We start from the raw sequence: 70,366 nt of genomic DNA on the forward strand, positions 1-70,366 counted from the left end.
CACACACACACACACTGTGCAAAGTGAAGCAGGGGAACAAACGCGGTCAGAGATCAGCTGTGATGTAAATGTAGGAAAATACAAAAGTAAAATATATTAAAATATGAAATAAAGAGCAAATTAAATTATGAGGTCATTTTTCACGTGTTTCTATTCCGTCTGAAGTCATGGTTCAAACTCACAGAGTGCAGCAGACTCTCAGCACAGTAACATCCACCATCACAGCGCCACTGAGATCCTCTGGTTCTTTTACAAAGTTCCCCATGACGACTCGTGTTTTCTTCACCTCGCGGCGTTTTCCCATTATAGCGTGTATAGGAGGAGGAGTCTGCCAGCTGTAGCTTGTTTGCAGACTCGGTGCGTTTTGCACTAAGCCAGTGCTTCTATGGGTCAGGCTTAGTTCCAGTCTGAATTAAAATTAATTAATTATGATATTTTTCCTCTTGTTTTCAAAAAGTGTTTCTTTGACGGACAGCTTGTGAGGAGACACAGCAGCAGGGATATTTGGTCATGACCGTCTCCGTTTAACTCTGCGATGGAGTCAAGCATGAGACTTATTGTTCTTCTGATTGGTGAGTTTACAGCAGCTGCATTTCACTGTGACAGAGATGAGACGGGCTGTGATGCTCGCAGAGACTAACTGTAGTTGGTTATTTACTTCCAGTGTGCAGCACTTTGCGTTTAAAGTGTTTTATCATTTTCAATTCAGTGTTATTTATATAGAAATCCTCTTCTACATGAAGACGATGATCTACAGATTAACACGTACACGGGCTGCGTCCGTGAAACAGGTCAAAGTAGAAAAACAGTAGAAACGAGCGGCCTCGTCACTAAGAGGTTTCTATTAAAGCAGCTTCACAGAGCGACTCTCGATGAGCTGCAAGTGTTTAAACTGCAGGTTTATTTTTTATTAACCAACATAACACAGATTTAAAAGTGCAACGTGCTGTTTCTCACATACAGATTTATGTATTTAGTTCTTCCATTTTTATTCATTTCATGACACATTTAACATCTTTAAGAGGAAAAGTTCTCATTGTCCTCCTGTAGTCTTTACTCTCTCACAGTAAGCTGGTGCTCTGATACTTGGACTGATCATCGGTCTCACTTGTATCCAGGTCATATTCATACACTCGTGTGGGACTGTGTGCACTTGTTGGTATTTTAAATATCTGTCAGCTGCAGGATTATTGAAGGATATTTGGCTGTTAATGAACAGCAGAGGACCAAGAACAGAACCCTGAGGAACACCACTTTATAATCAGTGAAACTTTATTTTTACTCCAGCTTTCATGCAGTTTGGTGCAGCAAAGAACAAAAAACATAAACTAATATTCAAACATGCAATAGTTTTTTGGTCCTGTGCTTACGTGACTTATCTCTCGCTGCTCCGGCTTCCTGCCACAGTCCATAAACACACAGCAGTGAAATTAACTGGTGATCGTGCAGATTAAAGCGCAGCAGAGGTCTCAGTAAGAATAGGAAATATATGAATGTGAGAAGGTTACAAACACACATTCATCACATTTAGAAGGAAAAAAAAACTTGATTAATAAGTGAGACAACAGGCCTGAGTTTAACAATATTTCTTAAATGGAAAAAACAAGAGCGGATCACAGACTCGATGTGAGCATCAAAAGTCAGAGATTGATCAAAAATCAATCCAAGATCGTGACTTTAACTCTGAGAAAGATCACAGATGTTGCCTAATTTGGTGCTTGATGCTCTCTGGAGAGTTAAACACTCTGCGTTCAGCTGCAGAAACGTTTGTGCCATCCAGCTGTAATTCCCTTAAGACCGTCCATCCCAGTTTACCCAGTTCACGTCTGCACACAGATGATAGGAAATGATTTTCAAACTACTAATAATAAGGCTTAATGGCAGGATATATAATGAGAATAACAAGGAGCTTAAACCTGATGTTGGAGCTATTTGTTCTTTATTTTTATTATTTTTATTATTTTGAAATTTGTTTGAGTTTGTTGTTGGTTTACTTATATTTTTGGGTTATTTAAAAGTTTATTTGTGTTAAAATTTTCTTCATGTTTTTGGTTTGTTGTTTATCTTGTTCGGTCAGTCAGGAAGAACCGCAGGACCATTTTCTATAAATAAAGGGACTGGTTTAGGACCAGCATGCACTGGGGCGGGGATCTTTGTTTAATGCTCGCCAAACTGGATAAATGAACCATAAAATACAACTTTCAAGTTTTGGACGTTGGACTTCTTTGCCTGTGTACAAACTTACGGATGTTTGGTTGGATCACGTCGATGATCAACAGCATCAAACTGCCTGACAGTCCAGGTTTAAAATGTTTTAATAAAATCTTTGAGGACCTGTAACCGCGACACTCTGTCTTTAATTGAGCCGTTTGTAATATTTTATATTCGGAGTTTCAGTTCAGACGTTTCTTTTCAAAAGTTCATAGTTTAAGTGCTGAGGACGGCTGATGATCAGAAGCATTAATTATACACTTTTACTGGACACAGATAATTATATCGAAGATCTTTGGTGTTTAAAATTTGCTGTTCAGGTTCAAAACTGTGTTTTTTGGTTTTGTTCCGTCTTACATGTGAGTAGAATAAAAAAGCAGAGAGTAAATAATCAAATTACTTTTGTTGGTTTATTGGTGTGTTTACACCAATAAACCAAACGCCACATTAGCTGAACTATGGAGATGCAGAAGTAACCTGATGATCTGATGTTGTCACTCATAATATTTTACAGTAAACATGTTGGAACATTTATGTGGACAGAAAAGGTGAAGCAGTGAAGGTCATCAGTCACAGCAAAGATGCAGGAACCAGTTTTCATAAACTGAAGTTTGAAAGGGCCGATTCAAGCTTCAGCTTCAGATGATTCGACTGGAGTCCGAATCAAAGCTAAAATAAAAAGAACCTCTAGTTTAGTTCAGTTTGGACTTTGTTTATTCAAATTCTTAATAAAGCGTCCGGAATAAGAACGATTCAAACAGAAAAATAAAAGTTAAACAAACATTAAAATGTGACTAAAAATATACTGAACTTACTTCTAAAAAAAATGTTTTGCTAAGACACTGGCGGGAAAAGCGGCCCCTCCCTGTGAAGACTGGTTAAACTGGCATCTTACAGAAAAGTGACTTATGGTCTATTACAGCGGTCCCCAACCCCTGGGTCAGGGACCCATACCGGGCCGGGAGAGTTGAGGCTCGGGTGTGAAATTTCTGGTTTTCAGGGCTTTTATCGTTAACTCTGTTTCCCCGGGTCTTTCCCGTGTTGTAGTCGTGTCTTATTTTGAAAGAAATGATTACCTGTTACCATAGTGACCAGAGAGCATTAAGGGGCAGAGAGGAGGATGTTACTCTCAGTGTTGTTGGCGCATTTCAGGAGGACGCTGCTAATAAAGTTACACAATTACACAGTGAATTTGTGTTTATTATTATATTTACAGAACACCAGTTTCTGTCTCGGTCGGATCATTTTAATTTGTCGTATTTATCCGCGACATCTTAAAGGCCGGTCCGTGAAAATATTGTCGGACATTAAATCTTTCCTCTCACCAGCTGGCTTTCAGCAGCTTGGTGGTTGTGGCGTCTGGTGTGTGAAAGTAGAGTGTGAGTGTTATTTTTCTTTTTTTGTTTATATCTAAAGTTTAAAAATAAAAATGTTGAAACTCTATATATACACACACACACACACACACACACACACACACACACACACACAGAGAGAAATCTAAGTAAAATAATACTAACTAGACTGTAAAGGGAACCAAACTCTGGGCCTAACAGGAAACTACCAACATTTCTTTGGCCTGCTGGTCACTGACAGCTGATTGTGTTATCACCAAGCAACAGCCAGACTAATACTCAGTGTTATTACAGGACACAGCTTCCTCTGTTTGCCATTGAAATTGAGGAAGGTTATAAATGTTCTAACTCTGAGTCCTGAACAGGATGTAGCAGACATGAATATTACATTAGAAGCCATTAAGCATCGATCCAGAGCTGCATCCAGTTCAGAGTCTCCTCCTGGCTCTGACTCAGTAAACATGAAACACTGTAAGAAAGACGACGGTACAAATAACGCGTTTTCTTTTTGTTTTTTTTCTCCCCCCCTTTCTCACTGTCCCTCTCCCCTTCTGTTTTTCCTTTCCTTCCTCTTTCTTTCTCCCTTTCCTATCCCTCACTCATGTCTGTCCCGTCTGTAACATCTGAAAATAAAATATAATAAATAATAAAAACAAAGGTCGATCAAATGGACCAATACGGCAATGCCACGATGATCCATTTGGCAAAGTAAATCCATCGGGTCTCCTTGTTGGTCTTCAGACAACAATTCTGACGGCTAAAGAACCAAATGGGACAGGCAACAAAAAAAAACAAATGACGCGTCTTTCTTCAACAGAAGCACCTCGTAGTCTTTCCACCATGTTTGGTTGTGTTTGTATTTCCAGCAGATAAAACCTTTAATATCTTGAATCAGCAGGAACATGTAAATATGCACGATGTGCCTACAAGCTCCAGTATCTCATCCACACTGTGTAACTTTAATGCACAGCTCACAGTTATCACAGTTTTTTTTAGTGTGAAAACTTCCTCGAGCTGGTTGTGCTGACAGATTTGACCTGTATAGTTTTATTTGATATTGGCTGCTTTTGCATGTGCATGACATCTTTGTGGGTTTGAATGGGTGGGTGACTGAACGTGTAAAGAGCTTTGGGGTCCTTAGGGACTAAGTAAAGCGCTATACACGCCATTTACCATTTATTACCTAAACCATGAAAAAACCTAAACATGAGCCTGGAAAAACTGATAGTTGAAAACGTGAAATAAGCTCCAGGAAACAGGAAGCAGACAGATGACCTGACACCAAACGAAGGAAGACGGAGCACTTAAATAGACAGAGTGGCAGTAAGGGAGATGGAAACACAGCTGACTAAGGCTACGTCCACACGTACACGGGTATTTTTGAAAACGGAGATTTTCTGTTTTTGTGGGTTTTTTTAATCCCGTCTAGACGTAAAGCCTGGGTGGGAAATGGTAGAAGCAGAAAGCAGTCCTGTGTGGAGGGACAGTAACTGTGTGAGTATATGTAAGCTTTTAAACACTGCAGAGAGTAAAATTAACCCTCTGTGGTCCAGGGTGTAATTGGCTGTTTGACTACTTTTACCTCTACATTTCACCTTTAAAATATGTTTTTCTTGCCTTGTTTGGTATCATTATTTTCAGCACAATCTCAAATATCTGAAATTCCAGTTATTTTTTTCAGTTTGGTATACTATATTAGCACAGAAGATCTAAATTCAGACAAAAAAATTCAAAATCAGAGTAGAAAAAAGTTATTTTTTACTGTAAAACCCACAAACATGTTTAACGAATCATTTTCACAACTTGAAATGCAAATAGAAATTGTACATTTCTAAAAAATGATGCACAAGTTTTGCAAACAACTAAGTTATATGGTACTATTTACCTAAAAATGCAGCCAAGGCCTCAGGCGTTTTTATATAACCATTTAAAACTATTTACAGAACAACCAGGTGTGCTGCATCAAATAAGAAGGCACACAAATTATTTGTGCCAGCCCAAAAAATGTAGTTTGTGTTCAGTATTAGTGATGGGTCGTTCGCGAACGAAATGGCTCTTAGAGCCGGCTCTTTGACGTGAACGACGCGAGCCGGCTCCTTATCGCGAGCCGTCACGTGGGGGTTTTTTTTTTTTCTTTCTCTCACCCTCTCTCTCTCTCTCGCACTTTTTTTCCGCTTCACTTCGCACCTGAGCCTTGTGCTTTATGCTGGGCAGAGGGGGGAGGGGCGGTAGTTACACTCAGTAGCACAGGAACAGAGCGAGAGAGAGAGAAAGAGAAAGAGAGCCAGGGACAACAACGTCACATTAGAAAGGTATAGTAATCATCCACAACTATTTTCGGTTGCAGATGATAAAGGATTCAGAAAGTTTATTCATGCAGGTCCATATGACAGAGAATATGCATCTTCTTTTTGTTTTCATATTATAATTTATATTTAATTGTGTTGTGGTTTGCAGTGTTTTGTGTTGTTTTCACTTTAAATTTGTGAAAGGAAAAAGCTGAAAATTTAAATAGTTAAAATTTGAAATGTGAATAGTTGATTTTTGTATTATATGATTTATTTATTACATTTTATGTGGAGTGAATAAATAAAAGTATATTTACGGTGGCCCCTAGAGACAAAGCACATACAAACTTCAAATCACGTACAAACTCCAAAACACGTACAAAAAACTCAGAAGCACATAAAAACTCAAAAGACAACAGAAGTGCTCCAGGATGCTGGGCGCAGTGTTGAGCTTTTGTTACCTAGTGGCTACACAAGCCAGCAAGTACCAACGACCGGATTTGGTGTGTGGTAATAACAGGTAAATGAACTTTTTTAAAAATTATTTGAATATATATGAGTGCCTGTGTATAAATACACAAACAATACACACATGCTTTCAATTGTGTAATTTAAGTGATCTAGTAGCTCTGCTTTGGAAGTTCAGTTCATGCTAGAAATGTGTTTTGGAGTTTGTACGTGTTTTGTCTCTAGGGGCCACCGCATATATTTATATATAAACATGTACAAATAAAACCACTTTTTTTTACGTTAGTAATTCCTTTTGTGCATAATTTTATATTATTGTTAATAATAAATTAATTAAAGCAACAAAACAACCTGAAGAGCCGGTTCGGAGCCGAAAGAGCCGGCTCTTTTTAGTGAGTTGAACCGAAAGAGCCGGATCTCTAAAAAGAGCCGGAAATCCCATCACTATTCAGTATAAGACAGAGGAGAACAGCACAGGCCTAAACCCTGCAGGTCTGACAGCAGGAGGTGCATCAGTCCAGTTTTCCATGCGGGAACAGCGTTTACACTGGAATCTGCCTTTGACGGCTTTGTTTGGAGAAAATGTGAAATTGAGCAGTCTGACACACAATACAAAACAATAACTACACAACACACTAACTACAGCCTCCAAACACGCTAAACGTCACTAATGTCTCACATATGAAAACTCTCTCTCTCTCTTTCTTTCGCTCGCCCCTTCTCCCTAAACAACCAAGTGTCACATGGTCCTTATCATTTTTTGATTGGCTGACATGGTAAACTCTAACACCAATAGGGAAGGGGTGCTTTTTCTTTTTCTTGTTTCACTCACAAGCGGAGAGTGTTTGCTAGCGCTGTCTGTAGAAAACGCCGTTCTTCCCGTTCTTCCCGCTGTAAACGCCGCTGTTTTGTTCAGAAAAAAAACATTGCGTGTATTTTTTAATCATAACTCTGGTTTTACGTGGCCCATCGACACAATTCAAAAACTGGTATGTAGTGTGAAGTCCGCACTTTCGACCCAAGTTGAAATGGAGACTCTGACTCGCTGCAGCTGTGTCGTCTTAAATTGGTCATGTGATTTTGACGCGCCAGCGCATCCGGAGACCCCAGAGGGTTAACAGTAACAGTATTTTGTGTAAGTCCGCCATCGTAGAAATTAATTTCACCAAAACAATAACGTGACGCACAGTGTGACGTCAAAATAGGCGCACACCTTTGACGCTGCGTTTTCTCTGTTTTTTGAAAATCTCCACCCTTGCAAGCGTTTTTGAAAATCTCTGTTTTCAATGACTGAAAATGCCGTTTATGTGTGGACGAAAGGTGCAAACACATAGAAAAATTCTGCGTTTTCAAAAATACCCGTGTACGTGTGCACGTAGCCAAAGGCTGGATATCGTCTAGAATCAATTCGATTCCATTTGAATCGAGGAAATTCTGCCTCAGACAGTCAGAAATATTATAATTCTGATCATTTATGAGTACATGTCCATATTTTTATGTTTAATATACAGTGGTCCCTCGTTTATCGAGGGAGTTGCGTTCTAAAAATAACCCACAATGGGTGAAATCCGCAAAGTAGCAAACTTTATTTTTTATTTTTAAATTATTATAGATGGTTTAAGGCTCTAAAACCACTCACTGCACACTTTGTGCACTTTTCTCAGACAGACATGAACATTTTCACTTTCCTTCTCTTGTTTAAACACTCAAAGTTCAAACCTTGGTAGGAAAATAAGTTCAGTGTTGTAGAATGAAGCCAAAGGAACCTGCAGGTGCCGACGTTTCATCGACATTGTGTTTGTTGGGGAGAAAACTTACAAACATACAGTACAGGAGACGCAGCACGAGATAGATTGACGATGGTCTACAGCCAATCAACATGCAGAACACAATGACTGTAAAAACAAAAAAGCATGCAGAATTGCACCAAACAAAATCTGCGAAACAGCGAGGCCGCAAAATGTGAACCACGTAACAGCGAGGAAGCGCTGTATTTATCTATAAAAAGAAGAATGATACTTCATCAGAGGTGTGACATCACAGCAGAGGCCTTTGTGTCAAAGTAACTCAGGATAAAACAGAAAAACATGAAGGAGATTTTCCTGTTCTGGCCTTTTATAGCAGATAACCTTAAAAACTGAAGACCATGAACATCTGAAGTTTACCTGATGGTAAATGGACTGGTTCTTATACAGTGCTTTCTACTCTCCTCAAAGCACTCTAGGCAACATGCCTCATTCACCCATTCACACCCACTCATGCAACCACTTCTAAACACAAGTGCAAACTAAACTACATTCACACACAGTAACTCTGATGAAGGCATTGGAGGACAACTTGGGGTTCATATCTTGGTTCAGGCTTAGTTCCAATCTGAATTAAAATTAATCAATTATGATAATTAGCAGAAATTAAGCTTTCTTGTTGGAAGTCATTTAAATACAATGAAGTTTTTATAAAACAGTGGCCGACAGTGCTGTACACATGTCACGATCCTGGGTCTTATGACCCAGCGTTTTGGAGTTTTAGTTTATGATTAAGCCCTTTAGGTTTTCTAAGTTCATTTTTTATCATGCCTAGGTTGTTATAGTTCTTTGTTGTTAGATTCCCCTTGTGTCCTCCAACCCCTGTTAAGTCTCCCTTGCCCTTCATGTGTTTCATGTCTGCGTCTTATGTTTCCTGTTTTATTTTGAAGAGGTCTTGTGTTTCTATGTTCACTGTATTTAGTTTTTCTCTTTCCCTGCGAGTTCATTATGTTCATGTGGGTTGTGCTGTTTTGATCTTTATAGTTGTTATTTCCCTAGGTTTCAGTTATGTTATCATAGGCTTAGTTCTTGTAATGTGGCTTCCCTGTGTTACATGTTGTGTCTACTGTGCCTTTCTGTACCATGTTTCAGGTCCCTATGTTCTGTCTCCCCAGTTGCTGTGAAGTTTACATGTTTAGAGTTCGGTCAGCGTGTTTCCTGTTTTACTTTGAAGGTCCGTGTCTCATGTCAGTGTTTCTAGTTTTGCTTCCCTTGTCTCGTCCAGCCTGATTACTCCCAGCTGTGCTCTCCTTCTCATTCCCTTGTTATCCCTCAGTGTATTTAAGCCCTGTGTGTCGTAGTCTCCCTCATGGCTGTGTTTCCCTGTGTGTCAGTTTATCCATGTCCCAGTTTGGTTTAGTTCTTCCATGCCATTCTGCAATAAAGCAGCTTTTTGAGTTTAATTTTGTTGTCGTGAGTTTTGCGTTTGGGTCCTTCTCCTGCCTGCACACAGACGAAACATGACAACACAACAGTAGACTGGTGCATAATAAGCAGCAAATAATGCAGAAAAAAGATTCTTAGATGGAAAACTGTTCTTGAAATACACTGAGAGAGAGCTGGGCATGAAGTGTGATGGGGTTTGGTTTTTTTTCGTGGTGGAAGCAAAACCGCAAAAGTACGGAGCCCCGCAAGGGACATGGGAGAAAAAAAATTAAGACAAACTTTTGTGAGATTCCTCACATACCAATAATTTACATTCTAGAATCGATTCTCATATTAAAATATCGATATTTTATTAATTTTGGGTAATTTTTTAGTTTATTATTTACAGGAACAAAGTGGAAAGAAACGATACCATTTGGATTGTCTACATTCGAACGAACTACTTCCTCTTCTGCCTTTCATAGTCATGTGCGAAATACGGCTGTATAACTGTGTGGCAGCCCCGGCGTGCGCACTCTCAACAATGGCTGAGCGTAAATGGAGTTATGTGCAAACATACATGTGGCACGACAGTGAGGTGTTGTGGCAACACCACTGACCTCGTCAGACACCTCCGAGTAAATCATATCACAGAATATGACGAGCGTATGTTGAGGCGAACTGAAGAGGAGGAGAAGGACAGGTGCTGCTAGGGCGAGACAGACGTCTGTCACAGAGTCCTTTTGTGCTGCAGGCAACGTGTTCAAATAGGCACAACTTCTTATTTATTTATTTTTTATTTCTATATAATAATTGTGCATCATTGAGTGATAAGAATAAGTAACCTGATGTCCTGTAATCATTATGAAGCCATAATTTGAGATACAATAAAAGATACAGTAAAAAATGTTTTTGTACAAAGTATCGGATCGTTGATATCACCCCGAATTTTACTTGGTATCAGATCGGAAAGGAAATCAGTGATATCGCACATCACTAGCAAATATGCAACATCTTTATAAACCGAGCAGATATTTGAAGTTTACACAGCTACATTCTCACCTGAAAATATGTTAAGAGTTTATTTTGTCACCAAGAAAGATTAATAAGAGTCATTTTAAAACTTAGTAGCGGCCGCCATTTTTAAAAACTGGAATTGGCTGAGACGCGCTATGAATTCTGGGATATGGTGGGCCACGAAGGACACACCTGACCCATCCTTCAAATTCAGAGAAAAGGAGGACACATTTGTCGGCTGCATTCGGAGGAGTCTACGAATTGGGACAGCCTTTGTCGCGTCGCTGTGACGTAATCAGTCTACAAATGCGTCCTCAGGAAGATGGAGCCCATGAATTTGGACACGCTCTCAGGCTACGTCCACACGTACACGGGTGTTTTTGCGTTTCCACTTTTCGTCCACATGTAAACTGCGTTTTCGGTCACAGGAAACTGAGACTTTAAAAACCTGCCAGGGTGGAGATTTTTGAAAACTCAGTTTTTGCGTTTACATGTGGACGAGGAAAACGGAGAAAACACAGCGTCAAAGGTGTGCGCCTATTTTGACGTCACACTGTGCGCCACGTTATTGTTTCGGTGAAATTAATTTCTACAATAGCGGACTTACACAAAATACTGTTACTGTTAATTTTACTCTCTGCAGTGTTTACATGCTTACATACACACAGTTACGGTCCCTCCACACATACGACTCAGTTCTGCTTCTCTGCGCCATCTTTGTTTACTATTTCCCACCCAGGCTTCTAGAACTCTGATTGGCCAACATTTCTACACGGTTAGGAATATATCACCACCTGTTGCTTTGGTATGTTCCTAGCAGCGTTTTCCTTCATTTCTGTGTTTACATGTGGACAGGATTTTTTTTTTTTTTTTTTTTTAATCGGAAACAGAAAATCTCTGTTTTCAAATCTACCCGTGTACGTCTGGACGTAGCCTTCGAGACGCAGAGTGTCTCAGAAACAAACAAGTTGATCAGTCCGCACGTCTGCAGAGGAAGCATGACCCCGTCCAGCGTTTACAGACGTGTTGCTGCCATCAGATTAAAAATGAGCTCTCTCAGTTTAAACATGTGAAATGTTTTCTATCTTCTATTGTGAATAAAATGTGGCTTCATGACATTTGAACATTATTCGACACCAACGATCTTTTTGCAGCTGTAAATGTTTAGTTTGTCACAACCAGATCAAAAAGTAAGAAGTTGTTGTGATTGGTGTAAAATGTGTGAGGCTGAGTTCCTCCTGTCACTGATGCAGCTCACATGTATCAGCTTCACCCTCCTCGTGCTTCATGTTGCCTGGAGTTAATCTTCACTTACTTTCTGTGGCTCTTTGTAAGATCTCTGATCACTTTCATTAAAGTTCTCACTGACTGTTGGATCTCTTCATATTTTACAGTGATGAGATTTTCTGCTTCTGAGGAAGTGAAGAAGAACCTGACGGGCACTGTGGGAGGAAACATCACTCTACCTGACTCTGTGCAGGAGAGAGGATTTCTGTTATATCGAGGAACGAATATTGCTGATGTGAAAGGCGGGATATTTGAAATATTAGAGGACATTTACATGAACAGACTTCAGTGGGACAGAAACTCTGGACTCTTTACACTCACAGAGCTGCAGAGGGACGACTCAGGGAGTTATGTCATTGACTCTAAAACAGGAAAAGGAACCAGGAAATCATCATATGAGCTCACAGTGTACGGTAAGTCTCACATTTACTCTGGTATGTTTTTGTGTAACATCCCAGCTCCATATGTGACCTCAGTCTGTATGTTCCTCATTAGTTTGGTCATATCATCACTTCAGAATAAAAACAGCTTTTTGTTCTTATAATCCCACAAATGTCTGGTGTGAAAGGAATAATCAGCTTTGACTTCAGTGTTTTCACCAACATTACTGATGTGTACAAAGTGAATGAAAGAACAGGACAAAGCAGAAACTTTAAACACTGTTCTTAGAAAATCCTGCAGAACAACAGAAATTAACACGTTTTTATTTAACAGCTTTTTTTAACCAAAACACAAAACTTCCTGTTTACTTGAACATGTTTCCCATTTCATGGTCACGTTAATCCACAGAGAAGTAACACAAAGCCTCATTGGCCATGTTCCCACTAGTGCCTAACTATCGCCCAATCACAGCTCAGCACAGCACCCTGTGAGTTTCTAAGGTATTGAACTTCTTTATGAAGCATTAACAGTTACTTCTTACAGTCAAACATGTATATGTGAACAGCCCAGCTGCCACCTGTCAGTCTTGTGTGGCCTACAGTGTTACACTGCCTAACAAGCAGAACAGACACTTTTATTTTGACGGGTTTGTTATTGATGGCGACTTCCTGTGGCTGCTGCTGTGAGAGGAACACATTACAAAACACGAGCTGTGGTTTCCATCATGAAGCAACACATTGTGCTGTAATGTTTGTGTCTGACTACAAAGCTGCTGTCTGTGTCGTAGAAACCAACGACAGTCATGTAGTTACAGGAACCCACACACAGAATCATGTCTCTGTGTTGTTTTCTTCCTTTCATGAGGATTTGAATCAGAGCGTTTGTTTCTTCTGTGTCCTCTTCAGCACCTTCTGCTGATAGTGATGCTAGTTTGACAGGAAACGGTGGTTTGGCAGTCTGCTGTCTCTCGTGTGTAGGGATGGGTATCGTTTAGGTTTTTTCCGATACCGGTGCTAAACCGGTACTTTTGAAACGGTGCCGGTGCTTAAAGAATGGAGAACACAAAATTGGTCCAAAAACCTCCCATGTTCAGCTGTTTTTTGTAAAAAGATAACAATGTTAGCCTTTTCTGCAGCTATGGGGCATATATGGTATCACTCTTGGCTGGAAGCAGTGCTTAAACAATGGAAAAAACACAAACTTTGTCCTAAACCTCTCATGTTCAGCTGTTTTTTTGTAAAAAGATAACAATGTTAGCCTTTTCTGCAGCTATGGGGCATATATGGTATCACTCTTGGCTGGAAGCAGTGCTTAAACAATGGAAAAAACACAAACTTTGTCCTAAACCTCTCATGTTTAACTGTTTTCCACTTTTTCTTTGGTCATTTTACCCTTTTTGGCCAGGGTGAAGGGAGTATCTGCCATCAAACAAGAAGACAGCCGCATGTAGCTATGATGATGTTTGCTAGTTCACCTTACATGCATTAATGTAATAACGTGGTTAGCCTACTCAACGTAAATTACACACGAACAACATTAAGCTACTCACGCAGAGAAGAACGGCTGCTGCTGCATCATCATCCTCATCATTCCTGCTACACTGGCAGGACTAGGGGCCAGGACTCTCCTCTTCGGGTTTTTGGGGGATGTTGCTCCGGGTCCGATAACAGGCACCACACCCGCAGTAGATGTGCTCGGTGTGAGGTCTCGCAGCAAGCTATCAAATACGGCGCATTTCTCGGCTTTTAAAAAAACGCTATGCGTCGCCAGGTGTTTCATCGGATTCGAGGTGTTACCTCCTTTGCACAGTATCAGCTTAAAGCACTTCTTGCAGGCTGCTGAGTTTGCATCTTTTGCTGTGAAGTACAGCCAGACTTTTGACCGCTTCGCCTTGGGCATTTTCAATCTGTAGCTCTGCTCTAACAGAACTTACGTACCTGGCCCCGCCTACTATCCTTGTAAAGGTAAAATGGTTGGGTAGAATCCAAAGTGTGTGACATCTCAGGAAAATAAAGCACCGAAATGTGTGCTGGTTTTCGGTCTGGTTACTACTGTTTATGTCAGAACCAGTGCAATAATGGCACCAGATACTGGTACCCATCCCTACTCGTGTGGTTTGTTTTCAGACAGTTCTGCAGTAAATCTCCTCTCATCATCATCACGCTACCTGTGGTTGATTTAACCAGTAACACCAAGAAGAAAGGCTTCCACAGAAGTTGAGGTTTTGAGTCCACAGAGCTTCACAGGAAAGATGTGACCGAGACGTTTAGAAAAACGATTGAACAGAACAGTCAGAAGCTGCTGGTTGAAGGGAAACGAGCACAAAAAGAGTTTGTGTTGATTGTGACATCAGAGTAGCTCACCTGAAATTCAAAGCCCTGCTCCAGGATCGCTGCTTACCCAACAAACAGACCCTTAGAGTTCATATGGGGAGGTGTGGGCAGACCCACATGGTCTACAACAGACAGTGTTGGACTTTACTGCCAACAGCTGGTATGTAGCACGCACCAGAATAATCCTCAAGAGAGGCCGTTTTAGCTCCTCCCTTTTTTTGCAGGAGGTCATCACAGAGCTGATTTTGGCAGATTTTTACTCCAAACACCAAAGCGTCTGAGTTTTTATCACGTCTGCCACTGCAGGAACCCTCAAACATGCACACACTGTTGCTTTGTTCACTGTTTGTGCTGTTTGCTGCACAGCTCTCACCGCTGTCTCCTCCCACACTCTTGTGGTTGTTGCACAAACACGTTATCGCACTATGCCCCTGCCCTCAAAGACATCACATAAAATGCTATAGAACAAGCAGTGTGTGTTAGTAGATGTCCTGACATCTTTCACTGTTCAGTATATCAGTCATATACAGTTTAAGATTGGAATAAGTTGCTGTCTCTAATCTGCATTTTTATGACAGTGACATTAAAAAATGTTCTCTTATTTCATCTTCCCCACAATATTCACATTTCTCTTTATCGGGTTCCCTTTATTATAAAGAGTTTGCCAGCAAACATCCCTGTGAACGCCCACAGTGGGCAGGTGTGTGAACAGGACAAACCACATGTGTTTTCTAAGGCTTTACTATTTCTTGGGTGGTGTTGAGACTGTGACGTCTTCTTGCCGAACCTCCAAACTTTGTTAGTCTGTTACCAGGGCTTTGTTAGCTAGCCTTGTTTTTAGCCTGTCTGCTAGCTGTCTGCTGCCCTGAAGCTACAGCTGTCTGTGGGCTTTACCTACTGACGTACTTTTACAAGATGATACCCGACAACTGAAGCAGGACCTTAGGATGAAGGACGAGCTTATCCTGGAGTTTTCATCTATGGCCACCACACAAGCTAACCACCTGGCTTCTCTACGCGTCTCAGTAGAGAAACCTGCTCCCCGTTCACTCTGTGCTCAGCCCCAGCTGCTCACAAACCACTTTCCACTGGAACCAGTTCAGCCACATCTACAGGAGGGCCTGTCGTCTCAGTCAATCTATCTATGTCTGATGAGATGTGACCGCTCCTCATGGGCGAGGTCAAAGTCCAGAGTCTGCAACCTGCAATCCAGATGTGTGGGTGGTGGTAAAGGACAATAAGGGTGGTGCTCCATCTACATCCTCACTAAACCAGGTGCCACTCAGCACTGAGGAGGGGAATGGCTGACAGGGATGCCTCACTAACCTCACTCGTCAGCTGTGTCCTCTCCTGGGCTCCCTTGCCATTTCTCTTCCCAGTTACCTGGCTATAGTGCAAACACCTGCATGACATCAAGCTGAGCATCCAGGCTTTTCTGTCTTGAGCACTGCTGCAGCTCCTCCTGTTGCCTCGACGGCTGCATCTCCAACCTCAAATGCTGTACTGCCCCTGAGGTCCACATCATCTGCCATCTCCTCAAAGCCATGCCTGTCCACAGTGTGGTTGTGGGCACCTCTACGGTCCAACATGGTGGCCGTGCCTTTTGCTATTATGGCGCCTGTGTGGAGGATATTACTCCGACCGATCTGCAGCTGTTGAAAATTCACCACAAAGCCTCAGCACTAGTTGGCTCTAATGACTTAAAAACAGTCAGTTGGAGACCCTCGAACAAGGTTTTGTGCACCTTGTGAGGAGTCTGCTGGTCCTCTGCCTGTTTGGTTTTTTTCAGCCAGCTGCATCAGCTGCACATTTGGCTGAAGGGCTGCTGCAGGAATAAAGACAGTCCTCCAGCGCCCTGAACTTTGAAACAACCCCTTCACCCAAACCTCTGGGGTTCAATCTGCCCACAATCATTGAACTAACCTTTCACTCGTGTAGGACTGAGCCCAGATCAGCGTGTCGCCTAAAATCATGTTATTACTGATATTTTGTCACCATCACTACTAAACCGTGTCACGCCTGCTAACCTGCATAACCACTGATACCAAGACTTCACCTGTTTTCTCAGTCGGCCACCTCTTTATCAGTTCCTGCGATTATAAGGAGCAGAGAGAAAAACTCCAGTGTTTTCCATAGTTGTGCACCCAGACTCAGTACTAACCTGCACTGTGATGGAGTCTTTATGGTGGAGGAGCACCAGTGGTCTAAACCAGCGGTCCCCAACCTTTTTTGCACCACGGACCGGTTTATACCCGACAATATTTTCACGGACCGGCCTTTGAGCTGTCGCAGATAAATACAACAAACAAAACCAGTACCGGTACCGAAAAAAAGAAGATTTATTCATAACACACGTGAAAAGACCCAGGAAAACCGAGTAAACGATCAAAACGATAACAAAATAACGCTGAAAACCGATAAAAACCCTGAAAACCATACATTTCACATCTGAGCCTCAACTCTCGCGGCCCGGTACCAAACGACTTACGGACCGGTACGAGGCCCGGGGGTTGGGGACCGCTGAACTAAACTGTGTCCCATTTAATCCTGGTTCTTTTAACTCCTTCTATCTCCTTTTATCTCCTCTGACCTGTAAATATTTATTTTGATCAAATCATTTAATCTACATATGGATGATTTCTCTAACTGCCCTGATACAGAATTTATTAACATTAGAGAAATCATTTTATTTTATGCAACATGTTACCGGCCCCAAACACCAGATCTGGATTTTACTCTCGGTTTATCTCTAAATTCCCTCCACACGTCTGACCTGCGATCACACATTCATGCTCTTTGACACAGTTCTGGATCCACTGTTGTCTAAATCTCACATCTTTAATGAGCACTCGGGTTTTCTGCTCTTTTCTTTCCTTACTGCAAAGTCAGATTAGTCCCAATCATCAATCCTTCCCCCTGGATCAGTGATCACATCAAAGTGCAGAAAAGCTGAATGTAGATGGAAGAAGCCTGATCTCCGTGTTCATTCTCCATATAAAGGAGTTATTGATCACATCTAACCAGCTCATCAAAGACGTGAAAACATCTCATGTTTGATTAAAGAAAACAAGCTCGGGGTTCGTGTTTGACGCCATCAGCAGATTCCTTCATCCTCCTCATTCTGCTTTCACTCCCACATCTTCAGACGCTGTGAAACGTTGCAGAGCTCGTCATGCTCACCTCATCCTGTCATGACATCATCTGGCTGATAAATCATCATCTGACTGCATTCCAGATTATTAAAGCAGCCGCTGTCTTTGCTGGAAAAAACAATCTCACTGTTTCAGATGTTTGATGGCCGATTTCCAAACTTGTTTATTTCCAAAATCCTTTAAAAGTTGTTGTTTGTCAGCTTCTTCAGATTGCTGGAGGAAACATCTTCAGTAAATTCCAGTTACAGGCAGAAACACGGCGTTATTAAAGTTACTAATGATACTTCTGCACTCAGAGGTGAAGACATTTGTTTCCTGCTCGACGTGTCTGCAGCCTTGTTGATCAGGCTGCTCGTCGCTGCTGCTCTCAAATGCTTTTCTTCACTTTATCAAAGCGATACTTCAGAATTCATATTAATCAGTGTGAGTCCTCGTCTGCACCGCTGCTGTGTGGAGTCCCGCAGGGATCAATCCTTGGACCAGTTAATGGTATCAGTGAATTCTCTGTTGCTATGCAGATGACACCCAGTTATACTTTTCTGTCAGCCTCAACACCGACAGCCTCTCCTGCCTCAGTGAATCCTTATCTGACGTTGCCACAAATGTCAAAGCTCCTCCAGTCTTATTTCCTTCATCTCAGAAATGTTGACCAAAGTGCTGCTTTCATAAAGTTTAAATGCAAAGAACCCAGCAGTCTGTCAGTGATGTGAACATGTGCAGCTCTGTGAGGCTTTCCAGGACTGACTGTCTGGAAACGTGTTGACTTCCTTTGTAGATGATCACGTCTTCACTCTGTGACAGCGTCTCTTTACTGCGTGTTTCTATTCTGTGTTATGTTCTAGCTTAAACTGCCATCACAAAGAACTAAAAAAAGAACTAAAGGCAAGTTTAAAAAGATGAGTTTTTATTTGTTTCTTAGACCACTGAGTCCACGGAGCTCAAACTCAGAGGGAGAGAGCTGTAGATGTTCCAGCGAGTTTCTGCTTACAAATGTGAACAAGGAACTACTGTAATCCAAACATGATGAAAGCAGTACTTCACTTGGCAATATTTCTCTTGTGATAAAAACACGATCGAATCAGAGAAGCCAACGTCATTCAAAACAGGTTTTTGTGAGAGACGGCCAATCAGAAGGAGGCTGGTATGGGGCGGGGCTAAAAATCAGGCAAAGCTGCTTCGGTAAAAAAGTAAAATTTGAGATGAGCAGTTTCATATTAATGTTCACTGACTGCATTAAAGCAGCAATAACCAGAGCTCTGCTGTCCTGATGATGTTCACTAACAAAAAGCAGAAAGTTAAAAACATTTTTCTGATGTTTATTTTTGTTCTCCATCACTTTTCTCCTCCAGACTCTGTACCGACTCCTGCAGTGAAGAAAGTGAGTGTGAGCTCTGAGAGCTGCTCCTTACTGTGTTGGGTGGACAGAGAGACCACACTGCTGTGGTTCAAAGACGAGCAGATGCTGAACCAGAGCAGCTCTGCGCTCTCTCTGCCTCTCACTGTGCACAAACAGGACTTCAACTCCTCTTACAGATGTGTGGCTGCAAACCCTGCAGAGGAGAAAACTCTTCCTGTCCGTGTGAGAACCACCTGTGGAGACACAGACGACAACGACACCAACAGCTCGAATAAACCAAGAACCTGTGAGATTATTTCCAACTGTGATTTTAAACATGTTGTTCACTGTGTTTGCTGACATCTGATTTCCTGTTTGACAGATAACATCATCATTATAATCTTCTGTGTCCTGTTGGTTGTGATGATCATACTTGCTACTTTCATCATCAAGTCAAAGTATCTTTCCCGAAACAAAACGAAGACAAACGGACAGGCACAAGGCAGGTATTTATTTTCTCTTTTTATTTTATTTATTGTATTTACTTCTAACCTCTTTGGAGCTTGTAGGTCTAAACCTTCAGATCCAGATGATATTAGACAAAAACACATTTGAGTCCACTCAGCTGTAACACGTCTGTGTTTAACTCTGGTGTGACTGACTTCAGTAGAGTCTTTGTCCTGTTAGTGGAACTATGAGCTGCTTCCAGTGCATCACGATCAGCACTAAGATGCCGCCGAGGCTGCCGGCTCGATGCTGCCGGCTCGATGCTGCCGGCTCGATGCTGCCGGCTCGATGCTGCCGTGTTGTGTCACGTGTTGTGGTTGAGCTGCTTCAGTAGAAACATGCAGCCGTCACTGTGAGCTCTGTGTTTGATCACATCTGACTAAACCTGACGAGCCAAGCTTGGAGCAAAAGTTAAAGTGCATTTACTCTGTGGGAGGTTTTTATGCAAAATAATGAAGTCATTTAAATCTCCATTCCCATGTAAACTGTGCGTGTTATATATGACAACAGGAACTGACTGAAAAGAAAGCAAACACATACTGAAGGTAGACCTCTGTTCACTTCATAACTGCAAATGTCTCTGCTCATTAACTCCTTTGGGTCTGTCGTCGTTTGTCCTCCTGAGAACAAAAGTATTGAATCCACTACAGAGGACGTAATGAGCAGGCTGGTCTCAGGAGGACACGGCCCGCTCTGGACTCAAGTACTAAAAGCAGGATGTGGGACTCTGTGTGGTTGTGTGTCGTGGTCGTGTGGTTTTGTTCCAGAAGCTCCGGGAGTTTCATTGTTAAGCTAACGTTTGGTTTCCTGTATCTATTAATACTGAGAACTAATCCTCTTCCTGTCTGCGTGACTTGTTCTAACTGTGACTTTCATGTCTTGTGAGATTATTGGGTCACTTTCAGTGTCAGTTAAGTGTGATGATATTCTGGTTTCCTTCTTTGTTTCTTTCCCGTTTCCTTCCCTGCAGAGTTTTCAAACATTATTCCTGTTTTCCTTTTTGACACAGTCTTCTCATGTTTAGTGTTTTTATGTTCATGTCTTCCTGCTTCAGTGGTTTTTGTCCATGTTTTACTTTGTAGTTCTTTCTTTCTACAGTCTCATTGTGTCACGGGCTGCGACGGCAGACCGTGGAGTTGTAGAGAAAGTAGGGCCCAAACGCGAGACTCTAGTGAAGGACAGTGGATTTATTTATGGTGAGTGGACAGAAACGACAACTATATACAATTCAAGCACTGTGACTCCTGTGGCGATTCCTCTAAGAATCCCACACAGTGCACGTGTCCATAGCAGTGAAAAGGTGACAACTCCAAAAACCCGATTCCACTCCGTGATTTCCCCTCGTGACGACGTTCCTGACTCCCGACTCCTGGTGCCACAAAAACACACACACAGCTCAGCAGGCAGCCTTTAGTAGCGAAGCCGATCTCAACACACTAATCTACGGTACTTAACAGGTTCGACTTAGTATAATCCCGCGCCGACTGGGGCTCCGCCACCTTCTTAAATAAGACGCCCCTCATGAAGCTATCAGCTGCAGCTGGTGAGGGCTAATGGGCGGCAGGTGCGGCAGTCCCCAGTGCGGGAACACTTCCGGGTCGCAGTCCCCTCAGCGACCCCAAAACATCCGGGAGCACACAGGGAGAAAGGACAAAAAAGGGAGAGAAAACCACCAAAACATAACATACGGAAAAACATATACAAGAAATACATGAGCTCTGGGTCATCAGACCCAGACCATGACACATTGTCTTGATTACCTGGACCTGTGTCTCGTTCCCCAGCTGTGTCCACTTCCTGTTTGATCCTGTGTCCATGAACAGTCCTTCTGTTTCTTCATAGTTTTGATGATAACATCAGTGAATCTGTCTTTGTGTGTCTGGTTCTGATACTTGTGACTCTTCTTCCTCTCAGTGCTGCCTGCTCACATCAGCAATGATTAAAAATCAATAACCTTGATTGATACTCGCCGTCTGTGGGAGACGTGGGTCTGAGAGATCTACATCAGGCAAACTTTAGTGATTAATTTGATCCTACTGTACTGTTAAGAGGACATCCTGGACCTCCCAGTGATGCTACATTTGTGGGGGTTGATTCAAATACAAGGACGTCTGTTTTCAGCAATAAGTGATCGTTTTATGTAGCGATTATGTTTCTATTGTTAAAAATCCAATAGTTTCTTTAATATGATTTTCTTACCTGAAAACTTCAAAGGTTTTCAGAAATCTGCAGCAGTTTGAACATTTTCCAAACAGAACATTCAGTCAGTCGTCTGTGTGTGGACAGCAGGACTTTCATACTCCAGGAAGCAGAGGAAGGGCGAGGCAGGATGTAATGTGGAGGAAGGTCAGACGTTAATGCAGGAAAGTGAAAGAGGACACGAGCATTCAAGGAGCCAGAGCAGCGGCAAACTAACCGCACCCACCAACTGTTTTCAATGAGAAGCAGTGTGTGAGCTCTGAAGGCTTCTGGATGTTATCATGTGATGAAGGGGAACAAAGAACACACACATGTAAAGGAAGCACTTAAAACGTGCGGCTATCCTAAATGGGCGTTCTTAAAGTCAGCAAAGAGGCACAGAAAAGAAGACCAGACACCAGCGAGGGAGGATAAGAAGGACAGACGCAACAATGTTGTCATCCCCTATGTAGCCGGTGTATCAGAGAAACTCAGGAGAGTTTTCTCCAAGCATGACATCCCAGTGTATTTCAGACCCAGCAACACACTCAGACACAAACTTGTTCATCACAAAGACAAAACGCCAAAACACAAACTTAACAATGTGGTGTATGCTGTACAGTGCAGCGAGGAATGCTCAGACCTCTACATTGGAGAGACCAAACAGCCACTTCACAAGCGCATGGCACAACACAGAAGAGCCACCTCCACAGGACAAGACTCAGCAGTCCATCTGCATCTAAAGGTCAAACGTCACTCTTTGAGGATGCCAATGTTCACATTTTGGACAGAGAGGACAGATGGTTTGAAAGAGGAGTTGTTAATTTGGGTTGAACCCAGGACTCGCTTGGGTCCTTCTTAATGAGATCAGGAATACTTGGAGTTGGACCCCTCTATGTTTTCTCTTGTGCCATTACATGTGGTGGCTGGTAGGCTGGGGATGGATGAGGTTTATATTGCAATGATGTTGTGATAGGTCTTGGTACCTCGGCGACGGGCTGCTGGCTCCAGATGTTGGTGGGGGTTTGACTCTGGAAACTGGGATAAGCCCTAGCAGAAAACTGCTCCTGCCAAGGAGACTTCAAATGTTGCTGAATGATAGGTGGATGTTCAAACTGAAAGGAAGGTGCACTGTTGGGGAATGGCGGGGTTGGCCGACTAGCTGTCAGTGTCTGCTCCTTTAACAGCTGTAGTTCACCCATCATCCTATCCAATGTATCAATCATTGTAGTATCCTTGGGTGGAATACTCTGAGCTGATGGTGGGAGAAAGTATGGCCTTTGGTATTCTTGTTGAGCATGGATGTCCTGCCTATTGTCATGCTGCGGCCATGGACTCGTTCATGCATCTATTCTATGTGTATGGGAACTAATCGTGGGGACACTGATGGGCTGCATACGTTGGGAGGAAGACAGAGGGGGTACATGTGTTGGGGGTGGTCTCTGGTCCCGTTGCTCTGACAGGTAACCACCTCTGTCTGGTTCACGTGTTTGGGCGTAAGGCTGAGGTCTGCCATTCATACCATACTGCGAACCCGAAACCGCAGACATTTCCCATGGTCGATGGAAAGGAGAAGGAGGCTGATGGTTCAGGCCATCCCTACTGGACACATGCTGCCGCATATCCTGCAGATCATTCGGAGAAGCGGTCCATTCATCCACGGTGTGTTCCCATCCAGGCTGACTTGTTGGGCTAGACGAGCGGGAGGTCTGTACAGACACTGCCGATGGCACATACTGCTTTCGCTCTTCTAGCCCGGGTGCATACTGTGCTGTGTACGAGTGACGGTAGGATGTCATGTCTCGTTGGTGGCCCACCAAGCTCACCTCATAGTCTGCAAGGTAGGGGGGAGGTTGTACTTGGCGCCTTGGGCGAATTGATTCTGAGACATCTTCACTGGAGAAGAAACTAGGCTGCATCTTTAGGATCCAAGGAAAGCACCCTCCGGCTCGAAGGACCAATGTTAATTTGGGTTGAACCCAGGACTGTATAGGCGTTGGCTGAATAGCAGTGGTGTTCACCTTGGGGTGTCGGTCAGAACACACAGGACGCACAGATAAAGGTTATACCGTCTTTACTGTGATTCCTCAGCTTAACAGCACAGTACAGCAACACAGTAATGCAACCGCAGGCTTACAGAGTGGTGAGGGGTGTGGGTGTGTGGTCTGTGAACAGAACATATACAGAATACTCAATGTAATAAACATCTAAGTCATGAATTATGATGCATTAGCGTTCTTCGAATCTAACCAGAACTACAAATGGGAATTCCTATATGAACATCTACATGCACGAGTTTCATACACTACTCCCAAACCCTTACAGTACATGACATTGATTGCCAATACACCCAACAACAATATATCACAAACACCAAATCGTTTAGCTTACAGCTAGCAGGTATGTAGCATAACAGCTAGCATTAGTAGCATGAACTAGCCACATAGCGAACAGGTCGATACACATTGCACTTCTACATCCACTAAATGTCTAATTGGCATAAAAGACTAAAACTGCCCTTTCCAGGCATGGCTCCATGTCTACTCACAGTTCTTTAGCGACGCACACAACTCACACCGTGTGTAGACATCCCCTGCAGAGTCAGTCTGCCAGGTGGCTCTTGCTATGTGTTAGCTCCAACTCTGATCACTGGAACATGTGCTCAATAGTGCAACTGTGCTCTCTTGCCACAAGGGGGCTCCGCCACACAGCTGACAGCCTTTCCAACAGGAGTGAAAGAAGCCATTTATGTCCACTGTGAGCGACCATCTTTGAACAGAGGCGGTGGTTTACGACACCAACTCTCTGCCATCTATAATCCAGTTTTGAGATCCCTCCCCAGACGCCTTAACGCCCACTCACATCCTGGACCATCTGACCTCAGGAAATTACACGATAGGGTGGGGCCAGGTTTCACAATGAGCTCACCCAAAACCCTGGCTGATTGGGACCCACACCCAGTTTCACACCTTGGCTCAGGCGATTAGAGGATCATCAGGGGGTCCTTTTGTCCCTCTGTGGGGGGAAACTCCCACTAGGTTTATATCTGGGACTCTCCACCATTTGACCTTAGAACTGAAGAAGCTTCTCGGATGAGAGGTGAAACGTCTTCAAGGTTTTCTTTCCAAGCTCTTAGACTATGATAACCTGGAGGACTGAGAACCTTCAGACATAAAAGGACAATGCAGTTTAAAAATGAAAAGTTTTATATCACAAATTATGAATTATCTGTTTGCCCAGCTGGTAACATCTGGTGGACAAAGGTTGTTTCTCCGTCTCTTCTTTATTTTACTTTTTTACTTTTTAGTTCATTTGCTGTTATAATGCTGATACAGATACTGTCTGCAGCTTTATCAGCAAACCGTTAATACCAGCAAACATATCAGCCTCATATTTCAGGCTCTACTATTATTTTTATAAAGTTTCTTATATCTGAAACCAGGAAAGAAACCTTGATCATGAAAACACAGGAGAATCTGATGGATTCATGATGGTGCTGAGAATGAGTCAAGAATAAAAATAAAGAGCTCAAACATGAACGTTTGATATAAGATCCTGTTTCAGGAGAAAATAAAACAGAGATTTGACACTAGTGGGAAACTTTAGACCCTCCTACTGTCCACACAAAGCTCCAGGGACTCTTCTGTTTTCTGGAGACCTGACTGATCATCAGGCAGTGACCTCATCATCTCTTACTGAGGTGATTTACCTCAGATGCTTCGGTAATACTGAACACCAGGTTCACCCTGTCATGTTGGTTTGCAGTTCTTCCTCCATCCTGCTATTTAATGGTGGTTGCTAAGCAGCACCTTGGTGACAGTAGTATCACATTAACTCCACCAGGTGATTTGATCTGATTGTGTGATTAATCAGAGTAGATTGCAAATAATCTTTGAGAGCTTTGATGTAGCTCAACTCAGTGGTGGGCACATAAAGAGCAAAGCTGTGGCTCCTCAGAGGTTCAACACTTTCTCTTCTATAAGGTTTGCAGCGCTGCAGGGTCACACTCCACTGATGCCCGAGAGTCAAAGTTCATACCTGAAGCCTGCACAGAGCTGGTGAAGCAAACCCAGAAGAGGAGCAGGAGGGGAAGTAACACTCGATAGCAGACAGGAAGTCTGGAGATGAAGTTAGAAGGACTGTGAGATTTTAACCCTGTGCTCGTTATCAGGCGTCAGCTGGCTGCTGAGTCAGTAACCTCACATCATGCCGCTTTTAGAAACAGCCTGCACATGCACACTGGGTACAGAAGTATAGATACTTATTTTTACCTTTTTAACTCGTGAATTTAACACTTTGCTTAAAATGTACGCACGCTGTTGATTAGTGTTAGCATCGGTTCAGCGCTGCTGCTGTATTATAGGTAATTATAAGAGGAAGCTCGTTTTAATTAAAAGCAGAGGGGAACTTAGAACTTCTTCTTTTATGAACGTCATAACTACTCCTGTTCTTTGTGTTTGCGACGGCTGTGGGAGTTTTAGAGTTTGCTTCAGGCCTTGACGTGTCTGTGCTCGCTCAGCGTTTGCAAGAGTCAAACGCTCATCTAGAGTCAGCCGAGCACACAGCACAGGCATGTTTGTGAGTCTGAAGGTCATGTAAGGGTTGTGTATCTTTCCTTTGTGCAGCCAAGCACCTGAAGTGTTTCTATGACCACCAGCGTGACGGAGGATGTGATGCAAACAGTTACTATGGAGACATTTGTTTCCCATGAACATGAATCTCTGTGGATTCCTTCTGGTTTCACTGAGACTCGTTTTATATACACATGAACACCTTTCTCTGCTCGTTCAACTTCAGTTTTTATCAAGAAAGTTGTATTTAGCAGTTTGTGCTGACTGGTACAAACCTCACAGAGTCTTTGTGTGTTATTGGTTCCATGTACTTTCATTTTCTAGCATTCAGTTCAAATCTATAGCTCCAGGCAGCAGCAGCTGTCTTCTCATAGAGATTTCTAAACTAAAGACGCCACAGGATTGTAAAGAGAGCTCTGATGGTCAGAAAACCCAGCAGAGGTGTGTCTGGTGTGGTTTACTTTGTAACAGGATGGACTTCCCACAGTTTTCCCCATTTTCCAGCAAATCTTTGCTGCCCTGGTTTCCAGCTTTGCTACGGTTCGGTTTTTTAGGGGTTTTCTCGTGCGATTTTTGACAGTTTATTCCTGCTTCCTCTTTTTTCTCCTCTGGATCGTAAATCATCAGAAGCATTTTATTGCCTCCATGCGTCCATGACCTGATTATTTTCTGTTCTTTCACTTTTTTGTTTCACTTTTTCTTGTCAGTTTGTGCTTTTAAAGTGTTATCAGTTTAAATTTAACTTCAGCTTTGTATGTTTTGCAGGCCCCGCAGGCACACAGGAAGAGGTCCAATATAGTGAAATACAAATAAGCAACAACAGACAGGTTGGTGATGTTTCACTGAGAAACTCTATCATTAGCAGCTCTGTCTCCAGGGCAGACGTCATCATGTGTCTGTTAGCAAACATGCTGTGTTTGTTCTCACCAGTTCCTGGAAACTGAATGCAAATAGCACCTGCAGCACACAAAGGCTCAGGTGTGCACAGGTCATCTGCCAATCAGAAGGCTGGTGGTTCAATCCCTGTGTGTGTGTGTGTGTGCGTCTGCGTTGTTCGCCTGACATGAACATTTTGCAGAAATCCTTCTTTTTCCAAGGAAAATAAAACGATAATCTTGAAGCTCATTTCCTGCCATTTATCGAGTCATGCTCAGTAGCCCTGTTTACATCAGCAGGATGGACTCTGATAACAGGAACGCCCTGTTACAGGAACAGCAGTATCTATTTCATCTCTTCCACTTTACTCTGTTATCTGATGCCTCTACTTTCTCCTCTACAGGGGGAAAATATACCAGAGTCATCAACAACGATCCTCCACACCAACCTGACCACAGTATACGATAAGCTGGAGGCCCATCGCATGATCACGGACAACCATGCTGAAAATACCTGAGACCACGTGAGAAATTCCCAACCGAGAGTTTCCAGAAAGAAAAATTTCAGGTTATTGTTTTTTGACTGAATTAGTTGCTTTCGTTTTATTTACATTATTTCATTTATTTTACGAACTGCATGTGCCTCTGTGTCAGCCTGTTAGATTTCTGTTATTGAGTCTCACATTTCAGTTGAATTCACAGCAAAGCTTGTTTTCACTTCCTGCAGCTAATAAAAAGTCTGTGCATGAAGGAATTTGGGAAATGAGTCAATGATTTAAAAACAACTAACACACTCAGCTCAGGTACAGCTGAACTGGTTTCATAGTTAAAGCTGTCGACTGAATGCAGCGAAGCAGCCACGATGTCCAAACATCGGCTTTGTGTGAAAGAGATCAACCGAGTTCCACTTTTGAGTTACACAATTTTGTACCACAAGACGTGCAGCGAGTCAGTCTTGTTTTCTCCATCCAGTGTTAAAATCATCTTCCTTGTTCAGCCCAGACTGTGCAGGCTGGTGGTGGCATCTCACCCGGACTGTTGGCTGATACTTTTGGTGATTTATGTTCAGGCTGGTTCCCAAAAACATTTCATCCTTCATGTTTTCTGTCTTGTTCTCCCACTCTTGGTTTTCTGTGTCTGTGTGTTTCCTTGGAAATATCATAACCTCATTTTGTAAATAAACCTGTTCAAACCTTTCCATTGCTCAGCATGTGGGTCCTTCCTTCTGCCTGCAGACTAGTGTTACCTGTTGCTTGTCAGGTGATACTCCCTCTAACCCGGATGCTCCCATTGGTCCAGAGCCGTCCTCTGGTTCTCAGCAGCAGTGTGGACCAACATCACCTGGAACCTCTGTTACAAAAAGACTTTTTTGTGTAATGATCAGTGTTGGGAAGGTTACTTTTAACATGAATTCCACTACAGATTACAGATTACATGCCCCAAAATGTATTTTGTAATGTAATCCATTACATTACTCAATGAGAGTAACGTATTCTGAATACTTTGGATTACTTAATATATTATCATCCTTTTTACAACTACATGAATGTGATTTATTACTGAAGGTTACTCTCCACACCAACACCAGCTAGATGTTTAAATCATAATATAAATGAGTAACAGTAGGTGGACATTAGGTAAGGCTGCACTTTTTGCTGTGATCTCGTGTAGAAAACTATTCCTCGCGTATATAAAACAGGTCCGCGGCTCTGAACCGTAGTAAAGGGACCTCTGGCTGATACGTCGGGTTCGTGTCGGCTCGTAGCTGAAAACTAGCTTTACTTTGTTGTCTGGGTCAACTTTGCTAGCAGAGACAGAGAGAGGCGTTGAAAGGCTGCTGCAACAGAACTTATTGTTTCAGAGGAAACACGAACACAGCGTACAGTCGAGTCTTAATAGCTTACTTACAACTGGGCTCGTCAGGCTCTGTTTGGCTGCAGTGGTTATTATTATATTTACATGCTTCATACATGCGATGCCTGTAACACTCTGCCTATTGCCTTCATATTAAATCTTTTTTTGAATAATAATTTTTTTAAATATTCCTTCACGTCATTATGCGGCTGCAAGTAGAGGTGACATGGGCCGTGACGTTCAGACACGGCATTAGAGCCTCGCGTGTTTTGTTTGGGTTTCCACTGGCGTGGACTTACAGAAAATAGAGAGGGGACAGCCGAACGTATGAAACAGGAAAATACCGCCGTGTAATCCGTTTATTTTAACAAAGTTACTGTATTCTAAGTACCACCTTTTTAAACGGTAACTGTAACTGAATACAGTTACTCATATTTTGTATTTATATATGTAAGGACGGCACATGTACTCCATTACTTCCCAACACTGGTAATAACCATATTCAACATTACAAGGACACTCAGCAGCAACGGGTCCAACCAGGTCGGGTCCAAGCAGCTCTGCAGCCGTCTTCTCAACAGCCAACTCTCTGCACCTCATATGTCCTCGCCAGCTGACTGTAATACTGCTGAATACTGAAATGTCTGATCTTAATCAGAGATCCGTCCATCTGTCAATCAGACCCTCTCTGCTGACTCAGTTAAAGAAGCTTACACCTCACCTCTGGTATCTGTTGGTCTCTCAGCTATAGTAACTGCACTCGTGCACAATCCAGGGATTCAGCAGCTTTTGTCCTGCGTCCAGTTTGTTTGAAATCCTGGTGGAAACGGTGGCTTCTGATGTTCATGCTCACCTCTCTGCCAATAACCTTCATGAACAATAACATGTGGTTTCCACCTCCTCACAGCAACAGCCTCGGTAAATGTCCACACCCAGTTCATTCTCTGAACTCACACCCAAGGATCTGACCTGGGGTCTGTTCTGTTTATTATTTATCTACTTCTTATTGGTCAAATCTTCCCCTTAATATCAGTTCAGCATCATTATCATTATTATCATTATTAATTAATTAATATTTGCTGGTTTTATACGTTTTAAGCTTTGGTTTCTGTCCTGTGGAGCTAAACGTGATCACTGATGTTCAACAACATTTATTAGTTTATAAAGTCCTAATCCATAACACACCCGTCCCTGTGTGATGTCACTGTTACTTTAGTAGTGTGTGACAGCTAATGTTTTTTCTTCTGCCCACATATTCTGTGATATTCTGCAAACGTGTAATTAACATGTAACTAAAGGCACATTAATCTGTCATTTTTAACAATGAAGTTATTTATATTTGCATGCCAATAAAGACTGAACTGATCAGACTGTTATGGTGAAGTTGGTATTACTGATAACGCTGCTACAGACACTGAGTGCTGCTGGAAACTAAAAGAACATTTTTGTGGTGGACTCTTAACCTCAGAGGTCAGTAAAACGGGAAGTGAGCTTGTTTACCAGACACCAAATGACTTGTAAATTAGGTTCGAGCATTTTGACGCTGGTTAGGTAGCAGTGCACATGGTTCTGGTCGTCCTCTACATCCTGCTGGAGGGGGGACAGCGACTTTCCCCTTAAAGTCTTCAAACAGCTGATATCCAGGGGAGGAATCACTGGGTGAAGCGTGAGTTGCTGTGGGTGTAATCTGATCACGAGTGACACACTAATGAGGAATGCACAGAAACAACAACTCTGAATTATTTATGAACAGCTGAGCACAGACAGGGAGAGGCCGAGTTTATTCTGTAAGGCTGCAGATATCAGGCTGTAAATGTCCTTATTTCTACTGGATATTCTAACATGCTGCTCTGCAGACTTTACCTGTCCTGTCAGATCATGTTTCACCTGGAAAACTGAGAACAGGAAGTGTGGAGTTTGTTTTCAGCTACTTTATTAAATCCAAACTCCTCTCAGCCGCCGTCAGTGTTACAGGTCATGAGCTGATGGCAGGAGGCACAGTCGATGGGATATGATCACCGACGAGGACAGGATGTGATGCACAGGCTCTCCCGGTTCATGGGGAATGTTTTGAACAATTTTCTTTGTTCTAATGTTTTTCACCATTTCAGCACACATGCAGACGTGATGTCTGGCTTCAGATGTGAGAGTCAGTTAATGACTATGTGAAGGTCGGGCTGTAACTGTTCATGTGTTACTATTTATGACTCTAATAGCTGATCTGTCTCAGTGACGTATGTTTGGTTTTTGGAATCACGTATAAAAAAGTGTAAAACTGAGTCTGAGTGAAAACATGAAGGTCAGAGAACATTTCCTCCAGATTAATGTCACAGTTTACAAACCAAAGATATGAGAGGCAGCGACGTTTGTGCAGGTTAAACACTGTGAAATGTGTGTTTACAGGGAGCACACGTGACAGCGCTACAAATATACAGCAAGGCAATCAGAGAAGATGGAGACAAGTAACCACCAAAATAACAGTTATAATAGAACTGAAAGAAAACAGGAAGGTGAGAATGTAAACAGTAAACAAAGTAATAATCAGCCTTTGAAGATTCAATAAGAAACAGGAGAGAAACACTTTGTGCGACAGCTTCATAGAGAGAGAACATGGAAACACAGCGAGGCGGCCAGAATAAGCACCAGACCTCCACCTCCCCGGCTCTTTCTTTGTGTCTTGCAGGGTTATCAAGAATGTACCACACCCTACACAATTCCCTCTGCAACCCACCCACAGACCCACAGACCCTCATTATGGTGTGGAGGGGGCTTCACAGACCTGCACAGGTCGGTGGTTCGATCCCAGGCTGCCTCCTGGCTGCATGCCAAATATCCTTGGGCAAGATACTAACCCCGTGTTTGCCTACTGGTGGTGGTCAGAGGGCCCGGTGGCGCCAGTGTCCGGCAGCCTCACCTCTGTCAGTGCGCCCCTGTGGCTACAATGTAGCTTGCTATTGCCAGTGTGTGTGTGAATGACTGAATGTAGTGTAAAGTGCTTTGGGGTCCTTAAGGACTAGAAAAGCGCTATACAAATGCAGGCCATTTACATCTGTTTGTCACGCAGCTGAAAAGAAACTCTGACTTACAAACACTTGTAATGCTTTTATTTAACCGAACCTCTGCGCAGAGGGAGATCCTGCAATTGTAACCAGCAGATCTGAGGGGCAGCCCCTCCCTCAGTCCTACACAGATACACATTCAGCCTCACCCTTCGGGGGAGGGCCCGCCTGAGCTTTAAAACATGCTATAAAACCGTGGGGGTTCCCTTATATGGCAACAACAGCAACTCATGGCCAGAGTGGTGTGTGTAGCGGTTTTTGATAAGGGCAACATGGGCGGATGCCCAGGGCGACATCGTGCTGGGGTGTCTGTATGGTACCAGTCTGTGCTGATACTTGAGTGTGTGTGTGTGTGTGTGTGTGTGTGTGTGTGTGTGTGTGTGTGTGTGTGTGTGTGTGTGTGTGTGTTGCATAAGCATGTGCAGTGTGGATGCTGGGCACATGATTAGTAATGAAAAAAAACATTCATGTAACCAACATCTTACTGAAACATTGTATCCTCATGACTTGCATCTACTTTTACTCTATTCTGTGCACATCTGTCCACCCCCAGCTGTGGCTTCCTCTTTCCTTCTATGACAGGCAGTTTGACGGAGTTTTTATACAGCTGGGTGGGTGCTATGATGTTACTGATAGTGAACTTTATTTTATTCATAAGGTTAGTAGAGTTGCCAACGGCTCCTTAAAAAAATGGAATGGTCCCTCATTCAGAGAAAATATTACGCGTTTCGTATTGAGCTGAGAAGAGACGCAGTTTGTCCCGGACTTCAGCTAGGATGGAAAAAAGACACAAAGCTGGAGTTATTCTGTCTTTACGCTGCACAGCTGCCTCTCCTTCTCTCATTCTCCCCCCTCCCTCTCCTGTTGCTACTTCAATCATGAAACTGATCAATGATCAGCTGATCGGCTTTTCTCTCTTGTTTGTTTATCGCCCACTTTGCGCCAGAAAGAGGAAACCAGCGGATGTCGCGCTAAACAACAGCAGCACGTTTAAGCTTGATCGGCTGTTGTTAGAATTGATTTAATATTAATTTCTAGTATCAGCTGATGTTTGCTGGAGCCACAGCTGTAAAGCTGCTGGTCATTATGTCGGTTTGGATATGTGGTGAGAGGGAAACATGAAGATGAAACCAGGAGACGTCCTTACTGAATCATCAGAGCTGAACAGGTGATGGAGAAACAGGTTTACCTTTTAGGTGACATGGATGAGTTGAAGTTATGAACTGTTTCTGAGAGACAAATAACACCAGGATCCTTTTTTATGTAGCTGACAGCTGGTAACTGTGCAGGGGCAGGTCTAGCAAAGTTTTGCCAGGGGGCCAGGTAGGGCATTAACAGGGAAAGGTGGGCACAAAGAAATACTTTTCTTTCTTATTCTCATTTAAAATACCTAGTTTTTATTAAATAATTATCTAAATCTTACAACCAAAGTTTTTATCTGACGTAAAATGTATAGAAATCATACATATACCAACAAGACTGTACATCACTGTCACAACAGGGTTTGTTTTCAGTCAAAGTCTTTATGGCTTTACTACCTGGTGGGTCGGTCTGTAGTAAAAATGCCCAATTTTTTTGTCCCAGTCCAGCCCTGCAGGTTAATACTGGCAGTGTCACCATGCCAGCTGACTGTATTTCATCATCAGCCAGTGTTGTTCTTGATCAATATTACCAAAGTTTACCATAAGGCAGCATAGAAAGTATTTACTTGCTTTCAGGTTTTATTCAAATGTTAGTCTTTTCGGTTGTTTCCCCACTTTTTTCCTGTTTCAAAATCAAACACCAGTTTGTGAGAAGATGATCTTCTTTTTTTAACAGGCAGATAAAGTTTTGCATTGGCTAATTTGTCAATTGTTTGTTACAAATGTTCGTATTTTAATTTTCAAAAATGTTTTTGCCCAAAACATATGTGCACTATATGTCAGTAAAAATGCTATGCAAATATTGCTGTCCTTGAATGCTGAGTAAACACTGACAAAGCACTGATTGTATCTCTTGTACTTTATCAACGCAGTATCTAAAAACTTTGCACCGTAGTGGTTAAAATCTCATTCTAATAAGAGTTAAAAGTGCATTTGGTTATTAGGTTTATAGGATTATTGAATTATGGTTAACGGTTGGTAGAATTTTTTTTTAAAACATTATCTGCCAATTAAATCTGCCACCCTTCTCCAAATCTGTGCCCCTACCTGGCCCCCCCAACAAAAATTTTCTAGACACGCCACTGCCCCCCCCTGACAATAAATTCCTCTCTCTCCACAATTACACACACCCAGGCAAACAGCTAAACCAACCTAAAACACAAACACACACCCAGATTCTTTCCTTTCCTCTGGTCTACAGCTGCACCCTATCATCTAAACAAACGTGAGCACGTTTTATTCTAGTCAGTGTTTTCTTGTACTGGGATTCAAACCCACAGCCTTTTGAATCATGTTCCTGTGCATCTCTTACTAAAACGTGCTCACATAAAATCTGTTAAACAGATATTGCCAGTGTGTGTGGCAATATAATTTACTATTCAATCAGTGATGAATAGTAAGATGTTCTTTTATTCATTGTTTTGGTGTAAAACTTGTCACCAGTGAGACGCTTCTGCCCCCTGGTGGTGCTGTGTGGTCATTGCATTGATGTGCTCTCTCTTTACATTTACTTCATAATAAACTGTTGTTATGATTTAGTGAATTTAATTGAAGAATGTATTTAAAAAATAAAACATCACAGAGCTTCATTGACTGACATCAGTAAGACGAGTGGGCATGTTCATTAAAAACAGAAGCCAGATGTTAATAACTCACTGTCTGTGGGGTCTTTCTTGGTTGAGGCGCTTTCAGAATCAGAATCAGAATCAGAATGGGTTTTATTGCCAAATGTTGAGCAGGTTTACAACATTAGGAAATTGCTGCGGTGCTTCAGTGCAAACATACTGTCATAAATTGCGCTTAAATAGACATGAAAAAAATAAAAGTAAGAATAAGAATTAAAAGTGCTACGTAGAAAGATATATACAACAAGATATATACAACTTTTATGTCCCATCTGCCTCCTTCCTGTCAGCCTCTTTGTTCCTTCCACATGTGCCCTTTAGCAACGACACACCTGGTCTCGTCAACACTTCCATTATTCACTGGCTTTGGTTCCCACTCGTCCTCAGATCTCTGTGCCAGTCTTGTTGTCCTCAGTGACTTCATCCTTTGACTCATGTTCTGTTTTGTCTTCAGCCCTGCCAGCCTACTGAAACGCTCCTGCTCTCTCTTCCTGCACCCTGAGGTCATAATAATGAGTTCTCAATGCGCTAACAAAGGTTTATTGTGTGGTGTCTCCTTTAATGCCAGTCTGCGTATTATCAGCTATCAGTATTTAGCTGCTGTGTCACGGATGGAGCTGAGCAGGATCAGTGCTGCTGGGTGAAATGATTTCCCACAGTTATCTTAAAAACTGAGTTTTCTAGGCCTGTTTCTCTGGAATGGGCGGGGACTAAAATGACAAAAACATCAACATACAGAAAAATATCAGCTCAGGATTTCACAAAAGTACAATAAAATCACAAGTTTCTTTCTCACAGACTGAGTGCAGTACAAAACTTCACCGACTTCAAAGCTGCTTCCAGGTTCATTTTTAGAGATGAGCACAGGGACGAGCTAATCGTTTTCTTACTAGGCAGCAGTACAAACCCCTCCTGCATCATCATCATCATCATCATCCCAACAAAGTGACCCCGGCTGTGTTCTCTGTATATTCAAACTCTTGATCTTATGCAGCTCCTGTAACTGCTGAAACGTTTCTCTTTCCTGTGATCTAACAGATCCTCCTGTACTGCACATCATCACATCAGAGCGAGCTCTGCCCAGTCTCACATGCTGTGGCCTGTCTCACAGGTTCTTAGTATCCAGTGGGCTGATTATGTAGCGCCTCCCTCAGTAGAAGCTGTGAAATGTTGTTTGTCATTAGTTGTTCTTATGGATTAAACAGTGTTTGTTCATCTCCAAGCTTCATTACTCAAAGCTGGCTTTTAGTTTGAATTCAGGTCTCAATGTCTCGTTGTGTAAACTTGTAGAACATCTGACTAGTATTTCATTAATGCTGGTTTCCTTTACCTGTTCAAAGTAGCACACTGCGCACGCACACAGTGAGAACATGTCTAACGCTGGACACCAGCAGCTGACTTCCAGTGAAAGCTTTGGCTAATATCATCTTCACTGATACACAAATGCCAAGTAAGTCATCAACAAAAAGTCGATCCATGACCAGTGCAGTTACACCGACTTTAATAAATGTGTTACGGCCCTAGCCTCTCTCTCTCTCCTGAGGGTGCCTGTGTGGGCGTGTCCCACTACCTCCTGCCTGAGATGACACCTTTCCCTCCGGCGCAGCTGACTCCCATCAGCAATTAAGGGTATTTAAGCCCAGAGCAGGGTGCGCTCTGGGCCAGAGTGCCATTTTGTGTGGGTACAGCTAGTGAGCTGCGGTTTCATTTTGACTTTTTGCTTTATTTGACCTACGCCTGACTTTTGTTTGTGTTTCCTTTATGGTGATAGCGGCTTGTCCGTCTCTTTTAGTTGAACTTCTTCAATAAAATTGTTTTATTTTATTGTTTCGCCTCCTTGACTCCTTTTTCTGACCCGGTCACTTTTGTTACTTCCCCCTCCCCGCCTAAGCTTGGCTTTGATGCACCACCTAAGGGGCTTTCGCAGAGCTTTTCCCACCGCTGAAAAGAACCTGGAAATTTTGGATTTCTTTGGAGGACTGGGGATGACTCCCAGGCTGATTTTTAGATGCCTTATCACAGCCTCATCAAAAGATGAATTACTTTCCATCGCAGCATGTAAGACCCGTTCTGGGGAGCCAAACTCCCTGATGAGGGATTTGGCTATTTTCTTCATGAACTGTTTCTGGTCATTGATGAGACTCGTGGTGGACTCTGTGCTGCTGAGTTCAGGCTTGATCAGGTCTCTCAGACGGTTGATGGCCACGTCTAGTTCTGCTGACAGAGACACAGACTGTTTGGTCTCAGATTTAGATTTTATAAGAACGCTCGCGAAGAGGAAGAAGGCGAGGTCATCGGACAATTTCTCAACCTTGGAAGATGGCACTGACACAGAACCATTCTCTGACATTTTAGAGGAAACACCTGCAGAGCATTTTCCTGGATGCTCTGCAGGTGCAATGCCAGATTTTGGCGTTGCAGGTGACTTTACAGATGATATTACATCTGTGGGATGATTATTGGTCATTTCTTCTCTAATGATTAAAATTTTATTTGTGAAGAAGTTCATGAAGTCATTACTAGTTAACGTTAAAGGGATGGTTGGCTCAACAGAGCTCTGACTGTTTGTCAGCCTGGCTACAGAGCTGAAGAGAAACCTGGGGTTGTTCTTATTCTTCAATCAGTGATGAATAGTAAGATGTTCTGGCTTTGTGGAGGGCTTTCTTATAAAGCAGCAAACTATTTCTCCAGGCTAAATGATGATCCTCTAAATTTGTGACACACCATTTCCTCTCCAGATTACGAGTCATCTGCTTTAGGCTACGTGTTTGAGAATTATACCACGGAGTCAGGTACTTCTGATTAGAGACCTTAGTTTTCACAGGAGCTACAGTATCCAGAGTCGTACGTAGTGAGGAGGTGAAATTATTAACAAGATAATCGACCTCTGTTGGGGTAGCGTTCAGATAGCTGCTCTGCTCTGTGTTGGTACAGGGCATTGAAGATGATAACAGTGGGTGGATTATATTCTTAAACTTAGTTACAGTGCTTTCAGAAAGACATCTACTTTGATAAAGTCTACTCTCCACCGCTGTGTAATCAATTATTGTAAATGTAAATGTTATCAGGAAATGATCAGACAGGAGAGGGTTTTCAGGAAACACTGTTAAATGTTCAGGTTCGATGCCATATGTTAAAACAAGATCTAGAGTGTGATTAAAGTGGTGGGTGGGTTCTTTTACATTTTGAGAGAAATCAATTGAGTCTAATAACAGATGGACAGATGTTTCAGTGTGATCAGAACAAAAGCTGCCGCTGACATCAACGTTCTCTTTGAAGCCTTTCTGGATTTAGATTTTAACCGAATTAATGTAAAGGAAATTTCTTTAACGTGATCAAATATCAGTTGGGAAGAGCCAGACCTTTGTCCAGTTTGTGTTGTCTACGAACTTTCCCCAGTATGAGATGATATGAGGAGTCGCTACAGTTTCCCGTTGAAATAAGACTCTGATTGATTTATTGTTATTTCTGGAAATCTGTGTGTGACTCTGTCTGTGCACGTTTGTGTTTATTTTTTCTCATTCTTTTCTATTTCTGTTCAAGTTCGGCACTGTTGTATATTTGAATTGTTTCATTGTTATTTTTACAGTTTGCACCTTTGATCCAGACATTTCGTCCCACTCTATACTTGAGTGTGTATTGCTTGGTTGACAATAAAATTCTACTTGGATTGTTAGAGAAGCGTATTTTGCCTGCAGCCGTATCTGATGGTGATAATAAGACCACTGCTGAGGGTTTGGATTGGGACGTGACCAGAACAGCACAAACTTGAGCATAATCCCCAGGCGGGATATTAAGAAACCGGTATTCCATAAAGAGGGATTTGTGTCTGTATAAAGTGTCCATGAGAGTCCGTGACAAAAAGGTTCGGCAATGAAAAGCAGAAATTTTAATTGGGATTTGATTAATGCCAAAAAAGTTTAAAGCGCCTAGTTTAGAGATCACATGGAGGAGAAAAACATTCCAGGTGCAGTTGGGATATTTTTGTCAATATTTTAGCCAATTAATCTTAGATGTATTGTTTAAAGTGCTGAGAACAGGTTTCCTTAAATACTGAGTCGCATTTCTCCACACAAAGTTACAGAGCACCTTGTCGATGTTGTTTGAAGGATTTTTCTCTACACGGAGCGACGCTTTGGCGATCAGAACTCTTCCTCCTCTTCCTCAGAGATCTCTCAGGAGACACTGTTTAGTCTGCGTTGGGTTTTCTGAATGATAGCTTCCAGATTTAAGGATGTCGTAGCCATACGTTCACACCTGTTAATATTCAGATCTCAGGTCCAGGGAACAATTTTACTGAATCCAAAGCGGCAGAGATTTGGTTTTCGTTCTTCAGAAAAAAAGAGCGATGATTAGATTTCTGTCCAGCAGAGAAATACCTCGAGGTTTACTCGACCTAATATGGTCTGCTGAAAGTTGGGCGACCAGTAAAAAGAGGTACAGAGATACGGAGCACCAGGAGTGACAAAATGAATTAATGAATTGTGTCAATAATTAATTAAAATTTGAAATAAATAAATGAATGGTCATTTAATTACTTCTCAAAATATGTTTCATTAATTAATTAATTAAACATTTCATCAATTATTTAATGGTGTATTACGTTACGTCATTTAGTCACTCCTGGCCCTCCGTATGTCTGTGTCAAACAGCTAACGCACTTTTATCCATGTTTGTGCGACCTGCCTTAAAGTTCTGCTCATTTCCGGCTCTCTGCTTCATTCTTGGACTTTACTGGAGTTACTTTACTGGAGTTACTTTACTGGAGTTACTGGTTTCAAAGCATCTCCATTTGTGTCGGCCATTCTCCGACACGATCGACAGAATCTAAATGTTCAACACTCGTGCTCTACGAGTCCTCGCACCTGGAGGCAGTGGGCAGTGAACTCACCTGTGTTAGTGTGTGCGCTGGCCTCTGGTGCTGTGGTGTCACCTTGTTGCTGGGGTCAAGCTGTTTGTTGAACTCACTGTTCTCTGCTTCCAGCCTCGGGAGTCGAACCTGTGGAGAGAAATCTGTGGCCTTCCCAGCCCACGCCTCATTCCCAAGACCCAATGTGAATATTTAGTCTCAAACACGACTAAAAGAACCTACAGACAGTCTGTAATCTGATTACATTTCATGCTGAAATTTTGAGCTCTAGTTTTTAAATTATGTCAAACAATATTTGATTCAAAGTTTGAGTTTATTTTCTACTAAAAACGACCAAAACCAGTCTCACTGCAAGTGTGTGATCTCTGATGCGCCCGTCCTGACACACGCTCATATTGCTTCGTCTTCTGGATTAAAATCGCTGCCCTGCTCTTTATTTTTCCGTTGCCGCGGTGAATGGTGGTATCGGAGCTCGATTGGTGATGGCTTTCTTTCTCCACTAATGAAAATAATCAGAGCTGACTTTGTGGAAGTGGAAACTGAGTCATCTGGAGCTAAAGCTGCTTCCTGGAACAGGAACCATCACATGAATACTGCACTGATTTTTAAAATGTAAGATTTCAGAGATCAGCACTTCAGTGTTTACAGATTCAGCTGGATGCATGGATGAATGCGTAATGTGATTTTGGTCCAGTCTGTGTCAAACATAAAGCAAAAACACCTTAAAATCGTTTAAAATGATCATTTTTCCTCCAGTGTGGAAAACAGCACAGTGCACAGGCTGGAGTCCAGAAAGTCCACAGCTTTGTGTGACATTTGATACCACGTGTGAGTTTTAGAAGACGTAATCCAGCATGACGTGCGTGTGCCGATCGCTGGGAGCGCGGCGCCAAAACGTCGGAGTCCACTGTGGCTTCAGCGCCACGTCTCCGTCCACGTCTTCGCTCCACCAGCTGCCGAGTAACCAGAACAGACACTTGGCTGCTAAGTAGAGCGCTCCAGCGCCGAGAAGAAGCTTCAGGAAGCCAAAGTCCTCGCCGCCATCCCGCTTCTTTGGTTTTCCACTGAAAGCTGAAGACAGAAATTCAGAAAGTCTTTAAAATGGAATCTGGCTCGCGGTGTAGCAGCTCTGAACAATCACGTCTAAATATGGGAGCTTCATTTCTAGGTTCATGTCCAGAACTTTTACAGGAGCCAATTCTTCAGCAGACCCTACAGGTGATATAAAAAGCTAAAGTAAAAGCACAGATATGACACCAGCTCATTGTCTGTAGGGAAACATGACACACATGGTTTGATTTTAAATAAATAGCAGAGGTTAAAGGTCACATTACATCATAAAGTCCTGGCCTTTTAACAGGTGCAGTTGCTGCTACAGCTCATGATCATCTGAAGCAGTGGAAAACGACTGGACGTCTTTTTTTAGATGTTTCACCTCATCACTGAGACTTCTGCACATCTGGATAAGACGTCCAGTTGCTTCCAACTCGAGTGCTTCTTGTGAAAGAAAACCAAAACGACAAATCATAAAAACAATGCAAATCTGGGGAAATAAAACCTCAAACGAAGCGCATATCTCAGCTTGAACTCGGGCGACCTGACCAAAGAAGCCAGTCAGACATATTCCACATTTTCTGCCATTAAAAACTTTTACATGTGAAGCTAAACTGAACCCTGACTGCAGGTTTACCTTCACGAGGCAGCTTCCAGTAACTGTACGCCGGTAGTTTCCTGTAGTTAGCTGCAGGCCCGCTCTGTGCTGATGTGTTGTAGCTGTAGTGCACGTGCTGCTCGTAGCTGCTGGGCTGCTGTGTGGATCCGCTGTAGTACTGCACCACGCTGCAGGTTTGCTGAGCTGATGGATCCGAGTAGGGGGTCTCTCCTATGCCCTGGAGCACATTTACGTAGTAGCCCATCTGGATGAGGAAGCTGGTGAGGTCCAGCTGGGGGTTCTGCAGGGCCTGGATCAGTTCACAGCTGATTTCAAAAGTCCTGTCGAATCTGAACCTCCCAAAGGCGGCTGGGTCGTGCTCAGTGATGTACACCGTCTCCACCACCCGGGTCCTCACCCGGTAACCAATGATGATGCGATCGATGTTGGAGTTGTTGCTTCTGACACCCGACCGATAATTTTCCCTCACGTACGCCGGCAGGTTTGCAGAAGCAGGATAAGTTTCTGTGCTCAGGTTGCCAACCTCAAAGTACGTAACCTGGAAAGAGAGTAAAGATGGAGGGCAGAGGCTGTCACAGGAGGAATAAAACAGCACTTTGCCCCTACAGTCTGAGTCCTACTCCCACCTGCACGCTCCCGCCTTTCCCCTTCTTCTCATTTCACTTATAATAACATGTTTGCCCATTCAGATTCCAGCTGAGAGCTTGAAACCTCAAACTGAAGTGTTTTTACTGAACCATAACCAGCTGGGCGGTTCCCCTAACAGGAAGCAGACTGATCTCTACCTGTGAAACTACCAAACAAACATGGCACACCTTACTCCTGCTCTTCCTGGGCCTGCTCAGAACAGGAAGGAGCTCCTCCATGTTTCCAAACAGGTGGAAGCCGAAGTTCCCGTTCTCCGGCTGACAGTCCGACACCAGCTGTGGAAACACATCAGGTGTTAGTCTGATTCACACACACAGACACACACAGACCTGATCTTACCTTCATGGTGACCACCAGCTGGACGACCTCGCAGGTCACACACTGGTTGGAAAACCAAAAGAGCAGCTGGAGGCCGTGTCGTGGAAAAGGACGGCCAAACCCTGAATACATCAGGTTCTCCGGAGTGCAGAGCTGCCACTGAACCATGGTGGAGCTCAGCACGCAACACACTCACACACATGCAAGTATTCAGGAGCTCTGCTTTCACTGTGAGGAGGCACTGCGCTGTTTCTGGTAAAAATGCAAAAACTGCACTTTGATGTATTGTTTAAATTCCATGTGTGCATCAGTGCTGAGCCAGTGCGCAGCTGTTATTATGTAGAGAGCCGCTCGCACAGTTATAACTAAAGAAATAACAAAATAATCAGAGTTAGAGATAAAAAATGCATTTCAGTAAAAGATTTCAGTAAGTATGTGGCAATATTACAGCTCTACTGTGGGATAAAACACACACACAACAGCATCTCATTTTTGCACATTTACAATTTTACTTTTTCACGTGTAAAACTGCAGATACAGTACTGTGCAAAAGTCATGAGTCACTCATTTCTTTATATTTTGCTGAGAAAATAGAAATATTTTATTATATTATATTTTAATAATATCATACTATTAATAATAATGTAATATAATATTATTATATATTAGTTAATTATTTAAAATAGACAATTTACTGCAAAGTGCACATAAATGGATGATTATTATTATACATAAAGCTAAAACAGAGTTTGTACAACTCTAATGAGACTGGAGGTGTTATTGCATGAAGGATCAAACTCTGATTGTACGATTCTATTCTCATAATTCCAACTAGGGATGGGTATCGTTTAGGTTTTATCCGATACCGGTGCCAAATCGGTACTTTTGAAACGGTGCCGGTGCTCAAACCGGTGCTTAAAGAATGGAGAACACAAACTTTGTCCAAAAACCTCTCATGTTTAGCTGTTTTCCACTTTTTCTTTGGTCATTTTAGCCTTTTTGGCCAGGGTGAAGGGAGTATCTGCCATCAAACAAGAAGACAGCCGCATGTAGCTATGATGATGTTTGCTAGTTCACCTTACATGCATTAATGTAATAACGTGGTTAGCCTACTCAACGTAAATTACACACGAACAACATTAAGCTACTCACACAGAGAAGAACGGCTGCTGCTGCATCATCATCCTCATCATTTCTGCTACACTGGCAGGGCTAGGGGCCAGGACTCTCCTCTTCGGGTTTTTGGGGGATGTTGCTCCGGGTCCGATAACTGGCAACCCACCCAACGTGCACAGTGTGAGGTCTCGCAGCAAGCTATCAAATACGGTGCATTTCTGGGCTTTTAAAAAAAACGCTATGCGTCGCCAGGTGTTTCATCGGATTCGAGGTGTTACCTCCTTTGACAGTATCACAGTATCAGCTTAAAGCACTTGTTGCTGCTGAGTTTGCATATTTTGCTGTGAAGTACAGCCAGACTTTGACCGCTTCGCCTTGGACATTTTTAATCTGTAGCTCTGCTCTAACAGAACGTACGTACCTGGACCCGCCTACTATCCTCGGAAACGTAAAATGATTGGCTAGAAGTGTATCACAGCTCAGGAAAAAAAAGCACCGAAATAAAGAACCGAAATGTGCGCTGCTTTTCGGTCTGGTTACTACCGTTTATGTCAGAACCGGTGCCATCATGGCACCGGACACCGGTACCCATCCCTAATTCCAACAATTAAAAAAAATTAAAATGCAGCCTTTCTATGAGCTCAACAAACATCAGCAAACACACAAACTGTTTGTCTCACGGTGTGTTGCAGCTAAAGCTCCAGCTGCTTATTTCACAGGGAGAGAGAAGAAAGAGAGCTAACATCACTCAGAGATGGAGAAAGATAAGAAAGAAGGACAGGAGAGGAGAGGAAGAGGAGAGCTTAGAGGTAAAGGAAGGACGCTCATTTAAAGCTCACACGGAAGTCCTCGTGTTGTTAAATCTGTACATGTCACATTATGTTTGTTCATATAAACTGAGGCAGACTAAATGTCACGGGTCTGGGTCCGTTGGACCCAGTATGTGGAGTTTCATGTTTTTGTTATTCTATGTTTGAGGTTATTATGTTTTGGTTTTAGTTTGCATCAGGGATTGTTTTCTTGTTCTCTTGTTGTGTTTATGATGATGATTATGATGTTTATTATTTGAGTTTCATGTTTAAGGATTTGTTCTCTGTTGTATCTCACGTTTAGTTTAGTTCAGGTTCCATGTGTCATTCTGTCTGTCTCTCAGTGTCATGTCTGCGTCTTGGTGTGGTGTTCTCATTTCCTGTTTTATTGTGAAGGTCTGGGTCTCATGTGAGTGTGTTCAGTTTTACCTCTGTCTCGTCTTGTTGATCATTCTCAGCTGTGTGTAATTCCCCTGTGTTTCTCTGGGTGTATTTAAGTCATGTCCTCCGTTATTGTAGTTGCTGGTCCGTCTGTGTATTCCAACCTGCCTCATCTGTGTTTCTACCATGTCTCACCCGTGTGTTCTCCCTGCTGTCCGCCGTTAGTCTCTTCTGGTCGTTCTCGTTAAGGTTTGTGCTCTGTAGTTTAGTTGATCCCAGTATAGTTTAGTTCTAGCTCCATTTGCCGTTTGTATTTACTTTCATGTTCAATAAACCACCTTTACACCTTCACGACTGCCTGCATTTGGATCCTCCTTCATTTCCTCCACACGGCTCACCTCACTCGCCGTGACAGTACGGACCAGCCAGATATGGATCCAGCGGCATTCACCCCACCCACGGAGCTTCGGGACCTCATCACGAACTCCGCTTCAAAAATAATCAACCTGTGGCTAGAGCATGAGGGAGAAGCATTCCTCCACGTTCTGGAAGCCAGACTGCAACAGCTGCTCACGGATTATCCCTGGCTATTGGACTCACTACACCCACTCGTGCAAGACTTTATCCTTCACGAACTTCACCTACACCCACCAGCCGCTACCGCTTCCCAACCCAGCCGGACGCCGGAGGTTTTGCCCGGCCCGCCGGAGGTTTTGCCCGGCCCGCCGGAGGTTTTGCCCGGGAGGAAGCGACTATCGCGCCATTGGCGCGTCGCCCCACAGCCGGAGATTAGGACTTCGGAACTGCCGGCTGTGGTGAGTGGAAAAGACGCTCCGTCTGTTTCACCAGTTCATATGACTGTTTATACCGGGGCTGTGTTCGTTGAGTCAGCTGCTCAGCCGGTAGCTCGGTTAGCTGCCCAGCAGTCGCTAACTCAGTCAGCCGCTCAATCATCACCTCCATTACAGTCACAGTCAGACCCAGTAGACACCATGTTACAGTCCATAGCCCAGTCAATAGCTCAGTTGGCAAGAGATTCATCAGCCTTATTATCAGTTCAGCCAGCCACTCCACCACCTGTTACTACTTCGCTACCTGTAGCTCAGTTGCCACCAGTTCAGCAGCCTGTCCACTCATTTACCCAGCCTTTATCCTCACAGCCTCATTACAAGCAGGGAACACACTCCACACAAACTTTTGCTGGTTCATTTAAGCCGGCCATCTCAGAGACAGTTGCTCCCTCTAGGGCCTCCCCAGAGGCTGGGTGTCAGTCACCAGCCAACTCTGGACCCCTAGAGGTCAAGACGCCAGCACCAGCAGCCTCACCGGAGAACTCACCAGAACAGCCTCGGCTCTCAGCACCCCCTGAGAGTTCAAGTGAGTTCACCCGTCCGCCTCAGTCCTCTGCTAAGTGTATTGGGGAACACTTTCAGCCCTCTGAGGACTGTATCCCACTGTTGCTGCCTGAGTCTAGCCAAAGTGCTGCTCAGTCCCAGCCAGTGTCCCCACTGGCAGAGGTCTCCGTACCTGCTGCTTCAGAGACTGGTTCCACTGGAGGGCCTGAGGAGCCCGTCCAGTCTCAAGTCATGTTAGCTGGGGGTTCAGGTGAACCCAGCCAGCGTCCTGCCTCATCGGCTGGAGGGCCTGAGGAGCCCGGCCAGCCTCAAGTGTCGTCTGCTGGGGGTTTAGGAGAACCCAGCCAGCCTCAAGTGTCGGCTGCTGGAGGGCCCGAGGAGCCCGTCCAGCCTCATGCCACGTCTGCTGGAGGGTCCGAGGAGCCCACCCAGCACCACGCCTCGTTAGCTGGTGGTCCTGGAGGACCCAGCCAGCACATCTCCACATCACCTCCTGCAGCATCACCGCCGTCAGGTTCCGCAGCCGTCCCGCTGCCGTCAGGTTCCGCAGCCGTCCTGCTGCCGTCAGGTTCCGCAGCCGTCCCGCTGCCATCATTCGCGCCTGGTCCGGCCTCCGCGTCCTCATCTGCGCCTGGTCCGGCCTCCGCGTCCTCATCCGCGCCTGGTCCGGCTTCAGCTCCGCCTTCGTCTGGTCCGGCCCCGTCTGGTCCTGTGGTTGCCACGCCGCCGTCAGTGCCAGCTCGACCCGTTCCGCCTCGCCTCTGCCGGCCGTTTTCCGGGCCTCTAAGATGGCATCATGGCCTTCGGGGACGGCCTCCGGAAGGAGTTCGTCGCCGCTGGCATCGCGGCCGTCCTCCGGACCTGCTCAGTGGCCGCCACTACCTTCCAAGAGGTCGGCCTCCAGAACTGTTTGCCCGTCGCCGCCGTTGCCGTGTGCACGGTCGGCCCCCAGAACTGTTTGCCCGTCGCCGCCGTTGCCGTGTGCACGGTCGGCCCCCAGAACTGTTTGCCCGTCGCCGCCGTTGCTGTGTGCATGGTCGGCCCCCTGACTGTGTTATGGACTAGTGGACTGTCGTGTTTTGGTTCTGGACTCTCGTGCTCCTGGTTTTTTGTGTTTCGGGCCCTCCTTCCTGGGCTCCCTCTAGGGCCTCCCCAGAGGCTAGGTGTCAGTCACCAGCCAACTCTGGACCCCTAGAGGTCAAGACGCCAGCACCAGCAGCCTCACCGGAGAACTCACCAGAACAGCCTCGGCTCTCAGCACCCCCTGAGAGTTCAAGTGAGTTCACCCGTCCGCCTCAGTCCTCTGCTAAGTGTATTGGGGAACACTTTCAGCCCTCTGAGGACTGTATCCCACTGTTGCTGCCTGAGTCTAGCCAAAGTGCTGCTCAGTCCCAGCCAGTGTCCCCACTGGCAGAGGTCTCCGTACCTGCTGCTTCAGAGACTGGTTCCACTGGAGGGCCTGAGGAGCCCGTCCAGTCTCAAGTCATGTTAGCTGGGGGTTCAGGTGAACCCAGCCAGCGTCCTGCCTCGTTGGCTGGAGGACCTGAGGAGCTCGTCCAGTCTCACGTCATGTTAGCTGGGGGTTCAGGTGAACCCAGCCAGCGTCCTGCCTCATCGGCTGGAGGGCCTGAGGAGCCCGGCCAGCCTCAAGTGTCGTCTGCTGGGGGTTTAGGAGAACCCAGCCAGCCTCAAGTGTCGGCTGCTGGAGGGCCCGAGGAGCCCGTCCAGCCTCATGCCACGTCTGCTGGAGGGCCCGAGGAGCCCGTCCAGCCTCATGCCACGTCTGCTGGAGGGCCCGAGGAGCCCGTCCAGCCTCATGCCACGTCTGCTGGAGGGTCCGAGGAGCCCACCCAGCACCACGCCTCGTTAGCTGAGGGTCCTGGAGGACCCAGCCAGCACATCTCCACATCACCTCCTGCAGCATCACCGCCGTCAGGTTCCGCAGCCGTCCCGCTGCCGTCAGGTTCCGCAGCCGTCCCGCTGCCGTCAGGTTCCGCAGCCGTCCCGCTGCCATCATTCGCGCCTGGTCCGGCCTCCGCGTCCTCATCTGCGCCTGGTCCGGCCTCCGCGTCCTCATCTGCGCCTGGTCCGGCCTCCGCGTCCTCATCCGCGCCTGGTCCGGCTTCAGCTCCGCCTTCGTCTGGTCCGGCCCCGTCTGGTCCTGTGGTTGCCACGCCGCCGTCAGTGCCAGCTCGACCCGTTCCACCTCGCCTCTGCCGGCCGTTTTCCGGGCCTCTAAGATGGCATCATGGCCTTCGGGGACGGCCTCCGGAAGGAATTCGTCGCCGCTGCTGGCATCGCGGCCGTCCTCCGGACCTGCTCAGTGGCCGCCACTACCTTCCAAGAGGTCGGCCTCCAGAACTGTTTGCCCGTCGCCGCCGTTGCCATGTGCACGGTCGGCCCCCAGAACTGTTTGCCCGTCGCCGCCGTTGCCGTGTGCACGGTCGGCCCCCAGAACTGTTTGCCCGTCGCCGCCGTTGCCGTGTGCACGGTCGGCCCCCAGAACTGTTTGCCCGTCGCCGCCGTTGCTGTGTGCACGGTCGGCCCCCGGACTGTGTTATGGACTAGTGGACTGTCGTGTTTTGGTTCTGGACTCTCGTGCTCCTGGTTTTTTGTGTTTGTTTTAGCGTACTGGAACTTATCTTTATCACTCTGTTAATGTTTATAATGTTTTAACCTTCAGCATTGTGTGTGGACTTCACTGGTGCCTACTATGCCTGGTGTATTATTGGTTAGTTATGTCACCCGCCTGTTAGTATATTTTATTTCTATGTTGTATTTTATATTTGTATTTATTATTGCTCTTAACTCATTCTGGGAAGCACTTTGGCATGTGCTATATAAATAAAATTGTATTGTATTGTATTTACTGGAGTAAAGAATTTGAATCAGTATTTGAACTTTTAGTACAAATGACACTAACACTAAACAACTAAACAAATGGGAATGAATGATCTGTCAGGCTGCTGGTAACAAAGTGCCTAAAGAAGCAACTTAAAATGTATTTTCTGCTGAGCTGGCTGTGATGAGGCAGAGTTGGGCGGCTTAACAAGCCAAGAATAAAAAAATCATTCCTCTGAAAATGCTCAGGCACAAGCACAAGTGCAAAAACAGCCCACTGTGGAGACCTGCTGCTCAGGACCACTTTAAAACATTACAACAAAGTCTGTCTCGCAGGGAATAATCCAAAGGAAAAAGGGGTGGCTCGGGACTTTCGCACAGCACTGTATAGTTGTAATATTAATAATGTAATCGTTCACATTATTCGCGTATTATGGCTTGTTTTCGATAAATGAAATCACTGAGTTCATTAAAACATTTATTCCAACAACACAACACTGAGCTGAGCCATTATAATGCAGTTCCTTATTTCTAAAAAAAAGCTTTATGATCGTGGTCTAGTCCAATGAAGCTATTAAATAATGACTTTAAGCAAACGGCGAGCTGCAGTGCAGAGAAAATCGCTGCTGTAAAGTCTGATGTGCTGTTTTCTTCTCTATTTACCGTTTTTGTTGTTTTCTCGCTCTGTTTCCTCATTTTCAGGAGGCGCGCTACAGCCCGGAGCGCGAACGTCAAATGCGCGCTCGTTCACGTCGTTCCGTAACGTGGGTCCTAGAGGACGTCCTCTGCTGGCGTCATTTGCGCGCCGCCTAGCTTCCCATGCACTCTCCTTCTCCCGAAAGCCTGCGGATAGATGTTTCGATTTCAGGTGAGTGTAGCTCTGTGGAAATAATCAGGTGTGTTTTCCCGAGGAAGAGTTCCGGTGAGTCCCGGAGAGCTCACGATGACCACAGAGCGCGCGCTGTACGTGCTCGGCGTTCACTATTGTTTATGCGGCTGAACTCGGTGCGGCCTGCGAGGCAGCCCGCTTTCCTGGTGCTGAACCGGGGACGGCGAGCCCTGTCTCGGCCCGTGTGGGTTACAGTACTGTAAAGTAAACCAGCGTCCGCTGTGACAGTCCGGAGTGTCGCAGCGGCCCTGACTGTGTCGTATTCGGCCTCTGAGGGCAGCATTTAATCGACGCGAGTCATATGCGATATCACGTCAGCATTAGCATTGCGGCTAACTCTCTCTCTAACCTCTGCTAGCTGCAGGGTGCCAGAGTGCTGTGATAAGAAACGTTATTGTTCCAAGCAGGTAGTTTAAAAATGGAAGGCTACTAATGGCTTCTCTTGTCAGTACCGTAGTGTTCCTGTTTTGAGTTAATGTCTTCTGCGTTTCATGTTTTTCCCAGTGAAAGCAGGGTCATTGTCTCAGCTAGCTACTGCTAGCATTTGGCCAGTTGTCAATGCTACTCCTAGTATTTACTTACATGCTATAAATGCCAACTCAGGCTGAGGCGTTTCTTTTGCAGCTCAGTTTAGCACACTTTGACCACTCCAAGGCCCAGTGTCGGTTTGAATCAGACTTTCTGGCACCTGGATGGGTTAAATAAAAGTAACTGTCATCACAGGTCCATGTGGCCCTGACAGCACACTGATGATCAGCCAGTTTATACAAGATAATAACGGTGCTGTAAGCTCCAGCGAGTCAGCATTTTATTCATAAAATGAACCGTCGTATAACAAATCTGTCAGTTGCTCGACAAGAATGAATTTACTGCTGCCTCTGAGGACATGCGCAGTGTTTGGTAGGCGTGATCCAGCTTTTTCCAGCTCCGTTTAGATCCAGATACCAACACTGCAGCTTAAGGTATCTGCTAGATATCCACTGATCTGATACCAGTGCTAAAGGAAGTTGTGTTTCTCACTGCGAGGAAGAGACTGGGCATCACTCTCTATGCTTAAGACATCTGGCTTAATTTTAAAATTATATCCTGACCTTTGTAAGTTGACATGGCCACCGTGATCACACCTATTGATTTTCAATCCTATTCGATTTTCAAGTGAAGATTTTCACCGTGGGCTGTCTGTCACAGGTCCTTAAACAATAAGCTTGCCCCGAGTACTCCTCGTTCCTGACACCTGGAATGACCACGTTTAAAAAGTAAACTTAACATAACCTTCTCCCTCACACGGTGCCAAGCTACTACACTTCCAGCACAGTTCCTGAGCCTGGATAAAGTGGAGGGTTTCATCAGGAAACGTAGCACAAGACGGCAAAACAATAAAGAAATATTGTCATCATTTACTTTGATTCAGAGTAAAGCGTGCAAGGCTGCTGCACCTGCATTGTTTGGTGCAATCGTTGCAGTTTCTGTGAATGTATTTTTGAGACCTGTGGGCCATCTTTGATACGTTTTTCTATATTGAGTGTAAACAAGCCTCTGCTGAGAAATTTGTGAAGCTCTTTCAGTTCCTGCGGTAAAGAGTAACGATGCACCCGGATCAATAACAAGATTTATTTGGCGGTATGGATGCTGCCGTTTACTTTCGGCTGCTCCATTAGTTGCCAAGAGGAAGCACAGATTTACGCCGAATGTCCTTCCTGGCACAGCTCTCTCGTTTATCCCGGCTGAGGACGGACACGAGGAGACCCTGAGCAGACCCAGAACATGATGACAAATGAAGTCTTTTGGCTGCTTTGGGAGGATGTAGGTGTCCTCCAGAAGACTGGAGGAGGTTACAGTGGAGAGAGGAGTCTGGGAGTCTTTGTTTAGCTCCTGAGAACCCGTCTGGATAAGCATCGGAAAATTGATGAACATTTTTAAACGTCTTGATGCATCTCAATCATCCAGGAAAGTAAATCTCCAAAAAGTTGATTCTGTTCATCTGGACGCAGCGTTTTGTGGGAGAAACGTTTCGTCACTCATCCAGGTGACTTCTTCAGTCTCAGCTGACTGCAGGTTTCAGTCTTATAAACATGCATTTGCATCATGACTGAAACCAGCCCACTGAAGGAACAATGGGCTGGGAGGTCAGGTCCTTAGTCTTAATTATGCAAATTCTCATGACCATAGATCAACAACCACTGATCAATGGCCATGAGTCCCATTCACAGAGATGTCCTGTTTATACGATTGGGGAAACCTGCAGTCAGCTGAGACTGAAGACGTCACCTGGATGAGTGACGAACCGTTTCTCCCACAAAACGCTGCGTCCAGATGAACAGAATCAACTTTTTAACAGTGTCAGCTTGTGTTTAATGTCTCATCAGTTTTACAGCAGCTGAATCAGGATCATCCCTCACATGGAGGAAGGGCCCTGAAGCAGCAGCAGGACATATTTTAAGCAATAATATTTATGTGTCACTAGTAAAACACGTCAGCTTTTTGAATTGATTGTCTCTGAGACTCACTGAACTGGTTGTGTGTCAGATCGGACACACCCAGAGGATGCTTTTGATTGCAGAGCTCTGAGAATGAATAAGATCGTGGATCTGATTTACTATAAATGTCTGATGGAGCCGTGTGTCGAGCAGGACCATCCACACGATTTAGAGGCCAAGAGGGTTTTTCTCATGCTGATGGAGAGAGGGCTTTGGATGACAACATATCTGCAGCTGTAGAAATTATAATAATATTAATAATAATAAATTTTATTTATAGGCACCTTTAAGACCCTCCAGCTCACCTTACAATAGTACAATAACAGTAGCAATATTATAAAACATAGCAAAATACAAATTAAACATAAGGTTAAAAAAAGCATGAAAGTATAAAAGCTAAGCAAGATCAAACTACACTAAGACAGAATCATGGTGAAGGCTTTGCAGCTCTGAGTGTTGAGACATTATTTTATAGAGTCACAGATTATTCTGACGTCCCAGTCGCAGCTGTTCGGTCACCTCGTCTTTCACATCTGTAGATCTTTTCATCCCTCTTGTCCTCCTTTATTTTAGTCCCTGAATGAAGACTGTATGCTGGAGGAGGAAGATGATGGATTGATAGAAGACGAAGATGAAATCGATCAATTCAATGATGACACTTTTGGAGCCGGGGCCATCGGTAAGAAAGAAACATCTTTTTTTTCCAGTCTGACTCTGTTGTCTAGACGAGGTGAGGTTGTACTGTGGATCTGTCCTGTCAGATCTCCTGGATGTTCGTATTAAACACGCCTGGCTAGTTTTTTCTTGCTCTCGGGCCTGTCGGACACGTCGTGCACACAAATTGCTCAAACACAGTCTAACAATAACAAAATGGAGTAAACCAATGAGCAGCATCGGTTCTCACAATGACTGATAAGTTTCTTTGCTGTTGTGGAGCGTGCAGTGAAATGTTTGAACCATGAAACTGAGTTAGCTGTACGATAGCAGCATCAGCGCGTCAGGAACAGGGTCAGCTCCTTCACTTAGCTCGCAGCATTTCTCAGACTCTGCTCTGACAGGCTGATGACTGAGAGGGTGACTTATACCCTGATTATCTTTGAGTATCTGCAACAACATCTGCTTTTTATTAGCACACAGGCCCAGCTGTTCTCACCTCCTTTCATTCAGTGAGATAAGACTGAATGTGCTGCTGAAGCATTTAACCATGAACAAGTCATTGAACCAAGGATGACATGTAGGCCACAGTTTTACTGGAGTCTTCATTGCTACTGGAGAGAAACTCATAATTATTTTATATATTACTGGGGAGCTAAATCTGTAATTTATTGGTAGATTTGTATCACTAAGCTTTTAGAACATTTAGACGCTCAAATCGGTGGCTGCTGTCAGCCTGGTTCTTTATTATAAGGAGCGCGGTGCTGCTCGACTGCAGAGAAACCGTATTTTAGATCACACGAGCTCAGTTTCTGGATGACAGCGCTGCCGCTCGTTTACAGCCCCGGTATACTCTGATATTTTCCAAGAGGCCCCATAAACGAGGAGGTCACATGTACGTGCGACCTCTGAGGGTTTGAAGGCGCTCTGTGTGTTTATGAACACGGATTCTCATCCTCACGTCTCTGCTTTTATTTTGTCGGTTGGTTTGTGTCTTTGCATATTTGTCTGTGGTGACCTTTGACCTTTCACATGTGATTTGGGGCTGCGCAGATTTGATGTTCTTTGTTTGTTCCAGATGACGACTGGCAGGAGGAACACAAGCGCCTCGCCGAGCTCGATGAACGGGACGAGTTAGGGGCGGGGCTGGGGTTCGGAGGAGGGGGGATGGGAGGGGACTCAGACTTGAGCACAAGCGAGCGCCCGTCCTCCACCCGAATCCCTTCTTCTGTAGTCCATCCCCCTCCACCATCATCCCTCGCTTCCCTCAGCTTCTCCTCTTCCTCGTCTAGACTGCCGCCATCAGGTAGGTGATGTCATCAGACGCTGAAGCATCAAGTGGAGATCGGCATCTTTTAAAGTCTGTAATCTCTCACTTCAGATGTGGAGGATCGAGTGGGGGAGGGGGATTTGGCCGAGTCTCTGGCCAGGCTGATCCTGGACGCTGACCCGGCCATCGCTGGAGTCGGGGCAGCTGAGAGACCCGGTCTGCCCCCCGGCTCCTCAGGATCCGGCCTCTCCGCCCTGCGGGGGCTGGACCAGCCCAGAGTCCTGCCGCAGCCCTCCCCCATCCTGCCTCCCACCCAGCCACACCAGCATCCCCAGCACCAGCTGCCTCCCGGGCTCCCTGCGTCAGGTGAGAATGAGTCGACCGCTCAGTGGGCTTTATTTTTAAAGATGTCACCAAGATTTTAATTGCGTGCGTGCGTGTGCGCACCCTGACTGTGGATCTGTTGTCACATGACTGTTGGTCACAGTTGATTCGTAGCGTCTGTCATTTGGTCTCTTTTATATGAGCTGGTTCGTGTGAGCAGCTTCATTTTGGGGAATTTAAATGTTGAATAAGTTTAGTATTTAGTATTTATTTATTTATTGTCATTGTCAAGAACAATGAAATTGCGTTTGGGGCTTCCATGCAACCCAAAAAAAAGAAGAAAATAATAAATACCCCTTAAAACCCAAGTGTACATATTTAACCCAGTGTGACTCCAATGCAATAAGACAATCCTTAGCAATAATGTTCGTAGAAATTCAGACAAAGACCTGAGAAACATGACAAAATACAACAATGCAACCCATTCAATATTATTGTACTGTGAGATATGATATCAGATATGATAGTTATCTATTTAAGAAAGAGGGGGGGGCAGGAGGGGGAAGAGAATAAAGATATGATGCACCAATGCAGACCAGTTCATTGCTATTAAGAAGTTGGATATGGTTATTGTCCGTGAGAGGGGGGCAGAGAGTTCAGGAGCCTCACAGCCTGTGGATACAGGCTGTTGGCCAGTCTGGATGTTCTGGCCTGTATAGACCTGTACCTTCTCCCTGAGGGCAGCAGATGGAAAAGGTGGCGCGCAGGGTGATGTTGGTCCCGCAGGATACTGTGCACCCTCCTCAGACAGCGAGTGGGGAAGATGTTACTGATCTCTGGCAGACTTGTTCCAATAATTCTGCCAGCTTCTTTCACCACCCGCTGGAGTGCTTGCTGATCGGCCTTGGTGCAGCTGTTGATGAAATTTCATATTTTTAAAGATGCACTTGGTTGTTTTCTTTGATCGATCTGTTGTTCATCAAAGAGTCGTTGTAAGAAAGCTTGGCGTCTTAACCCACTGGCAGATTTTGGAGCCTAAAGGGTTGATGTTGAATTCGTGGCTGCGATGCTCAGAGCAGACCTACCTGCTGTTTGCTTTCTGCATGTCGGGAACTTGGGAGGTAAAACCAGGAGTCATTTTCTGCCTCATGAGAAACGCTGGTATCCGAAATTTGGAAAAGCCTTTCACACACTTGGAGCAAGAAAGTATTTGTCTTCCACAGCATGTCTTTATCCTGTCTTCCTTCTCTCACCAATCACAGCAGATGGCCCCGCCCCTCCCTGAGCCTGGTTCTGCCGGAGGTTTCTTCTTGTTAAAAGGGAGTTTTTCCTTCCCACTGTCGCCAAAGTGCTGCTCACAGGGGGTCATATGATTGTTGGGCTTTTCTCTGTATCTACTGTACAATATAAAGCACCTTGAGGCGACTTTTGTTGTGACATATAAATAAGATTGAATTGAATTAATGTTTGACAGTAAAACTGAACAGAAGCAGATCAAGTGAACGCCTCGTGTGAGGCTGCTGTGCTCTCTGAAACTGCCGGGCAGCTTCCCAAAGATTCCCGCTCTAGGATCAGGCCGGCGATGACTCCATGTTTCTGCTGTTCGTTCAGCAGCTTAAGTTCACATTAGCTCCAGAAGCATGCTGTGTGTTTGCCCTGTGTAACTGAAACCTGCTGTTGTGCTTCAGGCCTTCCTCCCTCGTCCATGCTCAGCTACCAACAGCAGCAGCACTTGCTGCGCAGAGGCACCGCCCCCATGGGCCAGGTCAGTGTTTTTCCCTTCATGTGCCGTATCAGACTTTGCAGCGTGGCAAAATGTTTTTGAGAAAATGAAATTGAATCATGCACCAAAAATCTCCGAACAGGTGGATTTAAGATTTCCTGTCTTGTGTTTAGTCTGATCACTGCAGCAGAATCGGTTTAAGCCTGATGTGCATGTTTGTTTCTTGAATCTGTCTCTCATAGATGAGCTCTCACAGTATTTGGGAGAACAGCATGGGCTTTGGCCCCGTGAGCGTCACCCCGGGATTGCTCACACACATGGAGGTTAAACTTTACTCTTCTTATTGGATAGCTAACCGTTCAGTTTAGGTGTTAATTCTAGGATCAAACATAAAGAAATGAACGACTAAATACATTAATGTAGTTATTGTTCATATTTCTGTCTTCAGGATAATCCACTCATGTCGATAATCAAAGAGGTGGGCCATCCTAAACGAGCTCCTCAGGGCAGGAACGATGAGGATCTGTCAGAGAGGGCTCCTCCTCCACGCTCTTCTTCCCCTGTGATTGGCTCCCCTCCGGTGAGGGCGGTGCCAATCGGGACTCCACCCAAACAGCCGATGAGCCACGCGCTGAATCACCAGGTCAGAAACAGGAAGTCTTCCTGCTGGGTGTCCCTCCCTGCTGTGAACACGTGTTTCTGTCGCAGGATTTAAACGTTGCCGTGGCGCCGAGATGTGCTTTTAAGGTTACGAAGCAGAACGGCAGGCGTCCGGCTGCGTGTAAGGGCTCAGTCTCTGTTAACCCCGCCCTCTGTCTGTGTGTGTTTGTGTAGATCCACCATCCCACTGCGGTCCACGTGAGAGCCCCGGTCCAGCACAGATACCCCGCTCCTTTCCCCGAGCGTCTGTCTCCCAACACCCTCCTCAACATTGCTGTGAGTGTTTCCTCTCCACCCGCTGCCCCGTCTGCGTTAGTCAGCAGACTCCTGCGCTCAGGACGGTGCGCTGCAGCGTGTTTACAGGCCAAATAGAAAAGACATCACAGGTTTATTTTTGACAGGAATCATACTGGTGAGGATTTAATATCATGTGGTTTTCATTTACGCACCACGGAACAATAAAAGTGCTAATATCACTGTTTGCTGTATTTGTTGATGAGCTAGCAGCTGATTGTGTGGTGACCTCCACCAGCACCTGATCAGGTGGTTCAGCACTGAGCTGATGGAGGCTGCCGGGTGGAGCTGTGTGATTTGGGATCACAATGAAATGATTGCACTTTGTATTGTAGCTTAATCAGGATGACTGAAGAGCGTTCAGTCTGTGTGGGGCTGATGACATCAGCAGGTTTCTGTAGGTGAACCTGCGGAGGCGGAGCCTCGCGGTCACCACCAGGGCTGTGGATGAAAATACTTGAACCTGTGACTGTGTGGACGGCTCGAGCTGCTGTGTGTAGTCACACCCACAAAGGTCCAGGAAGGACCCGTCTATGTTTATAAAGGCGGGAATCATATTTACAGCTTCGGCCCAGCTGCTCCGATTTTAGTTTTCCCCACAAACAGCGCGGTCATGTGACCTCATCACCGTGTTTTACTCTGACGTCACTTTTTTGTGTGTTGTCAGAACTCTCCTCTGTGCCGCGGCCCGTTCCCCCCCAGAGTCGGTCCTGTTCTGTCGCAGATTCAACGCGCCCAGCTGCTCAACTCTCAGGTCAGACACACACACTGGCAGACTTGCATACATGTTGTTATTACACATATACGTGATGTTATTACACACAGCCAGTTCAATTCCACCATCAGGGTCTTTCTGTGTGGAGTTTGCATGTTCTCCCCGTGTTTGCGAGGGTTCTGTCCTCCGGCTTCCTCCCACAGTTCAAAGACATGCAGTTAGTGGGGATAAGTTAATTGATCAAATTGCCCACAGGTGTGACTGCAGGAGTGAATGTGAGAGCGAATGGTTGTCCATCTTTGTGTGTTGGCCCTGCGACAGACTGGCGACCTGTCCAGCGTGTACCCCGCCTCTCGTCCAATGACAGCTGGGATAGGCTCCAGAGCCACCGGCGACCCTGAAAAGGAGAAGCGGATGGATGTTTTTACATACATGTTGTTATTACTTACATGTTAGGCTACCTCGTTAAGCGTGATCGATGACATGTCAGCGAACGCTCCCTCACAGCTTCTCAGGTTCTCGACTGTCCCGTGTGTCCAGGTGGCAGGATTTCCCCGCGGCGGTCCTCCTCCTCTGCTGCCAGGCGGGGGAGGTTTCAGGCCCTTCTTCGGAGGCCCTCCTCCTCCGCACGGTCACCGAATGGGCCCCCCACCACCTCACGGGCCTCCTAACCACGCGCCGCCGCTCCGGCACAACACCACTCACCTTCACCCACAGCACCGCCGCATGCTCACCCAGCGCATGCAGAGCCGAGGAGGGTAAGCAAGCGCGCGAGAAACACAGCCTGCTCATTGGTCGATTTGACGCGCGGTCATCGTCTTGTTGCGTCTGTGCAGGGACCGCAGGCCCGGGATGGACCGGCGCAGCAGAGACCCCTACAGCAACCTGATGACTCAGAAAGAGAAGGAGTGGGTGACGAAGATCCAGATGATGCAGCTGCAGAGCACAGACCCTTACCTGGATGACTACTACTATCAGGTGGGTTTCACCGACACTTGCTTCAGCTAAAGCAGCCCCACACGAGTCAGTGTGATGGTTGTTCATGGTGTGTGTGTGTGTGTGTGTGTGTGTGTGTGTGTGTGTGTAGAACTACTATGAGAAAATGGAGAAGCGTCAGGAGAAAGAACAAGACAGCAGCAAGAAGGAGCACACCACCAAGCTCATCACTCCTCAGGTGGCCAAGGTGGAGCACACCTACAGACCAGGTAACCCACACCGGCGCTTCGCCGCGTGATGTCACATGTCGCGCTGCTGATCGAGCTCAGCTCTGACGCGGGTCTGTCTGCAGTTCAGTTCGCAGGCTCTCTGGGTAAACTGACCGTCTCCAGCGTCAACAACCCCCGCAAGATGATCGACGCCGTGGTGACGACTCGCTCAGACGACGAGGTTTTTATTTCTTTCTACATGCAAACGTTTTTATGCCGACGCTGCTTCAGCTGCACTTTATTCGGAAAGTTTGCTTTATAAACAAAAATGGAGGCTCAGATGAGAGCGGGTTGTTTCTTTAGACCAGGTGACGATCAGGTCGCACAAGAACAAAACACGTTGTGAGACCATGAAGCAGCTGCAGGATCTCCACAACTTCAAATGCTCTGAAACTTGGTGAAAGGTTTGATCACATCAGAAAGCTGCCTCGTGATCGAATCAGAAAAACAGAATTCTGATTAAGAGTCGGCTGGAAATGAGAATAAATGAGACGTTATGGCACTAAATACATCAGTGTTTCCCTCACATGTGTGTTTGTATGTCGCTCTGAGAGAAACCTGAGTCTTTGCCGTTAGCAGACGCTGCTAACAGCCTGCGGCCCAGCAGCTCCACTCGAGGCTGGACGTACGGCACAGCTGGCAGTCGGTGTTACGGTGGATCAGTGTCCCTGTGAAACGAGCTTCAAATTGTCCTGAATCCACTTTATCCACCAAACCCAGCAGGCAGATAGAAACATGTGACACAGCAGCTGTTTGGTTCTGCTTTTCTGTTTTATCAGGTTTCAGCTCCCGTTGATCTTTTTGTTTCCGTTTTCTTGAAGGAGAAACGAGAGAAGCAGGTTTGGAATAAGAGGCGACAAATCCTCTACACAGTGGAGAAGGTAGGACGAGCAGAGCCGTGCACGACAGGATGTTCATGCAGACGGCAGGAAACGCTTCGAGAAATGTAACCTTCCTCCTCCTCTCTCCTCCTCCCCCTCCGCCCTGCAGATGTACAGTTTGCTGTTGGAGGTTCAGGACTTTGAGAAGTGCTTCGTCCAGGCGCCGGAGGAGGACCGCGAGGCTCTGCTGGAGCAGCACAAGAGCAACACGGAGCAGCTCTGCAGCTCGCTGCGGGAGAAAGAGTGGGACGACAGGTAGGAGGGGGCGGCCCTTACCCTGTCCAATCAGCGCCGTCACAGGCGGCTCAGCGGTGTAACGTTTTCTTCTCCTCCTCTGTGAAGAGTGAGTGACGAGCAGTGTGTGATGATCATGTCGGTGAGGAAGGGCAAGCGGCTCATCTCCCGGCTCCTCCCCTTCCTGCCCTCAATGCAGGCTGCTGCTGTTGTCATGGCAATTGCCCGCAACCTTCCCGCTTTAGCCAAGAAGGACAAACAGGACCAGGTAACCCCCGCAGGAAGTGACATCACTTTCACCTGTGTCTGTGCGGCGTTAACGCCTCTGCTCTCCGTTCAGGTGCTGTGCTGGTTGGTGGAGCCGGTTTCTGCAGTGATCCAGTCGTTATCGAGCGCCTCCCTCACAGATCTGCTCCAGGAGCTCCAAGGCAGCGAGGGCCAGCTGGCCACAGTGCTGCACAACAAGGTACGCGCCCCACAGCCCAGCCCGGACCAATCACAGAGCACGCGCCTCACTCCAGGTCACCCATAGCAACAGAAGGAAATGCCGTTTGTGCCACTTCCTGTTTCCAAAGTTTCTGAACTTTTTTTCTTCAACGTCACGACCAAACTCCAGATTTCAGCTGCTGCAGCTGCTCTGACAGAGTCTGTGATCACATGATTACACCTGAGCGCTCATTTCATTGTAAAACAAGCCGAAGAGTGTAAAGCTAGCATCACCTGCAGAGACGCAGCTGTGCTCGGAGTCCCTGAAGGATGGACGGGAACGCTTACATCAGCGCACCTGCAGATCCTCACACGCACAGTTTGTCCTTCCTGTTCCTCAAACGTCGCTGGGTTTGTGTCTCTCTGGGATTTTTATCCAGAGACCAAAGAGAACTTTTCTTCTCCTTCAGTATATCTGATGTTGTCAGAGTGATGCGTTGGCTCTGGGAGACGGTTTGGGGGGATTTTTGTTGCTGTTTTTTTGTTTGTTTGTTTGTTTGTTTTAACAAACTGATGTTCGTCCACATGTGTTCACATGCACACGCCTGTTTCTGTCCAGTTTGGCGTGACGCTGCTCTACGTGATCCTGAGTGAAGGTGAGAGGATGCAGAGCTCCGACCCAAACTGTCAGCTCATGGACGACAATCGATGGTGAGCCGTGCGTGTGTCATTTTTAAAACAATCTAACATATAATTGTATTCAGAGGATTCACTGACGCCTCTGCTCGGCTACTTTTCATGTGCTGTGTATAAGTCTTGAGCCACCCCTCGTTTTATATTTTTAAATTGGTCTAAGCAGCACCTGGTCAAAGGTCTGTCAAAGATTTGAACAGTGTTGTTCTTGTACCTGAATGTTTTCACTGTTCAGCCACATGATGCTCAGCCAGTGCTGTGTCTGCACATAACGGACAGATGAACGGTTTCAGGTTTCCTCTGTTACCAGCAGCCTGTCGCAACACAGCTGAAAACTTGGCCCCTCAGTATGGCGTGCACTCAGAACAGAAGTGTGCAGCTTAACATCTAAGTCAGCGTAAAAGGATTGCTACATGTAATAAATGATATTAAAATTAATTTGGAAGATTGTTTCAAATACTTTTGGTTTATTTTTATTAAAAAGTAGTTAAAAATCTTCCAGAATTAACTGAACCTGTAATACCAGTTACCACCACAAGATGGTGCAGTGAGTCATGCGATCTTCATCATCTCTGAAAAAAGATGAACTCCTCTCCATACAGCTGCTGGAGAACGGCGCCCCCTGGTGGGGAAAGTTTGATGTGATTCGTGCTAATGACAGTGAGCATGACCCCGCCTCTCTCCTCCCTCAGGACTGAGTTGGTGTTTTCGGTGACGAGGGAGCTGCTCAGCGTCCCCTCCTCGTCCCTCTCTCCCCCCCTCTTCACCCCTCCCAACCTGCTCTCCCTCTTCTCGCGCTACGTGGACCGGCAGAGGCTCGAGCTGTTACAGGACAAGCTACAGTAAGTGAGCGGCGGACGAGCGACGGCGAGAACACGAGAGGGGCGACGTTAAACTGACGTTGTATCCTGTTTCTGTTTCAGGATCTCTGCTTTGTCCAGGTAGAAGTTACTGCACGCATCGACGCAGCCCCTCCCCCACCCACCCACCCGATGCAGACCTTTTGTTTTCTGTGTGTGTGTGTGTGTGTGTGTGTGTGTGTGTGTGTGTGTGTGTGTGTGTGCGCGCGCGCGCACTCGAAGTGAAGCCACAGCGGATGATTTTAATCAAGCAGAATCTTTAGTCACTTTTGTTTTTCTGTGTTTAGTGTGTGTGTGTGTGTGTGTGTGTGTGTGTGAGTGAGACAGCGACACTCAGCGTCTGAATGGGGACAAAAATTAATGAAATCTGCATTTTTAAGTATCTTGTTTACGAATATGTCTGTGATGAACCTTCAGATTAAAGAAAGTATTTCTATTATATAAAATCTCGGCTCTTTCTGCACACGTGCAAACGCTCCGGACGATTCCGTCCAATCGCAGATCCAAAAACCATCAGTTATGCAAAAATGTGATGTTAAATGTTGTTGTGGTTAATTCACTGATATTTTTGATTTGCATGAGAAACAACATCAGGAAGAAACGACATTCTGCCCAGGTGAGTAATTCACAGGTAAATCATACGAAGGTCACAGAGTGTGAGGGAACCTCACAGAAAGCCACGTCAGTCACCTCTCATCAGGTTTCCCCACGTCAGTCACCTCTCATCAGGGTTTTAGATAAGAAACCAACAAACAGGCCCAATGCCGACTGACCAATCAGGTCTCTGGCAAACGCCCATAGGACAAACTTGGGGGAGGAGCACTTCATGAGCGGACTCTGATCATGTTTTTTTGTAAAATTGTCGAGGACGGGTTTCTGGATCCAGCCCAGTACCTCTGACTCAGTTTATATAATTTAAATACCAAATTCATTAAATACCAAAAAATAAGTCTTTTTTTTATTTTTTATCATGAGCGCTTTTTATTGGCAACTTAGAGGGCGGATATTTCTCCTTATTAAACCCAGAGTTTGAGCCATGACCCAGAATACTCCGTCCGTCTGTCGGCGCCTCTGCGGTCGATTGTCTGGTCCAGCGTTGTGTCCTCGGCTCTCACCCGCGGCGCCCTGATGAAGACGGCAAAACAGAGAAGAGTTTCAGTCTGATGTGGAACCACATCTGTGTCCATGTCTGTGACGTAGGTGGGCTTCAGGTCTGACAGGTGGAGCGCATTAATGGGTGAAATGAAAACGCTGCTGTGTGGGGGGGTTACAGTCTACGTTGAGCCAGAATGCATCAGATGTCAGGAAAATGAAATGTGATGCTTTCTTGTAACGATGCAGGAAATTTTCAAAGTATCTTAAAATTGAAAATGATCAAATGTGAAGTTTACAGAAGTTTTCAGACCCTCGGCGGAGAACTTTGGAGAAGCACCCTCGCTCGGATAGTTTATCCCAGACTTCCCAACAGATCAGGGGGAAATGTCTGAACTCAGGATGATGTCAGTGAATCTGAAGCTGACGACTTCCTGTTGTGTGCTGCTCTACAAAAAACATCCTAAACTTCATTCAAATGTTGTTTGACGTTGATGTGTGAAAGTGATCCACAGCTGTCAGGCAGGACTGAGTCGTGCCACGAGTACATCATTTACCAGGAAACTAAACGAGCAGACGACACCCACAGCAAACCGCTTCAAACATCTCACCTGCACAGTTCACCTGAATGACCGAGGAGGAAAGCCGTGGATTTACAGCTCCGCACTCCATCAGCGCAGACTCTCTTCCAAGGCAGTCAGAGAAAAAACGCCACATCGGCGTTTTGTTGGGAAGGTTGACGGCTTCGGTGGAAACAGCGATGTCGCAGCCCAGCTGTCTGCACACTATGCCCGCGTGGTTCAGGTCCCAGACTGTGGACTCTGCGCTCACCGGTTTGGTTTCGTTCCCGTTGTGGATGAGAAGCCTCCCAGCACAGGCAGCGGAGTCCTCTCTGGCTCTGAGCACGCCATCGTCCAAAATCACATCTGAATCATCTGTTAGAGACAGACACGTCAAAATGAGGAGGGGCCAAAATCCACTCTGCAGTTACACCTGACCAATGCCACGAGGAAGAAGAGACGCTGACAGAGAAGAGGGAGAGAGGTGGCGTTTAAAATTGTGTTTTAAATATGAACAAAATATTTTACTAAAATGTAAAAACTCTAAAAAACATGTTTTTGTAAGGTTTTGAGCTACATGTGGAAAAAAAGACCTGTAGTCATGCTGGTGACCTTATGGGAGATCAGCACGAGAACAAAACAAACACAAACCTCCTCTGCACAGAGAGCACACACATATTCGCATCACAACACCATAAACTGCGTGACAAGTAACTGGGTGGGTAAGGGGGTGAGAGGTGAGCTGAAGTAGCCACGGCCATCCAGCCAGTGTCTTTGTCGTACCTTTGACAGTGAGCGAGAGCCTCCCGCCCTCAGATGAGAAGCTGTGGCTGAAGACAGTGTTGCGATAGACGCAGCTGTAGGTCCCCTCGTGTGTTTGATTGGCAGCTCTGAACCAGAAGCTGGCCGAGTAATTGAACGCTGCTTGGGTCAAGCTGCGGTTTTGGTGGGCGCCGGTGATGCTGAGGGTAAAGTTGCCGCCGCTGTATCGTGGCTCCACAGAGCAGCTGATGCTGAAAGAGTGACCCTTCCACACCACGCCCTGCGTTTGGTTCCCAATTGGAGAAGTCTCACTGCCGTCAGTGTAGAAACTGATGTCAGGAGCAGGCAGGACGTCTGTAATGACATCATCATACACCTGATGAGCGCACACGCTTTAAACACTCGAACTGTGTCGTAGAAAACAAAGACGCGTCGGGTTTCAAGTTATTGGATCAGATTTATGAGCTGATGGTGCAAAACCTTTATTAGGGAGGGGCGGGGCTAATGTGACTGAAAGAGGTGTTATTACCACCTTATTATTTATGTATTTGTGTGAGTTTCCCTTCTGAGCAGAAACATTGTGGGTGGATAGAATGAGTAATAAAGATTAATCCTGCAGACGTGAGCTTTGAGGTTAACTTTACTGGATTTAACACCAGTAAAAACCCGTCTTATTCTGCGTCTGCTGCGATAATTCAATGAGACTGCAGCCGCCTTAACCTCTGATCATGACATGTAAATGCTGCAGGATGAAACCCACAAACTACATGAAACACTTGAAGCATTCTCACCAGCTTTTGGCCATCTTGCTGCTTTGACATCAATGTTATGCAGTTATGTGGCGAAACAACGGGCGGCATCGTGTGAAGGTAACTCGACAATCACAGCGTGAGGCGTGAAGTTTGACCTCCTGACCTCATCAGCAAAGTGTGTACTGAGGTCATGATTCACAGATGCTTTTTATATACGTATAATTCTTTTTACAGCTGGATGAGTCGCCCCCTGGTGGCCACTGATGAAGACTACTGCTGGAGGATGGGTTAAACTCCGCCCACACCTTTGTGTGACTTCCTGTGTCACTGCCTCCCACTGTCTGGCCTACTCTCTGTACTATAATGTAAAAACACATTTAATCAAAAGAAAACTGGTAAGACCATAGAGAGGAACCTTTACTGGCGGTCTCAGACCTTTGACCTTTGACCTATGTGAATAAAATCCGTCCATCGCACCTGCAGCTGAACTGACCCTCAGCTCACTGTACAACGAATGCCGTGCTGTTCTCACCTGAGCAGATCACCTCAGTGGTGAAATCTGAGAGGCCCTTCCTCACCGTTCCGCAGTCCGTGAGCGCTCGCTCAGAGCCGTCACAGTCCGAATAAAAGCTCCAGACGTGCAGAACTTTGGGCCGGTGCCTGACGTTTTTGACTGAAACAGCAGAGCCGCAGTCGAGCTGTCTGCACGCCACGGCGGCCTCCTTCAGGCTCCAGGTGCGCTGTTTGCTCAGCTGTCTCCACTCTGCCTCGTGCTTGAACCTCAGCTCGCCGGCACAACGGTTCCCTTTGCCAACCAACCTCACATCATTGGACGCTGCAACGAAATCATCGGCAACAAGAATCAGACGTGCTGCGACACTGCAGGAGGACACGATGACTGCTGCTGGAAGTAAAACTCACCGAATATTTCAACCTTCCAGCAGCCTGAGAGGGCTGCACAGCGCCTCCATGCTGACAGAGGTTTGTAGAAATCTAGCCGCTGTGCAACAACTCGAGCTTAACTTTATCAGAAATGTTGGTGTTTGATTGTTCTAGCTCGCTCTTCTCAACGCCAGCGGCTATTTTGAATGGTTTCTACGTTTTGTCCTACATCGTGTAAACCGAGTGAATGCTCCCGTTTTTAAAATAAAGATGCTTTTTTATTTACTGTGCACGCTGCGCTGAGTACAGAATCTATTGAGTTTAGCGACTGACTCGTGTGGCTCTGTGATGGAGTTTAAAGTGTTTGTGTTCAATGATTAACAGACTGCTGTCGCAAACACTGACCCACTGACAGGCTTGTTCAGCTTTTAATCAGATCGGCCGTCCTGTGACTGTGGTGCACAGAGAGCATGAAGATGCAAAAGTACTGCTACATAACAACAGCACAGAAAGTGCGAGGGAGTCAGGAGTGTTTGCCCTCCAGCATACTTTCCAAATAAAGCTCTTTAACTGTGGACGATAGATGAACTTAATCTATCCCAGAGCTGGAAAACTCCCTCGGTTTAGTTTTTCTGACTGTGCATCAGAAACAAAGAGGAAGGTGAAATGAATTTACTTCTGCCTGCAGTTTTTGCAGACTGTAGCTCAGCTTAGTGACAAACAGAAGAACAAATGACAGCCGAAGAGAAAACGTCACGATGGAAGAATTGCAGCTGGGAGACGTGTTTATTCAGCTTTAAAGTGAAAGGGACTCACCTGTGGAAACATGTGCTCCTGCCGGCCTTAGAGCCCAACTCAGCATCAGCACACAATAAAACACAAGTGAAGACCACGTGAAGACCCAGCTCTGCACTCTCATGTTGCTCTGACTTCACAGACCTGCACCAACACTCAGGTTTGTTGGCTCACTCTGCAAATACAGAGTGAGTGCTCTGCTTTAAACACAGCAGTGTTTGCTTTGAATGGTCAATGCTTCATGATCATAGTTCATAGTTCATATGGTAAACATTAGGGCTGCTCGATTATGGCAAAAATGATAATCACGATTATTTTCACTGAAATTGAGATCACGATTATTTGACGATATTTATTTAACCCTTTAAGACCTACCATAGAACCAAGTCCACCAGAGCTTATATTATTTTTTTTACATGTTGTAGTGCCATTTGTGGGAGCATTTCAAGTTGCTATACATCAATACAACTGTTATAGCCCATATTTTAATAATATGTATGCATTAAGTCCATAGTAATTACATAAAATGCAAAAAAGTGCAATAAACTACAAAAAAAATTGAAAATCGCTTTTGTTTTGTTTACATATATTTCTACTTGGAGAAGTTTAAGAGGTTTATCCCTCAAAACTGTAAATACAATAAAGTTGCAAAAAATAGTTTACAACAACAGGAAATTTATTTTGAGTGTCTTCATAGTTTTATTTTGGAGATACAGCAATTTTTATATACTGCAGGAAAAACAAAAAACAATCCTATGATGCAAATTTGCAAAGGAAACAGCAGGTGCATCATTTCACTGTGGGAAGTGTTACGAACAGCTGATAGGAACGGCAAAGCGTGTTTCTGGAATATTATGTTTTTGTTCCTGCAAGCGCTTTTTATGCAATTTTTGCAAAGCTATATGTGGAACGAAACCGTGACCGAGGACAAGCTGATGGCATCAGATGTAAGTACAACTCCTCTGGTTTCATATGCAGGTCTAGAGCAGGTCCACTGCCGGTTCAGATAGAGGGGGAGGAGGTGGAGGTGGTCAACAAGTACAAGTACCTCGGGCTGTGGGTGGACAATAAACTGGACTGGTCATGCAACACAGAGCACCTGTATAAAAAAGCCCAAAGCCGACTGTACTTCCTCAGGAGGCTGAGGTCTTTTAACATCTGCAGGAAGCTCCTGAGGATGTTTTACCAGTCGGTGGTTGCTGGAGTACTTTTCTATGCTGTGGTGTGCTGGGGGAGCAGCACAGCAAAGAAGGACTCATCCAGGCTGGAGAAACTGATCAGGAAGGCTAGCTCTGTGGTCGGCATGAAGCTGGACACTCTGGTGACAGTGGCAGAGAAAAGGACATTAAAGAAACTGATGGACATTATGGACAATGCTGGGCATCCTCTGCACACGGCCATAAACAATCAGAAGAGTCTGTTCAGTGACAGGTTGCTTCTCCCAAAGACAAGAACTAACAGACTTAAAAACTCCTTTGTCCCACACGCCATCAAACTGTTTAACTCCTCTCTGGAGGGGAGAGGGAGGGGAAACAGGAGGACAAAGGAGGGAACAACTAAGCTGTAGTGCCTCTTCACCTCACTGTGCAATACCTTTTGTGCAATACTTTTGTAAATAGTCAACGGTGCAATAGACTCAATACTTGAAATGTGCAATTCACTTGTATTTTTATTTTTATTCCTATTTATTCTATTTATCCCCTTCGTATATTTTATTTATATTGTCTCTGTATTTATATATATGTGTGTGTGTGTATAACTCTGTAACTTCTGTCGGTGCTGTGCTTTTTTGGAAATCGAATTTCCCAGAGGAACCCACCCGAGGGATTAATAAAGTTCTATCTTATCTTATCTTATCTTATCTTATCTTATCTTATCTAAAACAAATTATTTTGCTAGCTTACACGGTTCAGGTTCTACAGGGATTTAAAAATAGTTACGCAAAACGGAGCGTGCTGCTCTGACCGGCTTTAAAGGGTTAACAATAACTTTAAAAAAATAATATAAAATAGTGTGCAACACCACTGAAGTTTTTTTTTTTTTTAAACTCTCTTTTCAACCAACAGCAGTCACTCTCCTCTCCAAATAACTTCTGCTTAGCTTTCCGAGCTTCCCTCGGGTCCTCTTAATCAGCGGTCTCCAACCTTTTTTGCGCCACGGACGGTTTATGCCCGACAATATTTTCACGGACCGGCCTTTAAGGTGTCGCGGATAAATGAGGGAGGGGCTAATAATCGGCTCAGTCATTTTTAATGATCGTTGAAAGCCCAGATCGTAATCGTGATTAAAATTCGATTAATTGAGCAGCCCTAGTAAACATGTTTACAGCCTGATACAGAAACAGCTGTGGTCTGTAATTTCCCCGTCGTAGCAGCCGTACAAAACATTTCTATACCTCTTCACAGTGTTGTTCTCAAACATGTTGTCTGCCGTGTGCTTATTAGTGTTGAGTAAGATGAGTTTATCGGGATGTTACGTATCAGCAGTCCAGGAGGTATCTGTGTTTAAAGCAGAAATAGTTTGCTGCTTTATAAGAAAGCCCTCCACAAAGCCAGAACATCTTACTATTCATCACTGATTGAAGAAAATAAGAACAACCCCAGGTTTCTCTTCAGCTCTGTAGCCAGGCTGACAAACAGTCAGAGCTCTGTGAGCCAACCATCCCTTTAACGTTAACTAGTAATGACTTCATGAACTTCACAAATAACATTTTCATTACAGAAAAATTACCCACAATAAACCATCTCTGCCATCAACTGGAGCAGATAACATTATAGTAAAGTGGAGACAGCATTACAGTGCATTGCTTAACTGTATGAAAGGTGAACCATATGAGGACGATTCTGACGTGAGCGATGAAACAACAAGTGTAAAAACACATGAAGTAGATGAAGCCGTTCATAGGTTATTGAGAGTAAAGCTTATTGTTTAGATCACATCACTGCAGAACATTAAAACACGCTAGTTTAAGGCTAGCTCCTCTTCTAGCGCTCTGTTTCATTGGCTTTATGATTCATGCCATGCTACCAGACTCAGTGCTGTGTAATGTCCTTGCTCCAGTCATAAAGGACAAAGCTGGAAAAGTGAGTTGTCTGGATAATTAACCTTTGCTGGTTCTGTGGAGAACAGCTGGTTTATTCTCCTGCCTTCTATCTCTCTGGTGTACCTCCTCAAGCGGCTGGCCAAGGCTGTGAGTCTTTGCTTGGCAGTTTCCAAGGCCTCAGGTATGGACAGCTTGCTGTATTTCTTAGGCACCTTATTTGTCGCACCTTTCTGCAACTCCGTTAGTTGGCTAACCTCCCTCCGTGCTACTTTGATCTTGCCCTCTAGCCTCCTTCTCCATGGAGGGTACTGCCCCTTGTCGCTGTTCAACTTGTAGCCAAGCATCTCACTGATCAC

At 45.0% G+C, this 70,366-nt stretch overlaps 4 protein-coding genes across 6 annotated transcripts; 2 read left to right on the forward strand and 2 right to left on the reverse strand.

The window, feature by feature from the left end:
* The first annotated feature begins 311 nt into the window (after positions 1-311).
* On the forward strand, positions 312-28,326 carry LOC146708575 (T-lymphocyte surface antigen Ly-9-like). 2 transcript variants are annotated; one of them, XM_085460600.1, is made up of 8 exons: positions 312-357; positions 458-572; positions 11,904-12,209; positions 19,012-19,305; positions 19,381-19,504; positions 20,604-20,701; positions 27,020-27,081; positions 27,534-28,326. In XM_085460600.1, exons 2-8 carry the CDS (start codon positions 536-538, stop codon positions 27,645-27,647), a joined length of 1,035 nt encoding a protein of 344 aa, XP_085316726.1. In that variant the 5' UTR covers positions 312-357; positions 458-535; the 3' UTR covers positions 27,648-28,326. The 2 variants fall into 2 exon arrangements, with proteins under 2 accessions (XP_085316726.1, XP_085316725.1); XM_085460599.1 differs by having other exon boundaries at positions 322-572.
* An 11,647-nt stretch (positions 28,327-39,973) lies between these two features.
* LOC146708576 (uncharacterized) lies at positions 39,974-49,560 on the reverse strand. Of its 2 annotated transcripts, none has more exons than XM_085460602.1 (5): positions 49,483-49,560; positions 42,339-42,682; positions 42,167-42,274; positions 41,370-41,889; positions 39,974-40,750 (listed from the first exon to the last, which is right to left on the reverse strand). In XM_085460602.1, exons 2-5 carry the CDS (start codon positions 42,483-42,485, stop codon positions 40,515-40,517), a joined length of 1,011 nt encoding a protein of 336 aa, XP_085316728.1. In that variant the 5' UTR covers positions 42,486-42,682; positions 49,483-49,560; the 3' UTR covers positions 39,974-40,514. The 2 variants fall into 2 exon arrangements, with proteins under 2 accessions (XP_085316728.1, XP_085316730.1); XM_085460604.1 differs by lacking the exon at positions 49,483-49,560 and adding an exon at positions 43,470-44,122.
* A 45-nt stretch (positions 49,561-49,605) lies between these two features.
* On the forward strand, positions 49,606-62,570 carry patl1 (PAT1 homolog 1, processing body mRNA decay factor). The gene is made up of 20 exons (XM_085460555.1): positions 49,606-49,687; positions 52,759-52,864; positions 53,918-54,145; positions 54,221-54,475; positions 56,122-56,198; positions 56,399-56,479; positions 56,605-56,799; positions 56,991-57,092; positions 57,778-57,864; positions 58,366-58,583; positions 58,662-58,803; positions 58,913-59,030; positions 59,114-59,211; positions 59,852-59,911; positions 60,021-60,166; positions 60,254-60,413; positions 60,486-60,611; positions 61,191-61,282; positions 61,957-62,106; positions 62,188-62,570. The coding sequence occupies exons 1-20, from the start codon at positions 49,673-49,675 to the stop codon at positions 62,207-62,209; spliced, it is 2,478 nt and encodes an 825-aa protein (XP_085316681.1). The 5' UTR covers positions 49,606-49,672; the 3' UTR covers positions 62,210-62,570.
* Positions 62,571-63,060: 490 nt separating this feature from the next.
* LOC146708578 (scavenger receptor cysteine-rich type 1 protein M130-like) lies at positions 63,061-67,166 on the reverse strand. The gene is made up of 5 exons (XM_085460596.1): positions 66,989-67,166; positions 65,823-66,125; positions 64,560-64,892; positions 63,828-64,151; positions 63,061-63,249 (listed from the first exon to the last, which is right to left on the reverse strand). Exons 1-5 carry the CDS (start codon positions 67,089-67,091, stop codon positions 63,236-63,238), a joined length of 1,077 nt encoding a protein of 358 aa, XP_085316722.1. The 5' UTR covers positions 67,092-67,166; the 3' UTR covers positions 63,061-63,235.
* Between the last annotated feature and the right edge of the window lie 3,200 nt (positions 67,167-70,366).

This window comes from Copadichromis virginalis, linkage group LG6, assembly GCF_057382275.1.
Source record: "Copadichromis virginalis isolate Kocher_CV1m ecotype Utaka linkage group LG6, C_Virginalis_male_GT1.1, whole genome shotgun sequence".
Lineage (NCBI taxonomy): Eukaryota > Metazoa > Chordata > Actinopteri > Cichliformes > Cichlidae > Copadichromis > Copadichromis virginalis.

Coding starts and splice junctions, on each gene's coding strand:
- LOC146708575 (XM_085460600.1), top strand. CDS start 536: ATGGAGTCAAGCATGAGACTTATTGTTCTTCTGATTG. Junction 573..11,903: donor ACTTATTGTTCTTCTGATTG/GTGAGTTTACAG, acceptor CATATTTTACAG/TGATGAGATTTTCTGCTTCT. Junction 12,210..19,011: donor ATATGAGCTCACAGTGTACG/GTAAGTCTCACA, acceptor TTTCTCCTCCAG/ACTCTGTACCGACTCCTGCA.
- LOC146708576 (XM_085460602.1), bottom strand. CDS start 42,485: ATGGTTCAGTGGCAGCTCTGCACTCCGGAGAACCTGATGTATTCAGGG. Junction 42,275..42,338: donor AGCTGGTGGTCACCATGAAG/GTAAGATCAGGT, acceptor GTGTTTCCACAG/CTGGTGTCGGACTGTCAGCC. Junction 41,890..42,166: donor CCAGGAAGAGCAGGAGTAAG/GTGTGCCATGTT, acceptor CTCTCTTTCCAG/GTTACGTACTTTGAGGTTGG.
- patl1 (XM_085460555.1), top strand. Junction 56,199..56,398: donor GCACCGCCCCCATGGGCCAG/GTCAGTGTTTTT, acceptor TGTCTCTCATAG/ATGAGCTCTCACAGTATTTG. Junction 59,912..60,020: donor TCCTCTACACAGTGGAGAAG/GTAGGACGAGCA, acceptor TCCGCCCTGCAG/ATGTACAGTTTGCTGTTGGA.
- LOC146708578 (XM_085460596.1), bottom strand. CDS start 67,091: ATGAGAGTGCAGAGCTGGGTCTTCACGTGGTCTTCACTTGTGTTTTAT. Junction 64,893..65,822: donor CACTGAGGTGATCTGCTCAG/GTGAGAACAGCA, acceptor ATGTCATTACAG/ACGTCCTGCCTGCTCCTGAC. Junction 64,152..64,559: donor GCTCTCGCTCACTGTCAAAG/GTACGACAAAGA, acceptor TGTCTCTAACAG/ATGATTCAGATGTGATTTTG.